Below are 72089 nucleotides of genomic sequence, written 5' to 3' on the forward strand. Positions count from 1 at the left end.
ACAATGAATGATGGATGCGGCTCAGTTTGGCAGAGGGATTGGAGTGAGACGATGAGGAGGAGAAAGAACGAGTGGGACCAAAAGAGAGAGGGAGAGGTGAATATAAAAGGCATCGTAATTGAAGTCGTCCGGCTTGTGCAAGTGCGGTTGACTGGAGAATCAATATCTGACGGATGCAACGGAGAGAGTCAAGAACCCCACACCAGCCCCAATGACGCCTCGTTCATTCCATGCCATTCAACCTTCAACATGGAATGCGAAAGGAAAGACGGGCATGAGGGTGAATTTCAAGATGAAGGAGTGATGAAATGGAAGCGGATGACGGCTTCGTGAAGCGCTTACTCGGTGAATGCTTCATAGCTGACCGATATATCAATAAATTTGTATTTTTTTAAAATCGTTGACAATCCGAAAGGTTCTAAGTATTAAATTTAGCGATAATATTTATTCGATATTAACATACTATATTTTTCTTTAAAATATATCAAATGAAAAGCTTAAATAACAGTATGGTTTACGAAGATACTTTGCATGTATTTTTTAACTTCAATATTTTTTATTCTGGTAATTTCAATCCTCGCTTTTCACACTAGTGATAATAGTGAATTACTTCAAAATCGAAGAAAAATATATAAGCTTCCTTTAAAATTTACATTTGCTTCGACATTTTCCGGTTTAAATGTTAAATAGGATGTGCTTTATAAGGTTAAAAGATGGAGAATGAATAAACCTGAATTTATATCTTTGAAATTGGATGTAAAAACAACTAGCTACACTTTCCATAGTTTATGCTTCTCAATGTTCTTCCCGAATGAATGAAGTAATGAAAGATATATCTGCCCAGTAATTAAAAAAAAACCTTCTTATATAGGCACCAAATGATTTTCCATCGCCTGTAAAAGTAATTATGTAGCTAAGTCATTGTGTGTATTAAAAAAAACTGCGGAAACCAAAGCAATTAACGGTGACAAACCTGTCGGCGGCGAAATAACCTACCCCTATCTACCAGCCTATCTGTACCTATCAGTGCATGCACGAATAAATCCCCCATCCTCCCTCGCACTCGTAATCAAACGCGCAAACGCCCCCCTCCGGAGCACCGCCCGAGCCAACCAAACTCACACCCCAGGGTGCCACCCTCCCTGACGCAGATAGATTCGAGGGATTTCGAGATCGTCACCCGACCACTCCGTCACCCTCCCTCTCCCCTACTGCCGCCCACTGCCCCTGCCCAGCCCCAAACCTCCCCCTCCGCCTCCTCATCGCTAGCACCCCAACCCCCATCCTCGCACCCCATCCCGTCCACCCCGTCCAACCCCACCCTCCCGGTATCACCCCGAAGACATCTACTCCTCCGCGTCCTCCCACACCGCCCTCTCTCGCCCTCCCGTTCCCACCAAATCCATCCACCTCTTTCCAGCCTCACTCCTCGCCTCCCCCCGCGCACCCTTTGTTCTACTCCACTACAGTTTAATCTCGTCATCAATCACCCTCCCATCCCTCTTCCCCACCCACGCCCCCCCCTCACGCCAGAGCGCGCACAGCGCCCATCCACGGGATGGTCTCCCTCCGCCCCACCCACACTCCGCCCGCTAACCCACCGCGCCATCCCAGCAGATACAGTCCGCTCTTGTATAAAAGGAGGCTTTCTTCTACCCCGCCACCCCGTGCCAGCCCCTCCCCGAGATGCCCAAGGTTCCGTCAGGGGGAGGACGGGCGGGAAAGAGGAGGGAATAAGACGAAGCACGGGGGGGGAGGGCGGGAAAATGGAAGGCGGACACCTGAGGACGGGGGTGAAAGAGAAGCGAAGAGGAGGCGGGCGTGAGGAGGCTGGCGGTCGCAGGGGAGGTTGGGGGTTAGGAGGCACAGTTTAAGATTGCGTGGATGGGAGGGTGGTGGGCAGGGCGGAGTGGGGAATGAGCCAGGCTCGGGAGTGGGAAGACCAAACAGGGGGCGAGCGGGAAGGGCGGAGATTAAGGAAAGGGACACGGGGATCTAAGTGGAAGACAAATCGAGTAAGATTGCAGGAAGCTGAGGGGGGAGGGGGAGGGGATTTTCAGTGGGCGGAATAGATTGGGTCGGCGGGCGGCCCGGAAGGAGGGCTGCCTTGGGTTGTATGCACTGAGGTTTAGCCGAGGGGAAATGGAAGAAAGGAAGGGTTAAGGGAATAAAGGGGATAGAGAAGGGTAAGGACGACGGAGAGGGGTCCCCTCGAATTACGATGGGACGTGGTGGCTGGGGGAAGGGAGAGAGATGATGGCGGTAGGTGGTGTTCTGGAAGTGAAGATTCGCGTGAGATGGCGGGGAAGATACAGGCGGCGTCCGATTCGGCTTCAAAAGGCAAGACGGCTCCATTCCGGTTTCCCCAAGAGTCATATGTGGTGGCTACATAACTAGAAGGCTGGCTTAAGTGAGTTCAGAAAGGAAAGAATGAATGTAAGGGAAAGAGGGGCATCAATAAGAACGTTTGAATGCCGGCGAAAAAAATTATTTATATCGGCACATGCCCAAGAAATATGCCTTGTTGCGGAAACAGCCGTAACGGCCGTTGTTGATGGCCTGTTTGTTTTGAAGAGAGTTCTTTGCCTGCGTCGATCGTTGTGCTCGTGATGTTAATTGCCTCCTGCGAGTTCATTTTAACTGGCTTTAAACGTCCGCCAACAGCAAGGCTGGAGGTTACATTCCAACATAAATAATAAAATTTACGGCATTAGGGTTGACTCGAATGATTTACGGTACGCGTTTATAAATTTTTGCCCGAGGTTTTGATGATTTACGAAGTTTGTTTATCTGTTGCTGGAGTATAAATGGGATTTTTACGGCATCCGTGGTATAAAACCAGTCATCCTTAGGCAGTGACGCTGAGTTTGTAGAACAAGCAATGAACACATTATAAATAAAATTACATATGTGCGTAGGGAGATAAGGTTGGAACAGCCAACACATCGGCAGCAATAGTCATTAAGCGGAGGAAAGTTTTCATAAAATCCGCAATAAATAGGATTCACCTCATTGAGCTATTAACTGAGTGCACGCCCAAAATATAAATGAATTCACGGCCTCAACAAACTTTATATATGTCCCTTATTGCTTTTTTCGGTAAAATATGGTAAGATAGCATTGGTGAGGATGGCAAAAGACAATCAGCAGTACGGAATAGGGTCGTTTTGTGCATGAATGAGATTTGCAAGTGAGAAGAAATCGATTTTATTAGTGACAGGTTAAGCTCAGCAACCACAGAAGCAAGAGTATCCTTACCTTGTCCCTTGTCTTATTTTTCCTAGTAAGTAGAGCGTTTCCAAATTCCCTTGAGTGTTGAAACAGCGTTAGCTTATTCTTCTAAAACATGGACAACTAATGTCTGAATCCCATACATTTCACTATACTGCACTTTAATTATGCGTCGACGCATAGTTTTTTAAACATTTAGGACTTGAGGACTAACGCAGTGAGGTATTATTTTACTTTGTATAACTTCAATGTTACAAACTTTATAATCGCATTTCTATGTTTAAGGCTCTGTGCGTAGGAAAAGCTATTACATTCTTGTAAAATGATTCAGAATCACCTCAAGAGGCAATGATGTTTTTCCAATCGTGGAGGTGATGTATAATCCGTATAGCCATGCCAATAGAAAGTGTTTCTGGAGTGTATGATTTGAAGCGTTTCCAGTCTAAATAGGATAACTTTATTCATATGCTATGCTTTATAAATAGCTGCAGAAAGTTTTTCAAGGAATAGGATGGGAAATGAATGGAAGAGAAAAAAGTGTACGGAAATGGCACATAAATTAATTTGTGCGAATATAATGAGATGTAAACTTTATTTTGTACCTTCAAATTTCTTGTTTGGCTTTCAAAAATCTTTTTAGAGGAGAATTCCTTCAACCTTAGGCTTTTTAACTCCCAAGAATATGTGAACCACTCAGAAATAACAAAAGTGACAAAATTATTTCCTAAATTTTAAAACTATATTTTATTATACAACTTCTATTTTAGAATACAATAATTCGTCTCCTTTTATAATCCCCATTTAGCAAATTTAATCAATCGTGTTTATATTCACTAAAATTAAAAACTACCCTATTTTAAACAAACAATTTATAAAAATTCAAATTTTGTAAAAGAAACTTGTTTAAAGTTGCAAAATCATTTATGGGGCCTTACTCCGCACATATTTCGGCAATGCTACTGAAATTAATTTCAATGATGCAAGGTGTATTGGATTTCTAGATTCTAATTTTGTTGCTCAGCCTCATAGCGAGCTTCAAAAAAACGGTTTACTTGATCGATAATGACATAGTTCCGTTGATTGGTAAAATTCTCATCGAACCAGTATGACGTACCCCCAAAAAAAGGGGAACTGCCAACCATCTTATCATCTCGTGAACTTACGGCAACATATAAGCATACGTACGAGGGTCATCCGGAAAGTAGTACCCGTTCGTGAAATAAAGACACAAAAGTAAATATTAACAAACATAAAAAATTTTATTTAAAAGAGGATACTTTAAACTACTTCTCAACATAATCTCCAAGCAAATTAAGGCATTTGTCATAACGTGTGACAAGTTTCTGTATTCCTGCTGCATAGTCCTTCGCCGCCAGCTCATTGAGATACGCGAGGGACCCATCTTGCACAAATTTTTGCATAATGCAGATGGTGTTTAACAATTTCATGAACAATTGTTCGAGAAACATTGGGAAAATGCTCACAGATGTCATCAATTGTGACGCGCCGATCGTTCCTCACGAATTCGTCAACTGAGCTCACCAGTTGGTCTGTAATGACAGACGGTCTCTCCGAACGCTCATCGTCGTGTGTGTTCCCCCTCCCCATGTTGAAGTTGCGACACCACCGCCGAACAGACGACTCGTCCATTACATTGTCTCCATACACCTCCTTTAATTGGCGATGAATATCACATGGGCGAACGTTTCTTGCATTGAGGAATTTAATCACTGCCCTCACTTCACAACTGGCGGCGTTCTCAATTTTTTTAAACATTGTAAACAATCACAGAAACAACACAGGCAATGCTAGCGTCACGCAACTTGGCTCAGAGAAGGCAGACAAGCCACTGAAGCTATCTGACCTCGTCCAGCGGCTACTCGCGTCGTCAGCACTTCATGCGGCACGAACGGGTACTACTTTCCGGATGACCCTCGTATTTGTCCAAACGTAACGCGATGAATGTATTCAGTAGGGTAGGAATCTTCCCGATTGTAGCATGGAAATCGCGGTTGCATGATCATCTTTGAGAGCTTATGGTTGATGCAGACAGGAGTAAAAAGTGGAATATGAATTGAAAGGAGTGAGCGTGAATCGTTGGAGGGAGATGGGGATGTTTCAGAGGGTTTAAGAGGTGCCCCGAGGCGTTGGTGGAGGAAGTAGAGGAAGGGAATAGATGTCGAATTTCTTTTTTGGAAAGGAAAGGGAGTGAGATGCCCGTTTCTTTAATGCCATGTGATGAAAGGACCCCACCAGCGGATATTCCTCATTTTACCCCACATCCACCAAACCACCAAAATCTCATTCATACACATATCAGCCCATCTCCCTAATGTGTTCCTCCCAAGTGGATATCCTAATAGTAAATCGCTCCCTTTCCCATACGGGCAAATTCAATCACTAAGAAAAAATCCCAAACCACTTTTCACTCCACCTTTTCCGACTATTGCTTTTCACTTTATTATCCTCGGAGATTTGATCTTAGCACTCTCAAGTTGCTAATAGCAAGGTTTCACTTCATTTTACTCCTTCATGTCTTTCTCTCGTCTTCCGTTCGTTTTTCTTCTTCCATCCCTTCCGTTCTCAGAGTATTTCTATAGAGACTCTATCTACAATTCTTATATGGTCTCAAACAACTTTTCATATTACTTACGCCTCGGGTGCTCTCCAGGTATTTAATCCCTGTCCCTTCTCGTATCTTCTTGGGCAAGCTCTGTCCGCAGCGCAGCTTTTTTCCACTTTACCTTATTTCATATTTCCTTGAAGTAATCCCTCAGTAATGAGCTCAATAATGAGCTTAAATTTTTATTTTATTTATTTGACAATCTTACGTGAATTAACTCAGTGTAGTCCGAAAGAATTCACCATTATCTGCACAAATCCCACAAGTCACCGCAAGGGCACCACCCAGAAAGAAGGAGAGGAACTATGTAAGTGTAAGATTTAAAAAATGTGAATTATTTGTCTTTGATTGAAGTAATAGCCATTTATGTGATAGCGACACGAGTCATTTAACATATGTTTGGAATTATACCTTTATTAATAATTATTATTGTTTATTCTACTCGTAGAATGGAGTTTTGGCCATTTTCTCAATGCAACTAAACATTTACTAATGTATTACGTAATGTATACAGCTTGGTTTTAAATAGTTTTGAGTATTCGTATTAGTATCACTAAGAACATCCATAAAAAATCGTATTAACTGCGACACTATTGTACAGTGACGTGTCGCAGTAACTGCAGTATCTATCATAGCAGTTTTACACGAACCGGGCAGACTTTCTTTGTAGTAGTAGTAGTTTTTAGGGGAGGCGACCGACAGCTAAGGTCATTTGCGCCATAGGGGATGGACAGGAAAGGGTGAAGGGACGAGAGAAACCCGGCGTCGGCATTAGCCTGCTCTTTACGAAAGGCGCCAAGGGGTCCGCAGTTTAACGTCCCATCCGACGGACGGCGTACTCACTCAAAGTGCCCTCCACAAAGTACCTCAAGTAGGGATCGAGATACCTTTGAAAAATATTCAACACCGCCGGGATTTGAACCCGCACCCTCAGGGTGGGAAGCCAGTACGTTAGCCCCCGCACCATCTCGATCCCCGGACTTTCTTTGTGTTCAAGTAAATTCTAAAATTCATTCATTTTGACAATTTCACTGAGCAAAAGTCATTTGCCTTGACCTTTTTACACTTTAAAATTGTTGCATTACAATGCCCGGCTGCGTTTAAGTTACTGTCGCGCAGTCTCCCGCCGTTTCTTTGAATTCTTGAATCGCCATTGTCCAAGATGGAGTGAATGCTGGAATCGCACTTGATATGGGGTTATTGCTAAAGACAAAGTAAATTTAAATATCTACATGCCGGATGCACATTCTTTGAATGCTATTCTGTCATTGAAATATGGTGGTTGAAAAAATAGCTTATTTTTCTTGGAAAGTTTTTCGGTATTTGCTGATAAAGTTGGGCCTCAAAGGCAAGCGGCGATACCTTGGCAGCTGACTGTAACTTGAATTATTCAACATATTAATAATATGAGACATTTGGATAAATAACATGACTATTTTGGCCATTCTAAGTTCTGGTTTTCTGCACTCATTATGGTAATTAATGAGACATTAAATTCTACATAGAGATTAATTTTCGACCGTCAAAGATCTTTTCCACTCACACCCCTATTTCAGTGACTTATTAAGCCACTAAATGTGTCGAACGGAGGTGGAAAATACCCTCGAACATTAAAGTAATAGTACACAACTGTATGAATCCGTAGCTGTAGATAACGTAGGTTTTGACCTCATGCGTACTTGCCTTACGATAGTTGCCCCGACCATTCTCAAAACATCGGTTGTATTGGGCGCTGTTATTTAGCCCGCGATGATTTTTTTCAACGGCTGACCTTCAGATATAGTCAAACACAAAAGTAAATACGTGATGCTGAGACCATTAATCCGACCAACCTTGAACTATGATGCGCGTAAAAGCATTAGGCGTAGAAAAAGGCTTTATATGCACGATACTCGATTAGAAAAAGGCTCAGTGATGGGAGAGTGAGAGGTTTCCTTATATTTCTTTGAGGCATATTAAATTATTATTATTAAAAATACACATGTGCTGATAGGCATTGTCAGGTGGCACACAAGTCCCGAATAATCGCAAAAGATAATACATAAAATCAGACTTCAAAACACAAATCTCTTTAACAAAACAAGTGAATCCCCATCCCATTTACAACCATTAATCAGCAAGAAAAAAAGAAGCAGGTAGAAGAGATGGGTGGAAAAAGGGCTGCCCCACGAGAGAAAACAGTACTGATATATTCCTTCTGTAAATGGAATTGGGACCTTAATAGTCAGGAAATACCATTCTGTGAAACATTTTACGGAAGGAGGGGTATTGGAGCTTTTTTTTCGGGGTTTCAGCTAGCGCGCATCGCCATCGCCTTGGTATGCAGGCAGGATAATTGCGTCACACAGAGATAAAAATAATTATATTAACCAACATTTTAATGAGAGGAAACAAATATACAATATTGATTAAATCATAGTAAATTCTTTTAGCGCAAAATTTGAAATGCCTTCGATTCACGTCTCTTGCTTGCAAGACGACCCGGACCTGAGAGACTTACCGGTCTGTCGATTGAGGAAATGTCAGGTTGATGTTGAACATCAATTAGGAACAGCAAATATATTTAGCATGTCCGAAAAATTGATTTTAAAAATTAGAATTCACCGCCCCTGCTTCCTCGATATTTCTGATTTTGCGAAAAAATTTCAAATATGTCTGTAAAATATATAGAGTTCCCTACGCTCCTTCTCCAGCATCTGTATGTTATCTATATCCAAAATGTAAACATGAGACTAATTACCAGAACATTGTGAGACCAATATTATAATATTGTAATATCATTAAGAGCAATATATATAATAATAATAGCAATAATATTAATAGTTTGATATTTCCAGAGCACCTCTCCTGTGTAAAACTGAGCAATCTAGTTCCACTGAATGGTTGAGGCCTTAACTTTGTAGAATTCCATTTTTCCTAAGTCAGTATTTCCAGTATTTTTCCTAAGTCAATCTAGTTCCAATAGAATTCCCTCTAAAATTTGGTAACTTACTAGAATTCGTCTAATAATTCAAGTGTAAGAATGAAAAACACTTGAACTAAGGATTCATGAAATTGAAGACACACATTTCCTTGCTTCAATCGATAATCTGCCGTTGTACGCTAAGGGAACAGACAATAATTTTTTTATTGGTAGTTTTCTTATATGCACGTTTTCCTCTTAGTATTGTATTCCGATTTATATCGCATTTCAAAAATCTTTTAAAACATATTTTCGAATTTCTATTCGTATCTCCTCCATTAAAAGAATGAATAGCCAGGTATTGAGAGAGCACGCAGAGATAGTGTTCATATTTCTAAAATCCATATTCATGATTTCAATCATTACTTTACCCCCTTTTCATTGTATTGGGAATCATGCAATCGTGCCCATTGAAGTCACATGATTTTTATCCTGTTCGCTTACGCCATTTACAATTAGTATAAGCGTATGTCCCATTATAAAAAACTAAGCAGTACCAAACTCACCCACTTTTAAATGTTTCAATCATGTTCTATTGGTGTACTATTTATTTATCGTGCTTTAGGTTCAAGAGCATCTCAGATGTTTATGAAATATTTTTTATCATTGCACATAATAATTACAGGTTGCGGCACCATAACTTCCTTTTTTCATTGCAAGTTTGCATTGACAAAAGGAAGTTACATTGCCGCACCCTGTGCTTAGTAGTTGTTGAATTCATTATATTTTTATAGACTTTGCCTTACTCATTGTACTCATTTATCCGCTTGGTACTGATTACGTTGCTAAGGCCGTTGCCGTCAAGTCCACCATGGCGATTCCGTCTTGCTCCTAGGTACTGGTAATGAAAATGAATAGTACGCAAAGACGCAAAGTGAGCCTGCGTTTAAAATTCTAAAATCTCATGTAGTTTTAGGTTTATATAGTCATGATAGTACGTTTTGAAATATTTTTCTTAATTTATCTGAGGAAAATATGTATCAATTATAGATTATCAACTTTTTAAGAGATGGAACCTAGGCAAATACAATCACGGCGAAATAAATTGCAAACTCAGCTGATATAACAATAGCTATGTGGTGTAATTAGGAGAATTTTAGGTTTAAAGTTTTTGCTCTTATTTTTCTGGTATCCAAGTCGTCATTTGCCGCTTTTCACCTCCCATTTTTTTTGCAAACAATTTCACGAATGCTCATTTTCCAGTTCCCCCGAGACTAGTAATCACTCAAGTGTTGAAATGAATAGGAAGGGAAGGGGTGAAGAACATTCCCTTCAACGCCTTCCCTTTCTCCGAAACCGGTGACACCAATTCTCCGTCCTTCCCACCTCTATTCTCTTACCCTATTTCTCATCCTAACCCCCATCCCACCAATCCCTCCTTCCCCTCCTCACCTCTAGCTCCTTCCCAACTCCCCTTAAAAGCCTTAATACGTCAACCCATCCCATCGCGCCTCACTAAATCCCCCTCTCCCCTCAGCAGTCAGCTGCCGACCCACACAAAGACCAGGGATTCTTGATTGCAAACACCGAAGAATGCGGTTGCTGCGCTGGATGTGCCCAAGGACGGACGGCGAAGGGAGAGAAGGATTTTGTGCCGAGTTTTGGGGTTTTCGAGACGGGATGGATGAGAGGGGAGGGAATGCATCGCGGTGACTGCTGAGACCCCGCAGTGAGTGAGGGGTTGGGTTGAAGGGTACTTTGGTCTGCTCTCGGAGTGGACAAGTGTGAGGCAAGGAGCCATTTGTCTGTTCGGCAAATAAGTTCCCGAGAATCACGGCGACCTCCTTCCCTCTCCTTTTGCTACCGAATTTCAGCGCCTTCCTTCACTCTGCGGCCTTCCGCCTCATGGCCTGTCTCCGACTCAAAAGTCGTCCAAACCTCAAGCCGCCTAAGAAAAGACGGAGGTGAGAAGTTTCTTCCGGATCTCTCTGCTGCCAGCGCGTTGGAAGGGGAGGCCGCAGAGCTCGAGCAGAGAGTTGGAGGCAGACGTGAGCGATCAGAAATAATCCATAAATAAGAACGAGGAGGAATCAAAGCTATAAAACTAGAAGACAAGTTGTCAATTTTGACGAATTTGAGGTAGGAAAACATCTTAACTGCTAGGCAAAATATAAGGGAATGGTCAAATGTAGGAGAGTAAAGTTTTTTTACGAGGTCTGTTCAAAAAGAATCGCGACTTAAGTGTTTTTTTCAAAAATTATTTGTTTATTCATGAATATCTATTTTGTTCCCTTCGAAGTAATCCCCATTAGATATTAACGTTTCTTCCAATCCTCGAAGCACTTCAAAAAATCACTGTTTGTGATCTTGTTCAGCTCCTCCTTCGATGCAGTATTTATCTCGCCAATCGTTGCGTAGCGTTGTCCTTTCAAGGGCCTCTTCAGATTCGGGAACAATAAAAAGTCACTGGGGGTCAGATCTGGGGAATACGGTGGATGCGGCATTATTAGTGTGTTGTTTTTGGCCAAAAATTAGCACACAAGCAATGATGTGTGAGCAGGGCCGTTGTCATGGTGCAAAAGCCAATTTTTTTCCCACAAATCCGGGCGTTTGTGGCGGATTGTTTCGCGCAAACCGCGTATAACTTGCAGGTAATATACCTGTATATTATCCTGGGACAAGAACTCATGATGCACCACGCCCTTGCAATTGAAGAAAAGTGTAAGCAAAACTTTCACATTCGACCAAACTTGGTGCGCTTTTTTCGGTCTTGGCTCGTGCTGCAGCTTCCATTTGGATGATTGAGCTTTAGTTTCCACGTCATAACCATAAATCCATGATTCGTCATCAGTTCTTATCTTCTGGAGCAAATTTGGGTCGTCGCGGACAGAGTCCAACTCCTCATTAGCAATGGTAATGCGTTGCTGTTTTTGGTCGAAATTGAGCAATTTTGGTACGAATTCCGCTGTGATCAGTGCCATGCCCACTCATCATTGGTATAAATCGGATGGCACGAGCCAATAGATATGTTTAGGTCCTCAGCAACTTCTCTAATGGTGATTCGACGATTGGCTAATACTCTTTTCTTCACTTCATCAATGTTTTATTTTCATTAATTCATTTTTTGGAACCGGCAAAAAAACGAAGACAAGCAAAAACACGTCCCAGCAAAACAGCTGTCAACAATTAATTGGACATTCAAAATGGCCGAACTTTTCGGCATAAGTGACAGACATAAGTACCAACATAACGCCACAAAAAAATCGAAAATCAAATATACATAACCCGTCAAAACTCAAAATTCGCTTTACTTTTTGAACAGACCTCGTATTCCAGCCTTTACATACTCATGGAAAAACCGAAATAATTCTATCGTAGGCATATTTCTCTCCTCTGGACACCGTCTATTTTAAAATCCGTAGTCTGGTAGAAAATGATTCTTCGAAAGGTTAATTTGGACTTTGAACACGTAATGGCCAAGAAGGAGGTATTAAGAAATTAGCGGCCTCGCTTTCCATTTGTGTCTCGGAGTGCTGTAGACTGGGATGATTATTTATCCACCGAATAGAAAGAGGATTGGTTTTTCTGCGCTTTGTGATGGACGCTGGTCCCAAAAACGACTGATATTATTGGGTTTCCGTTTTACTTTTGTTCTTGTAATTTTTTCATAAATTATAAAAGTGGTTATATTTTTATTGCAACCTTCATATTCATTACATGTTGTTAAGTATATATTCATTAATGCCACATATAGGGAGATAGCTCTATTGGAAATTTATCGTTTGCTATTGCATTGGATACCAAGGCATTATAAGATATTTGTTTTTAGGGGCAAATTTTCCTTGTATTGTCAAAACTGATTTTGTTTTGCTTTGATGATGTCGTCGACCCGGTTGCATAAGGGATTGAAACGGGAATAGAAATTATCATCCAAAATAAGGTACAAAAGTTCATACATATTGTTTTGATTTTAAATGTGTATATTTTGAGCGCAGTACATAATTTTAAGTATATTCCCTGGAGTATACGTTATACGTTTTTAGTGTGATAATACAAGTATTAGATAACCATGCATTTCGTAGTCAATCAATGGAAACATTTATGCGCAAAAAATACTTAACGACTTTGACACCAAATGGTGATTAATATGTGATAACTGGGCTGTGCCATTCCGTATATAAGACATTTTTCTGGTGCCACTGGAACGGAATTTAACTGAGGAAATAATAACAATGTTCAGTATTAATTATAGTTGTCCAACTAGAAACTTTGATCAAAGTGTAATAATTACTCCGACTAAATGTAGAATGAATGTAATACAAAATGTAGATGTATGTCCCAATGGAGATGAAAGTAGAATGCAATCGTTTTTGTTGCCAGTGTCTCCTTCCCTATCTTTTTCAGAGAGGTTACTTCTTTTCCCTGCTTTAATACGTTAAAGTATGCATGTGCGAACTCATGAAGTACTCGATCTCACAAAATTGCAGTTTGTCAAAATTTTACATGCACAATCAAAGCGACATCAAATGGCATCAGAAACCATGCATTCTAACCTTGCTAATTTTTTCCGAATAAACTTTAATTTTATTTAATCTCGCCATTCATATGAATGCAGGACTGAGAACCGCAGTAAAACATTATTCGGGGCATTCATTTTCGGAAATATTATTCGCCATTTGCCAGCGTGCAGATTTGGTGGTCTAACATCGAGGATAAATTGCTTTTCTATCTGCATTGTTCGTCAAGTGGGAAGCTGAAGCATGGGAGTCGTGAAGGGAGAGTGGAGGGGTTGTAAAAGTGTAATGGTAGGGCAAGCAATTGAGGAATGAGAGAGAGAATCGAGTGCCATTCAAACATCTGCGTACTTTTCGCAAAGAGGAATGGGCTTTTAAGCTCCGCACTCTTTGAATGTCATTCCCTACCCACTTCCACTGACTCACTAACCCCTTCCCCATTCCTCCACCTTACAATCAATCCCATCCCCCAATGGAGTTTCTTTTCCGTGTTCTTCTCCCTGGAAAGGTAAACCGCGTCTGCCTCTGGATCGCTTCCTTAATTTCTGATGGAAATGAGCAGCTGAGCTCGATAGCGTACATTTGGAGGTTAAAATATTTCATGAAATGTCAAAAGTCTAGGGTTTCCAGCTATCAAGGGGTCTTGGGACTCATCAAAAGAACGGCATCTTAAACGCGTAAGCGCATTACACTGTTGAGGAAAACAGAAGTACCGTCAGAATTAATTGCTCAAAATAATCTTTAGCTTTCGAGGAGAATTTTTTAAGAGAACATTTATTAAAAGTTTCCACATTACATTTTAAATCTTATATATTTAATCCTGTATGTGTAATGGTTAATTACATATTTTGCTCTCTGTTTTATGGGCAATACAGCTATATTAGAATTCCTGAACAAAGGAAAAGAAGATAAGTGTAAAAATAATCTAAAATGAGAAACCTGTAATTTGAGTCAATTAATTCCTTTTACTAATTCAATAATTGACTGTTAAAAAAACTTCAGTTCCTTAGATATAAGTTTTGTAAGCAAAATCATAAAGCGTAACCATTGCGAATATATTCTATTGTTTCAGGCTTCACTTCGTGGAAGTATTTAATATCCATTTTTTTATGGACATAACCATTGCATCTAAAATGTACTTCATAACGTATATTTTACCAATAATATGATGTAGTGAGAAAAATTAACACCCTTTAAAAATGAAACTACAGCTTTATTCTGAAAATATGTGTTCATAAATATTCAGTGAAATTAGAAAGGCATTATTGCGCATATTATTTAGAATAACTGTATTCAAATTTAGTTTGTTCCCTTGCTCAATCTTTTACGATATCACCACATTACCCTATTTGTAAAATAAAAAAATAACCTTTTTTTATTTTACAAATAGGGTATGTGGTGATATCGTAAAAAATTGAGCATGGGAGCCTTTGTATAAATGACAAAACTCATGGCAAATGTGCTTCGTCAACTGTTTCCTCTATAAAATTTGAGTGCGCACGACTTACTGGCATTTTTTATTTAAGGAAAAAATAAATTGCAACATTTTTACGGCTTGTTTTATCAGTAGAGAGTATAGTTGAAAGGAGTTAAAAGTAGGAGTTGAAAAAATAGTCTAATTATTTCTCTTCTTATTAGAGATTATTTCGATGCATTGAAACTGATCACTCCTCAGCGGAAGAAGAGGGAGGCGGAATAAAAAGGGCGCACCGAAAAAAATGAAGAAAACAAGACGCTGAATGGCTCGCGCACCCTTTTTTGTGCTAACTTTCCCTCCTAATCAAGAGGCCAATTTATTACCGACTTCTCTACCGAACCCGACCTTTCATCCTATATCACTTTCGACCGATTTCGCCTCCCCATCGCTTCCCCCCATCCTTTCCCCCCGCCCCACCTCCATGTCCATTCGAGAGCCTTTTCACTCCTCCGATCCGTCCTCCTACGCGTCACCTCGAATCCTCTTCCTCCACCCACTCCATTCCTCTACTCCCAAACCCCGCCAACATTCCTCCTCCGTATGTTCCCTCCTATCCCTCTCTATCCCCCTATTTTTCCTTTTGCTTCTGCGTCACCCTCTCCTTTTCTTTCCAGGGAGCTGGGGGTAGGAAAATAGGTGAATTTTCTCGGAGGTGCATGGATCGGAGCCCACTTGGTGCACTCCATTTACCCCTGCTTAGCCATTGGGAGGGGAAGCAGAAACCGTAGGTTTCACGCTCTCTCCACTTCCCTTCGGTGGAGACTGAAGAGAAATATAGAGAAGGAAAGAAGTTAAGGAGAAGGATTCCACCTATTTCGACCCAAAAGGTAAAGAAAAAGAGCCCCTCACGTTCCTCTTTCACTCTCCGCCCCCACTATCCCTCCCGCCTACCTCCCTCCCTCCCTACCCGCCTTCGCTATTATTTCCCGTCTCCCCCTCTCTTGTCCCTTTCTCTCGCATCCTCCTTCCATGACTCTCTAAACCACTCCTCCTCACTTTACTGCTCTCTCCCTTCCGTCCTGCACATCGCTGTCTTTTATACCTCACTCATCCTCTCTCGCTTTCACGGCAGAACATTATTCACAATCTCTTCTTGTCTTTCGGCGCAATGAAAAGGAGCGGAATGTGTTCGACCTTTGAGGGATTTTTAACCTCCAAACCGAAGTCGCTTGGCTTTCCTTTTCTCTTTCGGTCGTTTGAAAGGCACCCGGAGCCCCTCCTCACCTCACTTTACCCTGCCTTTTCCTTGGAAAAAATTAGGATTAGTCTTTTAGGGATATTAACTTCTTCGATGATTCCGTCCCAAAACTTTTCCCTCGAGCTCCTTGGAGTCTTCCCTTTGTAATACTGAATGTTCTCCTTCTCTATTTTCGCTTCTCAAATAAATCCCAAGAGGTAACAGATTTTCCCCTCCCATTTAAACTTCGATTGTTATGCAAATATAGAGATTACCGGTATCACTTTTCATGTGAATGCGCTTTTGAACGCTCTTTTAACAGCTATGCCAGAATTTGACCCCAGGAACGGGTCGCGGTAACTTTTAGCAAAGATAGACTATGCTGATGCAGATGTACAAATATCAATATCACTTCTTGTACTTGGAGAAAACAATAGTTAAATTTCGTCATTTCACATCTATTTTTTCTTATAAATATCATTGCTAGGGTAAATTTTTAAAAGAACTAATATTCGTCGTTATTTTGCAACATTAACATTAAACCGAAACTCGAAAACTGAAACCAATAAATTCTTTTTTTTTATACAGTAGATATTTTTTCATCAATATCTTGTATGCGCAAAAATATTTTGATCAGGTATCAAAATTCCCTTTGTTTGTTCCAATGATTCAGGTACTTGAGCTGGCGGTTCCGCGCCAATTATAAGTAATTTAACTTGATAATATGTACCTTTTGCTAGGCATTTTAAATGCATTTATTAAACACTCGTTCCCGTTAAATCGCAAACAAACGTTATCTTTATATATTTATTTTTTAAATCTATTTTTAATTCTTTTTTAAAGTTATTTTACACTAAATTCCTTTCATTTTAATGCTTTTTCAAAAGGCGAGGGAAATCCAGGATCTTACTTTTACATACGATTGCGCAAATGTTATTATTTGTTTGCATGGTTTTCATTTCTATTCATTAGATTTTAGAGTCTTCTCTTTCCAATATGTCTTTTTTTTAGATTCCTGAATATTTATTTTAAGGTAATCCCATTATTCAATTGGATTAAAGTACAAGACGCATGAAACTATTTCTGTACATATTCGCTATGGGAAAGTATAAGAGACACCTTGAATGAGTTGTAACCTAAGTATTCTCTTCTATGAGCAAGTAAGTAATTCAAAATGAATCAAAATTTTAAATATAACCATATAAATAGTTATAAGCATTTTCTTCAGCATACGTCTTGTTTTACGTCATGCCTCAAAATCAGTTTAATGGTGTTAAAATAATTTCTCGCAAATGACTGTACAAAACTTTCATCTTTATTTCAACCTTAAGTTAATATTCTTGCTACCGGTTGATTCGATTTCATATTAAACTCCTAGTTTTTAAAAGCAGAGTTTGCATGAATATTTAATTGTATTTGCATGCCAAATGTGCCTTGAGACTTAAATCGTGTATCTAAATATTAATTGGACTCCAATTTGATGATAGTAAAATCATTATCCAAGGGCATGCTTAGCTTTTCATTTCATAAGAAATTTAATGAATTCGTAAAGCGGCATGTAAATTAAAATAAATTAAGTTTTCCAGCAAATGTCCGTATTTCCACGTCTACATTAGTTGTAGAGCATGTAATTGTTTGATACCCAGTTTTATTTATATCTATTTCGTTGGGTCGTAAACTAAACTTGGTAATTTGTGTAAGAATATAATTTTACTGAAATTTTTGTATAGAGGCGATCACTAGATGGCAACTTTCGATGTATTTTAAGCAGCCTTTATAAACTCGAGAAACACATAGATTACAACGATGGAGAGTTGATGTACATGTATGATATAAGGTCTACGATGCTGGATTAATTAATAGGCCACGCTACTGTGCGCGGGAACCAACTTCAATGGAGATGAATTACAGCACGGATTCCACATTCAATTCAAGCATTCAGGGGTATATTTAGGAACAAATCCTGCGCGAAATTTCAAATATTCTCTCAACCCTCCCCTCTCTCTTTCTTGCCGAGGGCTCTCAACATCTTCGACAGCGCTTGCCCTCCTTCCCACCCCAATCTTTCCTCCTCCTCCCATCACCTCTCCCCCAGCATCCCGTACCCCTCGACCCCTTTCCTCTCTCGTAAAGGAGCATTGCGCTGTCAAAGTCCTCTCAAGTCTACATCAAGAGGGCCCTCCAAAAACCACTGCGCTCGATCCATTCCGAAAAAACTCGCACTCCTGCGCCATCTCTCGCTTTCATTCCCTACTCCCTGCAATTTACCCCCCCCCCCCACGCCACACACCCTCTCCCCACACACACACCTTCACCATCCATAGCACGCCCGCCCACCCTCCGCAAGCTCTCACGGCTCCAGACTGCACCTCTCCGGGCCGCGGCGACAGCCTCCTCCCCCTTCAAGTCCATGCGAAGGCTTTCCATCTTCCATTAACCAGAATAAGGAGTAGTCCGTGGAATGACGAGAAAAAAATAAATGCACTCTTATCTTCATCCACCACTTAGCTCTGCACAGCATCCGCTCCCTAGTACTCGGAATATAGATTCCTACTTGTGTCACCTAAAAATCAACTTTCTGAGATGCTAGCGGTGCAGTTATTCTAGTGTAATCTTGTAGAAAAACGGAGCTTTGTCCGTTTTCTTGGACAGCTAATAAAATGTTATGTACTTTTACTGAATGCATTGATTTATTTAACTGAAAATAACAAAATCACTCCTAAATTTATTTCATAAACAATTTTGAAGCATTCTCCGTATTTCTTATTTTCTCGACAGATCCGAACTTTTTGTTCACGAATTATTAATCAATTCTTGCATTTAGCGTTAGAAGTTGAATGATGACTTTACTTCAGTATCTAGCGAACTCGATCCAGCTTGTCATGCATTTAATATTCAAAGGCATTCAGAACTCATATTTCCCTCAATGATGATGCAGCTTGCAATGAACCCGAAAGCACAGTAAAAATTACCCGGCGGAGAAGTATTCAAATAGCATTATCGTTGTACATGAACAGTGCGCAAATACATGACTACACTAATAGGAACTTGGTATTTTTCTTTACCATTTTTCACAGAATGTAGCAGAACCTTTTAACGCACACCTATTAACCTGGAAATAAATATGAAAAAGTATATTTTCATCGGCTTCTTCAAGAAGCTTCCTCTTGTTCCGATAAATGTAGACAATAAAGGCACCTGGACTTAAACCGGTAGTAAAACCCAAAACTGTCAACATGAAGCACTTCAGGTAACATTTTATCCCAGGAATAATTATTACTTGGTTTTCCTGGGTTCACGGCTCCTTGAATGTATGTTTATCATTTTCCACCCTCTTTTTTCAGCAGACTTAGAGAAAAATGGTGTTTCTTGAGCTCTTTTCGTAAGTCTATATTTATTTAGCAATGCCTATGCCCAACGTTTCATATCCCCGCAAATGGTTTTGTTACTGCCTCGATACATGTTCTGCCACTCTTACGGCCCAAATATTTTTACATTTATCTGGACCCATTTATGGGAATCAGTAATCTTGAGACCCTGGTGGTTGGTACTTTACCAGTTGTTTTTATTATAAAGGTTAATTTTTAAAGCTTGAATAAACTCTGAAGTTATAACCTGGAGGCCTCGTTTCACAATACGTCCTTCACTATGGAATGCACGAGCCTATTGCCTAACTCTAATATTACCCTTAATATAGTATCGTACATGTATATATTTATCGCTTCATTAATATCGTTTTCCTCCCCTACGACTTTTCTCACTTCTTTTTCGTTTTAAGATTGCTCTAAGTTTCTAACCACAATTTATGTTTACACAATATTATATTTGATAATCAAAACAAAGATAGCGCATCTTGATAAAGAGGAAGGCTAAGTGAAACGTTAAAAAGGACAAAACTAGAGCAGATGAAGCAGTTTACCTATCTTGAACCAAGATGGTTAAAGTAGTGAGGGCATTAGAAAAAATTTTATGTTAGGCAAAGAGGTTTTCTCAAGGTGGCGGAAGTTGATAACATGGGCGCCGAATAAGCATAATTAGAAAATATTAGTGAAAGCTTTGGTATGGACCGTTGGTTTTTATTGTGTAAAAAAATATCTTTGAGCAAGATTATTGGCTTCGATTGGAGTTCTGGGCACGGTTGAGGTGAGGAGATTGTTGGGAGGAGTCCCAAGGGGGCAAGAAAGGTGGATGGAGAACATTTTGATTGGTGATGGGATGTTGAAGACCGTGATAGACGGGAGAACGTTAGGCAAGTGAGTAAGGGATAGGGGAAGTAATGGGAATTGAAGAACAGTTTGATGCATAGTCGAATGTTAGGTTCTGTTTTGTCAAGAGAAACAATTATCCTTGTTTAGTCTATATCAATGCAAAATTGTCTTAAACGGTAAAATACCAATGAATCAAATTCTTAATAAATTTAATTGTTTTGATGGTAAAATCACCATTTTTCTTCGTGGAAATTTTTGAAATGGCAAAGAGTTGTTTTAAAAATATTTCTTTACTGTACTACTGCTGTAGTCCGCGCTTCTTCCATTAAAAGGGATAGCTTAAACGATGGGGTTGAATTGAAGATATACCCCTGAGTGGAATGGAAGTCTGCCATTGGTTTGTCTTGCCAAGTATGCAGAGATACCGTAATAAATGCATCGGGAAAATTGCAGGGCCTCTGGAAGGGTGTCGAAATTCTCTCATTCATGAAAAACGGGGGTTTCTGGGTGGGGAAATCCATCTAAAGTCCTCCTATAATTCCCTGCTCCCATTTTAAAGTCCCCTCACTATCTCACCACCAGTAGGCACCTGCAGAATCCGAAGCGGCCGCCCCCCCTGCCGGTCGCCATGGGAACGACGAAATGGCACCTTCCTCATCCATTTAACCTGCCCCCACGTACCCTTATCCCATTTACCCACTACGTATGCCCCATCTTCCCCCACCCTTTCCCCCAACCCTGCTTCAAACCCTGCAATCCCAGGACGCAGTCTCCCCCTCCACCCTCGCCATCAAACTGGCTCCAGATCCCCCTATCGGCTGGAACACTGGAATGGGATAAATGGCTCGATAAGGATGACTAATTTTGCGTTGGGGGATTAGCCAGTTCGGGGAGACTATCGAGATATTTCTGAGGGAAACGCAGGAGGTGTCAGCCTGCGCGTAAGTTCCCTGCTATTTGTGTGTGTGTACCAGTGACAAATGCCATGGAGAAATGCATTTCCGTCAGTTGAAAGACCCCCCTCATCACCCCTTCCCCAACATTATGTTGGAACTTCCCTGCAGACCGAACTCCCATGTGTCCTTAGGCCAAGAGGCGGGTAATGAGTTATCTCGAACCCTGCGCGATGCAACGCAACTGTTCTTCGATAAGGACACGCTTCTCGTATATGCCTCAAAAATATTCCAAAGAAAATTAATCGCCAATATTTTCCGAAGTACTGTGCATCTCAAAACAGGAATACCGTCACGGATGATCGTATTTATTTTAATTTTTAAGTTAGCCTGTATCCCACTTACATTTCGTATTAACACCACTAAAACGCTGACCGCGAAAACCTCGGGGTTCTAACCTCAAATTCACAATCGCAGGGTTTCCACCTACAGCGCGTGACCTCGCTGATAACTGTGGGTTAAACTCAAATATTTTGCAAGCAAATGGCTTATCTAAATCGCTGCAGACTTTCATAGCGCGACGTGTTTTTTTTGCAAAAAAAAACAAGTCTGATAAAATCGCAGTCTGCCCACGTCCACCACGTAGCCCGGGGTAGTTTTAATATAACCTTCGATTCTTGCCTTATTGCCCAGTCATGCATGCATTTTCATATCGAAATGTGTGGAGCGTATATGCATCCAAAGTAATCGCCTTTGTCTGCGGTGAGCGCGTCTGCATGCATATTAGTGGCGCAGCCGTCTACTATACCGTGCGGCAAACCATTCGATGCAAATTTTATTGATGACCGTACGTAATTTTTAGTCTAATAAAAACAAATTCGTCTGGAGTACTTATCATATAAATAAATACTCAAAAAAATCTCGCTTCAAAGTCGAGACAAGATTTTAACCCACCCGAAGGTATTTAAAAACCTAGAAAGATTTACACATATTTTTGCGCCATAATTTGAAAGAATGAAAGGATAGGAATAATTGTAACAAATTCATTTTAACATTCTAATGCTATATTTCTACACTTAATAACATGTGAAAATTTATGTAATAATTGACAGTTTTCATTTTTTTTCTTTTTCCTCCCTTAAAATGTCGTAAAGGTCAACATTTACGCACATCTACATTCATAAATGAAGAATATATTCTGAAACTTTGTATTTCTTACTAAATGATTGAGAGAATGTTAGAGTATTAATCGCATACCATATAGTCAATTTTATTTTTGCTATGTTTTGGTGAAAATGTTTTAACTTGGCTAAAAATTAAAATTTAACAATACCTCACCCAATAATTCCTTTAATTAAATTCCTTTCAACAAATAAGCAAGTTTGCTTGTTTCTTTTACTTATAGCAGTTTGCGTCTGAGTAATTAACAAGGGCAAAATCATCTTCAAGGATTGAAGATGAAAACAAACAGAGCATATTTATGTGAATTTTAGAGAAATGCTATGTGGAATAATGGAAATGTCAAGGCCAACGAGGCATTTCGAGTGTACATCGTGATGTAGAAGGCTATACTGGTAGCAAGCTGTTCAGGTGGCATATTTCGCAGTCTGTTCTGAAGTAACTTGCTCGAAATGAATACGTAAATTCAATCTGTGGTAGAAATATCCATTTAGAAGGGAGATTATGAAGTTCAATGGCAATATCTCGATTTTTATTTTTTTTTAATTATTATATATACTCTTATATATATCGTTCACAGGCGAGTTTGGTAAAATATTTATTGAAGCCTAAAATATATGCAATGAAAATATAGAGTTCCATTTTCACGTCTTCAGCACTGGAACCATTAACGCCAAGTCCATCGATTATTTCAATCTCTTTTTCTGCGGTTCATCTACCATTCACCCTTCTACCGCAAGCTTCATCAGCCCTAGTAAGGCCAGATGGCATACGAACTGTGAATTCATGAGTCACATATTTTCTGCACTTGAAGGATAGATGTACATTTTATAAGGGAAAATATGACTAGTGAGGCTACACCCATATAAGCTCTTTTTGCATCTTGACATTTGCCGTGCCTAGTCTGACAAATGGCTCCTCTAAAAGAATTATGGGGACCGCTAATTTAAGTTGAGGGTGGATTCGATTTACTTTTGGATTCCGGCTCCCCTTCATCTTATTCCAGTGGCGCCTCGACCCCGCAGAGGGGTTGGAGTGGAGCAGGGAGAGCGAGAGGGAGTACCAAAGGAACACCACTCCACTTCCTTATCATAAAGGAGTGGAGGGGCAGGGGCACGCTGAGAATGGACCAGGCTTGCGGGGGAGGAAAGGGGTTTATACAGCGCCTTCACAAAATCGCTCGTTTTCTCACAAATTTCACGCTGTCTTTTTCCCTAAGTTTTTATTCCAGGAACCCGAGAGGAGCCGGCAAAAATATTTGCAGTCGAGGAGAGTAAATGCGGGAATTTGCATTCAAACCGTCCTGTGAGCACAGGAAGGGAGGAATAAGGAGCGGAAAGGTGGCGGGAAGGGAGGGGATGGAGGGAAAAAGAGGTCGGCGACAGATGCAGAGGAGGGAAGGGGTACTGAGGAGGGCTTTCTCGAGATTCCGCTGGGCGGTGTGAGGGGGGGAGGAGAGGAGGTCGGTGGAAGGAGATGAGAAGCGGTGGAGTGTGGAGTGGATTGAGAGGGGGGCTATGGAGGGGAGAGACGGAGCTCTGGCCTCTCCCGCTCTCTCTCTCTCTCTCTCTCTCTCTCTCCTACGGGACTATTCTACATATATATCGGGAAATGCGGGACCAGAGAAAAAGGGGGAGGTTAAATTCCATGGAAGTGGAGGAAGGGCAAGGGGTTATCGAAATGTCGATCTTCTACTGAGGAAAGAATACGCAGAAGGTGGATGGAGGAGAGGTATGGGCTGAATGAAGCGGAAGGCGATCCAGGAATGGGAGTAAGTGAAAGAGGAGACGGACGAGTAAGTGATAAAATTTTAAAGGATGGAGGAAAGAGAAAAACGCCTGAGGGAACAAAATTAAGATACACAACTGGGACTGCTGAGAATGAGAACGGGGAAATAATTTCAATGGATCCCTTTCTCCCTGCAATGAATTTATAACATCGGTAATAATTTTTCTTTGCAAATTTACCGCACGGAAAAAAGGTTTTCTCATAATAGGTGATAGTATATGGGAATATTTTAATAAATATCGCACAACTTCGTGAAGCTTGAATAAAAGAACTACAAGGGATTCACATAACAACTAATAAAAAATGTAGCTTGGAGAATAACACTGAAAATTTTCGCCGACATTCCATCCTAACATGGAAAATATGTGAGCTCTTGTAATGTAATTAAGAGAAAAAATAGATATTGAAAACGTATGTTGAATAAAGTCAATGGCTACGAACTGGATAAGCTATTGGAACCTTGGCCGTTAGGACTAATAATATAATATAAAAAATAAATATTTCATATCAGCGGTTACTAGCTAAAAACCTTGAATTTGGTATATACTTCCAATCGGCATCTTAATACCGCCGGCTTTTTGAATGCATCATAATGATGTATTTTTGTTCTCAAGGAAGAGTCCATGGCCAGTTCCAGAGCATTAAAATGTGGAGCAGGTTTGTAAAAATGGAGGCAAACGCGCAAGATGTGGAATCCATAGGAGACAAGGAGATGGAGAAAATGAGCGTGGGAAGAGGATGAGAAGCGCGGGGACGATTTTGGCTGCGAATACGCAAGGCGAAAGGGCTGTTGGGAGGTAGAGGAGGAGAGAAGAAGCAAATATGGGGTTCATGGTGAGCTGGAGGCGGAGGATCCCGGAAGAAAGAATCGGCAAAAGACGCGAGACAGGACACGACGGAAGGAAGGGGGAGGAGGAGTTGCTACCGACGGCGGGAAAGGATTGGGAAGTTGGGTGGTTTTCCGTGAAAGGGGCGAGGATGGAGATGAGAGTGAAGAAGCAGGGATCGCGGGGGAAGGGAGGAGTTTTCTGGATGGAGGCCCAGACGGTCTGATGCTCCCGAGAGGAAGGGCAGACAACGACGACGACACCCCTCGAGGAGATCGAGAATCACGGGGCCAAGGTGCGCTGCTCGGTGCATAAGACGAACGAGACTGTGAGGGGGGAAAAGTTCTCAACCCCCGCCCCTTCATTCCTTCCCCCCTCCTTCCACTCCTGAAAGAAATGGGGAATGAAAACGACACGGCGGAGGTGAGGGTTTAGAGGGCGTTTCAAACGAAGGGTGGGAGAGGGTTGCAGGGAAAGGCGAGTGGAGATTAAGGGAAATGTCTGATTCGGTCCGAAAAAAGTTGAATAATTCATCCATATTGACGTATTACAGAAAATGCGGAATAATCTAAAAAAAAGCGCATATCAACGTGAGATATCATGATATTTTGTTATTTGTTTTTTGACGGGAAATATGCAATTTCCAAGGTGAAAGGCGAAAAAGGAGGGCTATTGCTTGTTTACATAGTGGAAGAGGGATGTCGTAGCTGCTGATTTGTTAACAGTCAATTAACCACGGCTAGAAATGATAACAGATCGCTACGGCCTCTTGTTTACCCTCGCATTGTGGAGAATGAAAACGGGTCTCTTTTTTTTCTCCACTATCAAATTGAGTCCTGAAATAGAGAGGTAGTAAAGAGCAGGGGAGGATGTACGGTAAATGTTAATGCCATTAGGTGACGTTTGTACGCCTTCCTATGCATTATTGTCCCGGGAAGTTTACCAGTCAAAAGTAGGTTGTCACAGAGACCGGGGCAAAGAGTACAAAATGGCATAAAACTATTCACCGGAAGAATGAGTCTCCTTTTGTATCCTTGCGCGCGCTTTCTCAGGGAGTAAATTAAGTTTTTCACTTCCTTAATGTAGATTGTAGACTCCCTCAGCCGTGGTCTTTTTGTTGGAGAAGGGAACTGTCGCATCTCTCTTCCAATCTCCCATAGATTTGCTTACGCGAATACATTAGAGTAAGGAATCTGTCGGAGTTGAAAATAAAAGGATAAGAGCAGGAAGGAAATAGGCATGTGGCAACTCGAGGTCATTTTGTTAAATGGCAATTTCAAGTAGACCTGAGCACGAGCTCGGATATCATTTCACAAAATGTCATTATGAGACTCATAGAACAAGAATTGCCTAGCAAAACTAGAATTCGCGAAAGTCCAAGTCCAGTGCGCCTTTAAATTCCATGCCTCAGGAATCCATCACTTCGATAACTTAGCTCCATGCTAGCGTATACATCCCATTTTTTTCTCCATTTTAAGCGGGTTTCTGAATGAATAATAGCCTTGGTTCTGTTTTTATCCCGTTCATAGCTTCGATTAATCGATGTACTTCGTCTATGTCCATGAAACTTATTGTCACGTTTTTGTATCTAGAGCCTCGGGGCCCTGGTTTGAGGTCAGGGGAGTCTTTGCGTGCATTGAAACCCAAAGGATAAAGTGTAGATAAATATATTCGCACTCCACCAAGTATACCCTGTAATATTAAATGACCACATGTTTACCTGTTTTTACCGAGAAACCCAAAGTATTATTATTGTTTAATAGGTATTAATGTTCCACAATGTTCTATTTAGTATTTCACCATGAAAATAGTATATTTTCTGTCAATATGGCATAAGGAAATAGTATGACATCAGTTTTTGGTGCATTTTCTTCAAAGATTATTCTCCTTTTCTATGAGGCATTACTTAATCAAGTGGAAATGTCTCAGAGAGTGGTAGAATAACAGTTCGACTAATTGAATAATCCGGGTATTTTCCAAATTTTACATAAATAGTCAATGGAAATGTACTTTTATTCCTCCTCCAACCTTCTAGAACTTGGAAGACCGAGGTTCACTCCTAAAACAGGACTGATCAAGAGTTTATTGAAAAACTAAGGCATTTTGTCAAGTGTCAATTCAATAGATGTTGTCATTTTAGCAGGAACTACCTCGGGCCCCTTAGTAATGTATTTGGGAACTTCTGAAAGGCTTCTGCAGTGAAAAAACACAATTTTTCTTTATGGTCTTTTATATTCAATTCATCATAGTTCCTATTTATTGTCATATTGTCCGAATGGCTTCCCTGTTATTCGCTCACCTTACGTTTACCACCATTTAAGAGCCATCATCAGATATTTTGGCACCTCTCACGGCCTCCTCACACCTCACTCTCATTACTTATATTTTTCTGTCAACTTTGATTTCCTCCACCGACTTATCCTCCCCACCCATAGCAACACATTGTTCCTTTGAAGCCTCCAACCCCTTTTATTATTCTGCCTTTACCCTTTCAACTTACCAAAAACAGCCAGTTAGCGTTCATTTTGTTCCCTCATATATTTGAAACGCTCAACACTATACTCTATATTCAATTTATGTTGTATTTAGGTCCCCACTCAACGATACAGGTTTTACTTTCCTTTTATTTTATGAGTCTCATATCTTCTAGCACATGGTAAATGTATTCGAAGGATGTTATAATTCATTCATTCAAGGTATTCTACCCATTTAGAGGAAGGTTTTCGACGGTCCCCAATGACTTTTTACTTCTACTTATATTGAGAACTTCCTTTAATGTACATTATTCCTTCGAAACTTTTTCCTGAGTTCAAGCCGTCTAAAAGGCTCCTTCTCTTACTTCCCCTCCCCGCTTACCCAACATTGCATCTTCTATCTTCACCATATTTCTTTCTCCCCTACATACGTCCATCTCTCTCCGTCGTCGCCATAACACTACCTTCCAATCTTTCCTCCATCCGCTTTCTCTGCTTTTTCGAATGGTCCCCATTAACATCCTCTCTTTGCCCACCGCATTAAAATCCATTTTTCTTCCTCTAAACAGCTTATTTTCTCGATTTTTTTCCGCATTAACATCTTAAAATCCTTCAATCTATGCTCATCCTCTTGCCTTAAATACCGGATGTCACATATATCAAGCACTATGCCCCTTATTTAAGTCTTCACTAATTTTTTCTTCACAAATTTGCTATATGTACCCGTCATCAGTCCTCTTTTTCTTGCAAATGCCTACGCTATTCTTCTAATACCCCCATCAACATCCCTCTTTCCCTCTAAAATACTACCTAAATACATTCTCTTTTCCACCTGCTCTCGTTTATTCACTTCCACTTTAATGCTCTCCTAACTTGTCTGTTTCTCGAGAATCTCATTACATTTGTATTTTTTGGTGGTTGCTCCTCATCAAATACCTCTCAATTTTTTAAAACATTAATCAATAATAACCGCTATTCCTCGACTGTATGACTCGCTATTACTTTATCATCTGCAAGTCTGACTTAATCATCTTGCTAAACCTTTTTCCCTTATTAAGTCCTTCCCATGCCATTTTAATTTTCCTATATATATCACGTGTATACACACACACGCATATATATATATATATATATATATATATATATATATATATATATATATATATAACGATTGTACGGAAAAACTCATACGAGCGGCACAATAATTGGCTGACACAACATAACACAAATAGAAAAGAATAGACACATATAAAAGAACACTTACACGGTAAATTGTTCGAGCTTTCGGCCCTCTCAGGGGCCTTCTTCAAGAGAGACTCCAAGACTTCAAGACAAGACAAGAGAGACTTCAAGAGAGTCTCTCTTGAAGAAGGCCCCTGAGAGGGCCGAAAGCTCGAACAATTTACCGTGTAAGTGTTCTTTTATATGTGTCTATTCTTTTCTATTTGTGTTATGTTGTGTCAGCCAATTATATATATATATATATATATATATATATATATATACACACATTCAGACTCATATACATACACATACATACTCATACATATTTTTACACGTCTACGTATGCTTCGTTTTTATTTATTTTCAAAAGATACCTTTCAGCACATTCAACATTAATTAGCCTACGTGTTCTCTTCATTCTTCGCCAAAATAGCAGCTATATCCTTGCAAAACTCTGACGTGCTGATGCTTCCCCTTCTGAGTGTATATTTTTTCATTCAATATTATTATATTGCAACATTAAAACATCTGTAGAAAATCCTATTTTCCAGTTCCCATAGCGTTGTTCCTAGATTGACAGTGGTTTTCTGGCTTTGAACTTTTTCTTGCATACTTCACTGTGAATTATTGGCCAATGTAGCAGCGTCAAGCATTTTCAAAATGTATGGATTATATCAAGTGAGTTTTAAAGTTTTCAAGTCAATATCTTTCTGTTTTGAGAAATAGAAACATTTTCAGTAACACCGAAATCTTTTATTGTAAACAAGAACAGCACATCCAAGGATAATGTTAAGTATATGCATTATATCGAGGTCAAACAATGAGACAATAATATTTTCTCTCTGTACTTTATCTTTGTCTGGCACGATACAAATCTTACTTATTTCGGAGCATTTAAGGCGCCTAATAGTTTCCTTTTAATTGTGCAACTTGATTTACATAGATACTGGTTCTGCTTCATATTTGGTCCAGATGACATTACATTTACCAACGTGTGTCGAGAGTCTTGCCTAAATCTTGCTACCGAAAATTTGGGCTCATCTACGAGTGACGCTCGTCAGATGAACCAAATTATACAGGAAAATCAAACAAGAAGCTTTCCCGTTGGCCTTTTAGACGCGTCAAAAACATATTCCGCATTTCAATCCCTCCTTTATTTTATATTTTCGATTCCCTTCAAACTCCCCACTGGTCTTGTTTTCCTTTCCCGAGAATAATTGACTTCGTCCACTCTCCCTTCACTTTATTCCTTTCTTTTTCTCCTCATTCTATGTGCGTCTCTCCCTCTCTCTCTCTCTGGCCTTCTCTCACTCTTTCCTCACCTTTCACCCCTTCCTCTGCTCCGTAGCGAAAAAAATACGCCTCTATCGTTCCTTCTCCCCATCTCTGGGTGTACGTGAAGCCTTCTTCTACGCCTTGTCCACTTTTCCTCTCCTTCTTCCTGCGGTCAACCTTTATTCCTTTCGTCCATCCTTCCCTCCTTTTCATCCTGTTCCTCTCTCTCTCTCTCTCTGCCTCCCACGTTCTCATGCCTCCCCACGCTCGCGCGCAGAAGCCAAGCTCTCTCCTACCTTCCTTCCCTTACCCTCTCATACTCCTTACCCTCTCATACCCCTTACCCTCCACATCCATCCAGCCCGGCCGCGCCCCGCCCACCGCCCCAAAGGGTGATCCGTAAAGAAGGCGATGTAAACATTCGCCCTCTCTCCCCCTTCCTCTGCTACCCGCTCCCCCCTTCACCCCATTTCCCTGACTATTGACCTGTCTCCGACATGGGTTGAGATGTCTCCAGCCGCTGCGCTGCTGAGTGCGGTGACTTTTTCCCCTCCCCGCAAGACATTATCATCAATTCCCGGAGAGAGTGAGGGGGAGGAGAGGAGCGGAATGGGCATGGGAGTCGGGACTGGTGGGCTCGGAGGAGGACGAGAGAAAGGATTGGAAAAATGCGCCATCGATAGGATAGGATGTTGGGGGAAGGGAGCTTTTTTCTGCTTCAAGGAAGAGGAAGCGGGAAGAGAGCATGTGGAGGGAAGAGTGTTTCGGTTGGATGGAAACGAGGGTACGGGCCGAGAGATGTGAGGAAACATCGAAAAGGCGAGGTAATAATAAAAATACGGAACTAATGATAGGTTTGGCGAGGCAATGAAGACGTAAGGAACGTTAACGTCTGGTAAAGGATGATTGTACGTACACTACATTGATGTTTAAATAAATATATATATATATATATATATATATATATATATATATCCCTATTTCTATACATTCATAATATTAACGATAAATTCAACTCACTCAACACATTTACCTATATGGTAAATTACTTCCGAACAATGCAATTGTAAGAATTCTTTTTCCCTCGTACATTCGTAATCGCAGGGGAAATTTCACGAGCAATTATTCCACCTGCCTGAAAATGAAGTATTATCTTGTGTCACAAACCACCAATGATCTATGAAACCCTACCCACATCCTTGTAGCGGATAGTATGGTAGTAGACAGTTATGCATGTAAAAACGAGGTTACACGAGTTAAAAAGTCCGTTTTACTTGGTCACAACCTGAACTTATTGAAGGTTAAGACATTTGCGTTGTATCCGACCGACACTAGGAAGGTTATCTTTCAAATTCACAAAGATTGATATCCTATCCTGTAGCATATCCATATCCGTAAGTGTACGAGACTGTACATTTAGTACGAGTACATGTTGTACATGTTGCATATCCGACACATGCGCATAACACTGCATTTAAGCCCATAATCATTTATTAAACCGATACTATCACCGAAAAAATTGTTTCCCCAATTGAAATATATGGTTGAAATTGCAGAGCGACTAGTTTACTGATTACTGTACATGTACTTCTACGGTTACTAAGTAGCGGGGGCATTGATATAAAATTTTAACTTCGTCTAAAGTAAGTGATGACATTACCCACCTCACCATATGAAAAGCATAAAACATATTACCGATGAAAACACTTAATCTTGAATTGGGGCGAATGGTACATGAAATGGAATATTTCATCCAATATTTACTCCCGGAATTATAAATATCCCCATGAAATATTGAACCCATGCTCAAGTACGTGATGCAAGTTAAGACATTGGATACTATTAGCTAAAAACTTATCATTTCTTTGGCAAAAATAGGACCCAGAACTGATTTTAAATGTTAAAGTAGTAGTCAGGCTATGAGGGATGGCAATGTTCTCAGTGAATGACAAATTTTCCAAAAATGTGGCCAGTTATTAATAAACTAATCGCTAATTTACCCTTGTATCACTTTCGTTCTTGGTGTGCAATATTTCTCTCGTCTGCCGCTAACACAAACGAAGACAAATTTACATCTTGAATGATCGCTCATGAGTCCATAATCTATTTCAATTTTAAATATATAGTTGGAGTCAGTAAAATAAATCCTATGATGCGAACACCAGGCATGTATAAGTAGTGAGTGGCCTATTTATAGAAATTTATAAGAGAAAGAACGCAGGAGAAACTTCTGCGGAAATGATATAATGGATTAAATTACGCATGATGTACACAAAGGAAAATGAAGGGAATATCTTCACGCGCACACATGAACTGACGGACAGAGGTCGGGAATATCGAGGTCTTACAGCCGAAGGAATGGGATGAGAGAAAAAAAGCAAATATCGCAGTTGGGAAGGAAACAAGAGAGAAAATGCATTGGGCAGTCGAAGAAAAAATATTTTTTGACGCTTTAAACGTTTGGAATAAATAAAGTGCCTTGTGGGGAGAAGTCTAGACGCATAATAGAAGTTCAAGGGATAAGAGAAAGGACGGAGCAAAGAGATTTGGAGAGAGGGGAAGAGGAGTCGTGGAAGGTGAGAGGGGGAGAGGAAGTGGAGAAGCTCAGGAGAGAAGGGGGGGTTGGTGGTGGGTAGAGCGTTCCAGAGGGTGCTTGGAAATGAGATGAGCAAGCAGTCGTCGACGTCTCCTCTGTGAAAGAGATTGAGATAGAGAAAGGGGAGAGAGAGAGAGAATGGCTTATCTGGCGAATCGGAAAGCAATGCCGGGGGGCAGGTGAGGGACCGACCACCTGATCCAAAGACGGGCAGGATGGGGAGAGCATGAAAAGGGGGTACGGGAAGGGAGATGAAAAAAGGCAATGAGAGGGCAGGGGACGTGGGGAAGGGTATCCTGGAAAGAAGAAGTGAAGAAGAAATTCGCGGGAAGGGTGCAGGGAAGGAAAGGTCAAGAAAGGAGCTGGTGACTATCTTCAATCAGGAGATAGAAGAGGAAGCTGAGGATCGCAAGCTAAAATAGAACTAGAGTAAAAGTAAGGTGTGCGTACTGGAGGAGATGGAAGAAGAGATAAAAGAGAGGATATCGGAGGATCAATGAAGAGACATGGCGACTCGGATTGGGACCGGCAATTATGATCTCCAAAGGAAGAAGAGTGAGGAAAATAGAAATGGGAATACGGTGAAATTAATGTAGGAAGTGAGATTAGTAGTACGCTCCCCTTACGAAATCTCAAGATGACATTTAAAATGGTCAATGAACATTACCAATTTAAGGGTAAATTGATTATGACAACATATGCGAAATTAAGTTTAAAAAGAATTACAGAAATATTTGAATTGTTGAATACGTCATCAAATAGAAACTGGTTATATGTTAGTGAGAAAATTATTCGTTTGGTATTATTGTCATAAAATTTCTCATTGTTCAGCTTCGAAATATTTCTGTGATTAAAATCTCACTATACTCTTCTTGGAGGTATACTCAAAAATTAGGCATAAGCAGGGCCAGATTGAGCTTTGGATCGAGAAGGAGCTTCCAGAGTGACAAGGAACATTCATGTATCATTGCAATTATTTCAAATTGTGGTACCATTCCACTCGATATTCCTCTCGCACTTTCTACAAACGCACCATATTCTCCTCACGTCAGTGCGTAGTTGTAATGGTATCAAATAAGCATAAATCTTCAAAAAATATTAGCCAAATACTTCCATATCCTATTTTCAAATACCAGTACCATAATGAGAGAGAGGCAGTGCGAATATCATACAATTCATTCGGAGTTGCGCATACTGTTTCAATATTTTAGTGCCAATTCAAAACAATTGTAAAATAATGTGAATTTTCATAATATGTAGAAATAGATTAGTGTTTGAATGCCTTGGTTTGATACTGCTTGCAATTATATCAGTAAACAATGCAAAACTTGTTTCACAGTTTCCACTTAAATATCGATTAGATGGTAAAGGTAACTTTGGGTTCCCGCCTCCAGCAAACTAGATTATTTCTCTTTGATGAGCTGAATCACTTGTATGGCAACACAATGGCCATACCTTCGTGGAATTTGATACGTTTTGATTAAATTTAGCCAGCTCTGTGTGTTATTTCGAACAGCAAATTCAGATAAATCAATCGCCGATAAAGTTTTCTTGTATGAAAGATTGAGTTCTTGTATCTTGGAATGGATCCTGCAACATACGCGTAGATATCTGTAAATCCTAAAGAAGCGCAATTATTTTTCAGTTGGCATTTTTGCATGGCTCGTGAAAACGTATTGAAACCATTTCTTGAAAACTGAATTTCATAATATCGTCTTAGCTCTCAATGTTACAAATGAAAAATATACATTTTATTGTCATCTTATTAATACATCACATATTCTTTTTCTCATATATAATCCGTATAAATCATAAAAAAGTTGTACAGAACAAGACCAACAGAATTTCTTAATGGCTGGAAGGCGACTAGGTGTTTACACAACTACCTTTCGAATCCGCCCGCTCACTATGAATTAAATATTTTCTTAAGTAAATACGTCAACCAGGTGACTGGTGGATGTATCTCATTTGCGCTACCCAACCGATTCATTGCTATAACTCCTAATCCTCAACTAGAATCTAAGATGAGAATTGAGATAAAAATGGGTAAATTAAGATAGTTACAACAATGTCGCACTCCAAAATCACACGAGGCTGCCTTGTATTGTTGACCTGGAACATTCCGCAGAGTAAATATTATGTCATATCTATCTCTGCGTGTGTTACTACTGCTAAAAATACAAAATAGTTCTTTTCTTAGAGCTTAGAGAGAATGATTACATTCTTTGAAATCTTTCATATTAAAACTCGTCGGAATCATTCTTATCCTTCCTATTAGTATTATACAACCGCTTAGAGGAAGAGTTGAATAACATCCGAGTATATTTTCAATGGGTCTGATCAAAAGAAAATAGTTTGTTGAAAATATATGCTATCATCAATCAAATACTACTCCATTAATCAAGGTAGGATGGCACGAAAATTTATTACGTACGTTTTAATTTGATCCATTTCGGTGCCGTTCTTCAAGTCATGCGCCAGTGCACAAGCGGCAATTGAAACTTTAGCTCTAAAAGACCACTGCCCGAGACGTCATGATGTTATTCCCTGAACTAAGAGCCCCATGAAAAATCGCATGGGAGGAGGCCTTGCGGGAGAGGACGAGAGCATTAAATCGGCGAGATCAGAGAGAGAAACTGACGGATAGGTGGACAAACAGGCGCGCACCATAACCCCCACCGCACTGGTTTATGTCCGTCCACCACAAACGGAGAAAGAGATGAGGTCAGAGGGACGTCATACGAGAGGGAGCCATTCGTCATCATTAAGACGATGTTAGACAAAAAGTCGTAGCGAGCGAAAAGGCGGCAAGGTGGAATGAAGGCAAGGCGGGGAACTCAGAGACTTCTGGCTCGAAGGTAGCTTCGGCAGAAGGGCGTTGAGTCATGTAATCGCATGCTATTCTGTTCCCTCCGATTCTTTACTGCCCTGTCTTAATCTCTTTCTTCTTTCCACCATCCACTGTTACCCTTCCATTTCTTAGCCTAATTTTTTTTCCACAGTTATCTCCAAACATTAATTTTTTTAGTAAGTATTTCCTCAAAGTGAAAAAATTCTTTCTAAATATTGCAAATATTAAGATAACTCATACGAATAATTGCGGGAAATAATGTGCAATCTAAGGACAATCACGGTTTTTCCCCATTCTCACATTGTGAAGTAGAAACGGTATTGCTAACTTCCCTAGAAGATTCCATTTATGGAGGTATTTGTATAGTTTATCTTTATAGCGGCGTAACATAGTATAATAAGTTATTAATGTTATTATCGAATGGGAATGGTATATCAATTTTTGATCCTATGCGAAATTTCGATAAGGACAGTTTATTTTTCTAATGTCAAATCTCGTCAAAAAATCTATAATATTATACGTGTATACTGATTGATTCTTCATGATTTTAAAGGTCAGTAGTTCATGCTTTTACACATTAGCCAGTAATCCAGGCAGTATCATTTTCTGGATTCAAGCTAACCCAGCTATATTGGTATAACAGAAGGATCTGATCCTAATGCTTGGAAGGCATGATAAAGCGCCCCTCGGGGCTGAATACAATGGGCTCTCTCATCGATTAAATTACTCTCAGGGAACAAGCAAATATTGTGAATGTCAACAAATCGAAAAGTTTAACGCCTGTATTAGTTAATGTGAAATATAATATATTCTGCTAACCAAGACGTTTTTCGGTATTTACATTCCTTTTTACCAAGCGATGAAGATTTAAATGATAGTCTCTCGTAATAAAAATAATCTGTCAAAAGTTTGAATAAACTTAATTCATTGTAAGATTGCTTATTATTACTCAGAGAAATTTTTTCTGTACTTTTTAGTAATATCTACTAGTTATAGTTCATTCTTATTTTCATTTTAAAATTAGACTATTATTCATCCATCCCTCCACAAAATGATTCATTTTATAAAATCAAACAATCCTTTAAAAAACAATAAGGTTACTATTATGGAAAAGTCATTGCAAGATTTAATTTTATACTTTGATGAGAACGGCATATTAATTTTTGATACTCTGCGAAATTGTGATAAGTACAGACTATTTTGCTGGCACCAAGTACTACTCAAATAAACCAGTAAACAATAAATTACCTTAAAATATCTAATTAAGTAACCTTTTATAAAAACGAATTAAGTAGTGTCTTCTGATTGCTCAAGATTATAAGTTCCATTGATGCGACTGAAAATTTATTTCAAGGACGTTATTTCCATTGAAGTCCAGAGTATTTCACTCACTAACCAGTTATCGCTTGTGAATCATAGGGATTCAGATTTTCATGAAATGGATATCTCTTGGTTAAGATATTGCTCCTTTGAAGTAGACTTGCAAAAGCGAACCTCAATCTAACAAATGAGCAGCCTTCTTGCTTTAAAACCAACGGAAGATGAAGTTTGAGAGAACTGAAAACCACTTAAGGTTAATCACTACTTGGGGCGCAATTTTTTTGGTTTATGCTATTAAATAGCGTCCTTGAATCTCCTGCAAAGCGGCTACCAAAAAGTCGTAAATGCTCTCGAATGCCGTTGTCTGTCTGAGTCTGTTTGGTGAGTTTATTACTTTCAGAAATTCAATAAAAGCGAGTGGCTCTGTTAAAAGTTTGAAGTCTTTCCTTTGTTAAAGAAAAAAACTACACCTCATAGATGCTCTTTCAGCCACTTTCTGTGAATCAATACTCTTGCGAAAAAAAAGTGCTTCGTGCATTACGTAGCGTTGGCCTATTTGTACTATAGTTGGTAACGTTAAAGTCAGGAAAACAGTCTTGAATATTAAAATGTCAGTACTCTCAAGCGAGCCGTTAAATTTCAGTCAGTCATACAAATATAAATTGGAAATGATAAATTAAGTAGGGCGCAGAGGAGGCTGAGGGTGGATGCGATTGAAAAGTGGCGGTGAAGAAAAGTGTGGAAGTTTGAGGCCGTTGGCAGCCACCTCTGAGGCGCCTCTTAGCAACCGGGTGACCGTTATTTCAGCCCTAACTTTCCTTTGTAAACAGGATGACTCATCCATGAAATTATCTCAGAAACAACAAACTTTGAAGTGGACCTCCCAAAGAAGTACATGAAATGCGACTACATCATAGCATTTCTACAGCATCACCACATTTAGCAATTTTCCGGTTCTTTTGCACGGTTTTCGGTTTTATTCTCAGAACCAACAATTTTGTGATGCCGGTAAAAAGGTATAAATGATCTATTGTAAAAGAAAGTTGAGAGATGTACCGTAGTTTTATGGTAAAGGTCAGTAAAGATTATACATGTTCATAATTCTTACTATCGTATTCAGCACTCCAATTGTCTTTAACCCCTCGTATTAAAAAGTATGCAGTAAGTGTCACGATTCACAAAAATTAATATCAAAATGAAAAGCTTTCTTCGTGGGTATAAAAACTTCAACTTAAGCATTAACTACCGTTTAATTGATTAAAAAACGTATCTAAACACAAAGAAAGGACACTAACGTATATATTTGATGCTTAGACGGCAAGGCCGCCACTTTCAGAGAGCCATACTCAGGGGAAGAGTGGCAAGGATATGTGTGTGGGAGAGGGAGGGGGAGAGGTAAGAGGTTGAATATTGAACGGACAAGGGGGCGAGAGGGGAAGGTGGTTATTGGATGGTTTCAGTAGGGTGAGTTTAGTCCGGGAGGTTTGAACGATTGAAGCACCCAGATATACGCCATCTTACATTCTCACCTCTATACTGCTTGTGGATTCAGGGAGGATTTCTATTACCGAAACAGAGGAGTTTTCAAAGAATTGTTCGTGGTAATCAGTGTAAGTAGGGATGGTATTACTAAAGGTGGAAGATTAGGAGGGTTAGCGGTGGTTATTCATGCGAAGGGTAATGGTGGTGGTGCATTCACCCATGTACCAGGCAGGACATAAGTTACAGGAGAGAGGTAATTTACAATTTTTTGAAGTTCATTTGGCTAAGGAGTGAATCTTGGGTTGAGATTTGCTAGTGGTGGGTCAAAGAAGATGACAGTATTGCAGTTGTTGGTGGTTGCGTGGTGCGGAGAATGTCGGAGAAGAGACAGGGGACGTGTAGGTGGTCTTGTGGATTTGAAGTTGTCTCGCAAGTTCGACCGGAGTTTAAATTAGACGAAGGCACAATGTGAAATAAAAGTGATTAGGATTGATTGTTTGGAATAAATGGATAGATTTAACGTATTGTGTTTTTGATTTTGTGGATTCCGGGGAAGAAAGTGTTGATTAGATTAAAGTATTTTGGGCGGTTAGGTTTGGGACGAGGAAAATATTGGTGGAAGAATTGGGGATTTTATTATTTAGTAGCCTTACCGGGTACCCACGTTTCTGGAGGGAGTCGTGATGGTGGTCTATGTATTTATGTTGGCAGGGGGTGTTCTTAAAGAAACAGTGTAAAAGTGATGGTGCGTTTTGTGTGTTAAGAGCGGCAGCTGTTGTAGTAAAGGTATTTTTGGTCGGTTTACTGTGGACTGAGGCATTAAATTTCTTAATCTGGAGGTGAATGCCGATATTGAAGAAATTAATATTTGAGGTAGAAATAGATAAGGTAAAGGATACCGAGAATAAAGAGTTGAGAGAGGAAATGATGGAAGAAAATATCGTCTATGTAGCTGGTCCAGAATAGTATATTAAGAGGTTGTTGGTTAATAAAGGTGTGCTCGAGTTTACCTATAAAAATATTGGCGTATACATGCAAGAGCCATAAGCGTACCCATTCCAGTGTCTTTTCTTTGCAAGTACATATCATTGTTAAAGTCAAAAGTATTTTTTGTGAGAGAGAGTTAAGTCAGTTCAATGAGAAAATCCGTAGAGGGGGTGTATGGTGTGGCTCGTATGGAGAAGTAATATTTGAAGCCTTATTTGTGGGGGATAGAGGTGTAGAGAGAGGTGACATCTACTGTGGCCATGATAATGTTCGTGTTTTGAGGAATCGGGATGGAGTGCAAACGATTCAGAAAGGAGTACGAATCTTTGATACAAGAGGGGAGGGAATCGACTTTGACATGGAGGTAGTGGTCTATGAACACGGATATTCGTTCAGTGGGTGAGTTTATGATGGAGGCAATGGGGTGTCCGGGGTCAGTTATTTTGTGAAGTTTGCGTAGCAAATAGAAGTAGGAGTCTTGGCATTAGGTGGGGAAAAATATGAATATCTCTGGGTGAGAGATTTTCATTGGGTCCAAAATTTGATAGGAAAAGGAGAATTCCCTTCTGGTGTGAAGGGTTGAGATCTTGGGGCATAGGAGGCATAACAAGAGGGGCCGCTTAATTGGCACGATGCCTAAGTGTCGCAGTCTTTTTTATTTAGCACGACCTGTCCGCTGTCATGGTTATTATATCTTTGTTTGCATTATATTGTTTTGCTATGTTATCTTTTTTATTAATGTATTTTGCATTCTTTGTTAGTATTATACCTCAAAATTAGAAGTTTCCTCGATAGCTCAAGTGGTGAGAGCCTTGACCCGGCAAGTCGAAAGATGCATGGTTCAAGTCCCGGTCAAGGAAATATTTCCGCTGGTGATCTACGGTTTAGGCACGAGGAATGACCGCGGGGAGAAAGCAGTTGAGTTCTGCAGGAGACAGGGGTTAGTCATACCAACACTTGGTTTAGACACCACAAAAGAGGCAGGTATACATGGAAAATGCCAGGTGACTCATAAGGTTTCAGCAATATTATATTCTGGTTAGACACAGGTTTAGGAACAGTGTGATTAATTCGCGCAGCTTCCCGGGCGCGTTTGCGGACTCTGACCACAATTAAGTTGTTCTGAAATGAAGCGTCCGTTTCAAAAAGATAAGGTAGGGGCGGCGGGTTAGAAAATGGAATGTAGAACCATTAAATGGATTGAAAAGGAAGGAATACAAACAGGCGGTAGAGGAAATCATGGAGGATGGTAAAGAGCTAAGTACTGTCGAAGAAAAATGGGAAAGTATCAAGAAAGGGTTGTCTAAAGCCGCAAAACACACTATTGGAACCGTTAATGCGAAAAGGACTAGGAAACCATGGATCACGGATGAGATGATTACAAAGATGGATGACAGGAGAAAACGGAAGAATGTAAGCACAGAGTTAGGCTAAATGAAGTAAAAATAGTAGAACAATAAATCGAGGCGGGCAACAAATAAAGAAAAAGAAGCATGATGGAAGACGCAGTGTGAGGATATGGAAAGTTTTCAGAGGAAGGGTGGAATTAGTGCGCTGTACAGCAGAGTTAATTCTGTATTGGGAAGTAAGAAAGGGAGATATATGCTAACAGTTAGAGATAAGGCGGGTAAGATAATAGTTTACACAGGAAAGATCCAAGAGAGATGGAAGGAATATATAGAAGAACTATATAGTAAAGAACTTAGACCAACAAAGTTAGACACAGAGAAGGAAAATGACGTAGAGAAAGATAGCTTAGGTCCAGGCATACTCGACGATGAGATAGAAAGGGCACTGAGGGAGATGAAGCTAAATAGGACCGTGCGGGTGGATAACATTCATCTACATCTACATGTACATAATACCCCGCAAGCCGCCGCAAGGGCGTGTGGCGGGGGGTGTTAGGTCACCAACCGTAAAAAGTAAAAATACCACATGCAAAAAAACAACATGTAAAATTACACCCGCAGCAGCGCACACACTGATGCAAAAATCCCTCAATCCAACGTTCATGCAAACACATATACCAAAAAACAACCAAAAACTGCACCCCTGGATGCAGCACGAAAGCCATCCTACAACACGCAAGCCAAGACACAACATGCAAGAATGTGAAACATCACTACCACATGAAAATGTACCACGAAACACTCCACCCCCAAAGAGTCTGTAAAAGGCAAGGAATGCGACCCAACGTTGCAGGTAGCAGGAATTTCCCCCCGCGGAGAGGGACGAGGGATTGAAAGGAAAGAGACTTAAAAACAGATGAACGGAACATGAATGAGGTCATTCGGAAAGAATGGGTTATTAAAACAAAACACATAAGGTTAGTGGAAGAGCATGCATTTAAGTAGAACTAATTATTTTTTAGACGCTGAGGGTGGAAAGTGGAATTTTTGCTATCTATAACGCTGCAATTGCTATCCCGTATTGTCCGTGGGAAGAAGGAGTCCTTGAGTCGGCTAGTTCTGGCATCTATTTCCCGAATTTTATATGCATGATCCAAGCGACCAATGTATGTAGGAGTACGAATAGTTTGCGAGACCTCGGTGCTGAAACAAGCGGATCTGAATTTATTTAAAAATTTCAATCTTGCATTGAATCGTCTCTCTGCCAATGATTCCCACCCCAAATCCATGAGCATTTTGGTGACGCTTTGCGTTTTATCGTAAGAATTTTTTACAAAACGGGCTGCCCGGCCTTGAACCTTCTCAATTTCCCGAATGAGACCTTTTTCACTCGGATCCCACACGCTACATGCGGTTTCTAAATGAGGCCTTACAAGAGCGCGGTAACAACGTTCCTTGACCTTCGAGTCACTTTTTCCGACAATGCGTCTAATGAATCCCAATTTTTTATATGCTTGATCGCAGATTTTACGTATGTGAGTCGCCCAAGTTAAGTCTTTTGTGAATGTGACACCTAGGTATTTTACCGTATCAACCACTTCTATGTCACCTCCAGCTAATTTGTAAGCAAATCCCGTTGATCTTTTAAAGAAATTTACCACCGAACATTTATTATAATTTAGTGTCAATCCCCAGTTAGAACACCATTTAGTAATGCAATCTAAATCCTGCGGAACCACTGAAATGTTGAGGAAAATGTAGGAGGAAGAGGCTGTATGGGCTGATTCGTAGTATCTATGAGGAAGGACTCTGCCCGGAAGACTTTGTGAGATCAGTTTTAGTTCCTTTCCGAAAAAGGTAAAGGCTACATCATGTGAGGACGACAGGACGATAAGTTTGAAATCCCACGCAGCTAACGTTGTTCTCAGGATCATAAACAAAAGGATAGAGAGTAGGGCAAATGATTACTTAGGGGATGACCAGTTTGGGTTTAGGAAGGGGAGAGGTACGCGTGATGCTATTGCAGTAATGAGATTATTAATCGAGAGGAATATAGAGCAAAACGAGGAGGTATTTGCCTGTTTCGTAGATTTTTTACCGTGAAGTGGGGAAAACTAATGAGTACATTGCAGAAAATAGGAGTACATTGGAGGGATAGGAGCCTAATCCGCAACTTGTACATGTCTCAGACTTCTCAGGTGCGAGTGGGGAACGGGGAGTCCGGATGGGCAGTGTTAGGAAGAGGTGTAAGGCAGGTTTGCCCATTATCACCGTTGCTGTTCAACCTGTATGTAGAGGAAATGATTAAAAGAGGCATGGGAAGAGCTGGAGGTAAGAATGGAAGTTGGCGTGGAATTGGTAAAATCAGTTAGGTTTGCTGATGAGCAAGCTTTTGTTTGTCAGTCAGCCAAGGGGTTGCAAGCATTGCTGAGTGGATTGGAAATTCAGTGCGACAGGAATGGGATGAGAATCAATATTAATAAAACAAAGGTTATGCGATTTTCTAGAAAGAAAAAGACTAAGCTAACATTAAAATAGGAGGGCAAAACCTAGAGTAGGTAGAACATTTTACGTATCTCGGTAGTGTTTTGGACCAACACGGTCAAAGTAGTAGGGACGTAAGGAGAAGAATTGCGCTAGGCAAAGAGGCTTTCACGAGGAGGGAGAGGAGTTGATGACGGGGACGTTGATTAAGAATGTTAAGAAAAGATTTGTAAAAACTTTGATATGGAGCGTAGCTATGTACGGCGCGGAAACGTGGGCATTGAAGCAGGAGGATAGACGTAGACTGGAGGCTTTTGAAATGTTGGTGTGGAGAAGAATGGAGAAGGTGAAATGGACAGAGAAGAAAACAAACGAGGAAGTACTTGGTATGGTGGGCGAAGAGAGGGGTTTGCTGGGAGCAATCCTATGGAGGCAGGAAAAGTGGCTGAAGGGAATATTGACCGGCAGCGGGATGTTGAAGACTGTAATTGAGGGGAGAATGTTAGGCAAACGAGGAAATGGAAGGAATAGGATAGGGATGTTGGACGGGATGAAGGGAGGAAGAAAGTACTCAGAGCTGAAGAGGGACCTGATGTAAAGTAGGATGTTGTGTTCTGCTACGGGTCACAAATTATTTAATTTGTAATTATGTCCATCCAAAAACTTACCTTAACCGGTAGATTACCTAATAATAATAATATTATATATATATAAGTATATATATATATATATATATATATATATATATATATATATATATATATATATATATATATATATATGCATATATCGGTTTCAATAGTGTAAACTGTTTATTTTCCAATATTCAGTTCAACAGCTATTATTCGGACAGTTTTTCGACGATCGGTCAGGACAAGGGGCCGCACACGATCAATGTTGTCGTCATTACAGGTGGTTGAAGGTCGTTCCGGGCCTTGCATTATCCGTGGCGTCTTGTCGGCCAGCTTTAAAACGCTTAATCCACTTGAAAACGCATGTTTTCTTCAGAATATTATCACCGTTTACAGCTGCCAACATTTCAGGAATTTCTTGATAACCTTTACCGCATTTCACCAAAAACTTCCGCTAAAAAATCCGCTAAGTACGCACGGCACATTGGGTCGCAGGCAACTAGCGGCGCTAGTTGGCGGAGCTATAGTCGGCGTCATGGCCGCTAGATTGTACCAGTTCGCGTATTTATTACACAGACCACGTATGTTGAAATTTTGTTTATCTTTTTGTATGATTTATATGTGTGAGTGTATGAATTTTTTATATAAACATATACATACACCCATACATAAACATGCATACACAAAAATTAACATAAATTTCAGTATATTTTCAGGCCTGAAGCTAAATGGACACAAAAATCATTCACAATTTTCCTGTGGATATCTCAGTGGAGCGACCACCTTTTTAACGAAGAGAGTAACATATAATGGGATTCAAAAACTTTCTTTAGGATCACTGAGTTTGTCAAAATTAGGCTATATTTATCCCAATAAAACAAATGATAATATTGAAAAATGTTCAATTTCATCGCTGAACGACAGATAAATAACTCGATTCCAGTAGCTATGTGAGACTAGAATGTTAAGAGATTCTATCATGAATATAATAATAATGAAAGATATGTGAGCTTATGTAGCAGATGCTCACCTTGACATTTTTTTCTGTGCAGCCATTGTTTTATATATGATTTATCTGGAATGCGAAATGTCTGAACGTAGGGACTCAGAAGTAGTTTAACTCAGATAAATATTTACCCTTTTATTCTATCTTTTTTTTATAGAATGATATATTACAATTTGTGGGGATTGGGATGGTGTGGTAGCCAGCATGCTGGTTACCCATCAGGTGAGCCCGGGTGTAATCCCGGAGGCTGCAAATATTTTTTTTATCCCAATCCCTACATGAGGTGCTTTGTGGAGAGCACGCCGCCCGTCGGATGGGACCTTAAACTGCGGACCCCTTGGCGTCTTTTCTTAAGAGTAGGCTAATACCGACACCGGGTTTCTCTCCACCCTTCGTTCTTTCCTGTCCATCCCTAATGGTTCAAATTACCTCAGAGTTCGGTCGTATCTCCTAAAATTACATCTAATTCAATTCTTTAAAAAAATCTACGAGGAAACTCCCGCATTCTCCGAACTTCACATGTTTCTGTGAAATAAATATATTCGGTACATTGTTGGCTCGAAAATCACGCGTGGGATTTGTATTATATATGTATATATAGTATTTAAAAACCTTATTTCCCTTCCCGTTCAGTTCTCAGAGATAATTAAATCGTAAGAGCAGCTGGCGCTGCCATAGTTACTAACACATGTCTGCTAAGAAAATTTTATGGAAAATGTGGGTATAGTAACATGCCGTTGGCGTGATTTTTTGGTAATATAAAGGGAAAATCTACTTTTACCAGATGATTCGCTTTTCTGCACAGCCGGTGCTATTATTATTTAGTTGACTACCGTTTAGATACGCGTCTTGTAGATACGTTAAGATGTGTATACGATTTTATATCTAAACGATAGATTATCGTATCTATTTACCGTATATTTTCAACCTTCGCTGTTTCAAAAATGTTATCTTGAATAAAGGTGAATTTTCTGGTAACATTGATTATTATTATTTGATAGTCTATTGTTTAAGGAAGTTTTTTTGTATGGACAAAACTGAACACCCTATATTTTTTATTTTCACTTAAAAGCCAACCTGATCCTACACTACTAAAAACCTTTAAAATCTGTTGCCTTAAGATTAAAAATAAACTAACATTTAATTATGATTAGCATTAATTCAATAGTTATAAGGATGTAATGTTTATAAAACAAGCGTAATGAATCAATTAAGTTATTTTCCCGTAAATAATTTAACATTGAGAAGAAATAATATCAACTCTGATTGCCGGTTAATTGCTCTTAATTCCCTCCATCATTTCATAATAACGCGTAGTGGCGTGCAGGAAAATAAACGGATATATGCTTGACTGTTATCTTTTAATTATTCATGTAATATTCACGTTGATCGTTGGACCATCTAATCTCTCTGGCGATGCACAATGCTATCAGGTTATTGTTGAATTTAAATGTTTATGCATTGGTCGAAAACTCCTCATTATTATCTATATATCCATAAAAAAGTAATAATAATGAACGTATATGGATCACATAATACCTATGTACTTTCCTACTTTTTCTTAACACGAGTTCTTTGCTACACACATTGTATTTTCTTGCACCTTTTGGCACTCTTTATTTTTTCACTGTAGAAGAGGCCGTAAGGTTCCTGTGTGTGGTCGTGTGAGGAGATATATTCCCTAGCACGACTTAAGCTTGACTGTGAAAAAACCGTCCGTTCAAATATGAAAATGATCTTTTAATCAAATATGTATTAATTTTTTACTGAAAAAAGTAAAATGTTTTATTCGATAAGTAGCTCATTGCATATTTTGGCTTGATTAAATCAATAAAAAGTTATGTTTACAATAAAAATTGCAGAAATCGTGGCGTTCTGAGGCTGCCTCAATGAAAGGAAAACAGATTAAATGAAAAACCAAAGGGATATCTTGCGTGAATTACAGTCTAAAAATTAATGCCCCCTTAAAATATACCCGTGTCCCTGAAACTTATTATTAGGACAATATGCCAGGGTGAGTTTGATATTCTCGCGATTGGATGTAACGTAAATGTTTGGATTAATTGGAATATTCCGTGCGTATAATCCAAACTGCGTCACATATCTCTGAAACTAATCAGAAATTTTACATTTCGGAAAAGAACATTTTCGAAATCGCGTTTTTCTCCCAGTCGAATTTGTGATATATACGCTGTCAAGCAGAGTCTATGGCCGCTTTTGATCTCCATCCACGGCTGACAGAGCGAGAGAGATAGTATCTCTCCAACCAATCTCCCTCACAGTGCCTTTCTGCAAAGGAATTTCTTCGAACGCTAAATAACCCGCATTCGCGCGCCCGCTCAAATATCCTGCTCCCCCCGCCGGCGCAGGGGCAAAAGCCAACATGCGCGCGGCGGTGGCGGCGGCAGCAACGGATTTAATCGCGCCACTCACTCACTCAGCCACCAAACCGGAGAAGTGAAAGTGACTCCGGGAGGTTTAATTCTTGCACGGCGAACGAGGTTCAGCGGGCATGGAAAGAAAATGGGATGTGAGGCGGGGTGGTGGGAATTGGAGTGTTGGAATGGGCTAAACAAGCGATGGAGAGAGTACGGGACGGCAGCCAAGTCGAAAAGCCCTTTCAAACGCAAACCTCGCCGCAGTAGCCGCTCCGTTTGCCGCAGCTTCCCAGAGCACTGCTTATCCGACTCCTTGGCCGCCCCTCAGGACCCTTACACCTCATACGTCCCACGGTGTTCAAGATTCCTTGTAAGCCTTCCAAATTTCTGCCTTCTCTGTTCTTCCTCTCACTCATCTTTACCCCCCTAATTTCTGTCACCCATCCTCACGTGCTTTCCCATGCTTCCTCTTTCTATTAAAAATATAAATCATTATTGTTACTGATATAAATATATCAATATTATAATCCTAGGCTATCCTCAGTTCTGCTTCAGCCTACGTTTTTCTTTTCACTGACGTCCGTCTAAGCACTCGTCAAAAATTCAGAACAATTCTCCTACCATTATTTTTGAAATATTGCCCACATTTTCCATATTTATTCTTTTTTAATCCTAATGAATCCCGTTTTCCGTACTAAACCCCTTTTAATTTACGGGATATTTTCCTTTCGTGAGCAAGTAGTACTACTACGTGCTCGCGAAAGAGTCCGAGAAAGATGGAGAGTTTCCAGAGTCCTCTCTAGTTTGTTTTAAAGATTATAAAATATATGCGTTAAGTATGCGTCTTCGGTTACAATGACATGATTGTTTTTTAAGCAGTCTTCCATCTTCTGTAGACCTGGGCGGATTCCTTCATTTCTTAATTCGAGTTCAGGTTTGCAACTATTACTCTACATGTATGTGGTTATATTATAGTCCGGGATCTATCCATTCAACACGTATTAAATTGGGAAAATTAAAAGTATACACATCTAAGAATTTACCTACGATTATACACCAACCATTCGTTGGATGTGAGATTTGATTCTTATTATAAATCGTTCCCAACTGTTAGATTTCCCTGTTTGTAAGGACCTTATTTTCCGTACCTTTAAAACCATTGCGCACTCAGTTATTGACTTATTCTCAATAAATAGGGCTTTTTTTCAAATGGCGTGATCTCCGAAAATCAAAATGAAATTTAGAAATGCTATCTTCTTGATAGGATAAAAAAATAAACATCTATTCATAACAGTTTGCCGTTTTCATTATACCTAAGTGCCATCATGCACGGTTTTAATAAAATTCAAAATACACTTAGATGAAAATACAATCTTTAATGTTAATAATCGATCATATACTAGACCACAGATCTTCAAATAATCCAAATTTGCATTAAAAACTTTAAAATCCAGATTGAAACCAAAATAATTCAAATAATCATTAACTGGAATAGTTATTACTGTAATAACATTATGATATATTATCTTCGTAGATGGCCAATGTGAAAATAATTGCAGGATAAAGTTGAGCGAGTAACCAAAATAGTTAAAAGCATGGTCACCAACCATTCAGCAGCTAAACAGACGTATCTGGAGATTTACCGCTCCCAAATGGCGAAGTCTGTTCACATTATTTGTTTAAAAGGAAATTAGTTATAAGGAAAAGTAGGTTATACATGCATTAGCTACATTTTAAGACTTGATGTCGTTTATCTGGCATTTAATTTACGTCGGCAATCAAGTTCTATCAAACTATTGAACATAAAATTTATAAAAAATGTCCGCATTCTTTCAAATTATTTCCCATTGATTACACGAAAATGGCTAACGATGTAGCAACCAATATTGCTTGATAAATTTAAAATTTTTGCTTATTTTTCCCAAGCAGCAATACTTTGCCATACCTATTAACAGTGACTTTGAATAACTTGATGTTAGTTATTACCCAAGAATACTACGTGACACCTCAATTGGTGTACTGCTAGATTTCCATATGAGCTCATTTTTTAAAAATTGTGGATTTCAAACCTTTCATTGGTGTAGACCATACTTTTTCATATACTACATGATGATGATTGAACAAATTATGTATAAGGTAACTGAAATAGAAGAATGCTTAAAGAATTCAAAAAAGAAAAGCTTTTAATATAGGCCTCAATTATAAATTAAAATACTTATTGCCGAGTTTTGTAGCTTGTTATTAGTAAAATATTTTAGTTTCAAGCTCCCATATTTATCTCATAATTTTATTTCGCGATGGTAACAAAAACGAAGCAGTCTAGATTTGTTTTTTTGCTATGTTCAAATTAGAGGTTTTTTGCTGGATATTAAAGAATAAATGCGAAACTTGGCGATTTTTAGAGTAGAACAAAAAATGAAAAGCTTATTCATTTATGATAAATTTATCCCATCTAGTAGGGGTTGTAATTCCAATCTTAGATAATTTCAGAATCCTCTGAATACTGTGTACAAAATTACCGGTAATCTGTAAATATTTAAAAGTTAAAATAATGGTATATAATCATGCGAACTATGTATTTTCCTTTTGCGAAATTCTGAAACATATTATGATTTTAGTTGACCAAGATCTTTATGCAGGTATATCATCAATATATTAAGGTTTTATAGATGAATAGTTAAGCGAAAGGATTTGCAAGTATCTCATGAATACACGGTTTTCCAAGTATGTTTTTCCGTCGCCTTTAAAACCTGACCTTGCTAACAAGGGCGTGTTTACCGATCCCATTCACTTCTTCGCTGCGTCTCTTCAAAATCCCGCTTCTATCTTTATTCATTTCTCCACCGGCCGTTTCTATCGCCACCATCCCCTTCTCAAATATCTCACCTTCTAAGCCCCTGAGGCGCCAATCGCCAAGGGGTTTTTAAGCGTTTGCAGTCTCCGTCGCTCCCCCCTCCCCATCTAAAGAAGGATTGGGATCCATCCGCATTTTCCCCCGCATTCCATCAACGTCTCCGCGCAGCCCCGTCTGCGGGGGTCGAGCGCAGCACACTCCTGCCCGAGCATCGAGACGAATTCCTCGCATCACGAGGGCCCACTTCCATTCGTCTCCCCCTTCGACCTGTGCATCCGTTTGTGCCCCGCCGCCTCCCCTCTCCCACGGAGTCCGACGACCCGCACCTCAGGTCTCCCCACCACAAGGCATCCTCCCTCGCCCTATCCGATTTTCGCCCCCCCCCCCGAACATTCCCCTTCCACGGACAATGCCATCCCATTCCCCTATTTCGGAAGGTAGATGCATCTCTCCCTTCCTCAACTGGACCCCATCCCTACTTCCTTCGACGCTCCTCACCCATGACTCCTCCCGCCGTCTCCCCAGCACACGCCAGGGAGGAAGGCTGTGCAAAAAAAACGTCTTCTCCGGAGTCGCGGTGTTGACAGAGTGCGCGCCATTTGAATTTAAATGCGAGGGCGACTCTCCTCCCCCCCTTCTCTCTACCCTACCCTCTCGTCCAAACCCGGCGCCAGCATGGCCACCCCTTTCCTCGCGCTGCCATTGGTAACCCCTCCTTCCATTCCTTCTCGCTCCTCAATGCTTTCCGTCCGCGCCCTCTGTCCCTCTCTCTTCCCCAAGCCCCAACTCTCCCAGCCTTCTGCTTCCAGCTGTTGGGACCTCAATTTCACACACGGACGAAGTCGAATAAGTCCCTCCTCTCCCGCTCCTCCCCCATCCTCAACCTCCCTCCCCCATCCTCAACCTCCCTCCCTCTTCTTACTCCTTCTATTTGTGCCCCTCGCTCTGCTTCCTTCCCCGCGAATCCTTCGGACTCCTACCCTGTTCGGTCTCCGACCGAATTTCTCCTCGCAATATTTCCTCCCCAAACTCCCTCTGGCCACTCATTCGATCTTTATCCTGCTAAATCATCAAGTAAGTCGCCGAAATTACCATTTCAATGAGCAATTATATTCATATGCGTATTTACATATTAATAAATAAATATACAAGTATTCAAGCCTGTTTCTACACATGAATATGAATAAATAAATAAATAAATATATATATATATATATATATATATATATATATATAACATCCATTTATTTATTTCATCAACCCAAGCACTCAGTTAAAATAGCGTTGGTCGGAAAATATTTATTAAAAACAAGAGGGATGCATAAGATCCATTTCATTCCTCCACTGGCCCCTGGTCAGTGGAAGAATTAAACGTCCTCTGAAAAAAGGCACGCAATCAGACCCCAGAATGTTCAAGGGTGTTCAAATAAATTTAATACAACTTATTCATGCGTCAACCTCGGAGAAATTCTAGTATATACCTATAAACAATAAAAAAAATACATACTCGCAGATACTAATTTCTATAATTTTAATGTCTATTTTCTGCGAGTAAATATACTTATTTATCTGTTATATTTTGAGATCAATGTAGTTTGAACAAGAAATGAACTCAGATTCTGGCTACCGCTAAATGTGACCTATGGTTTTTGAAGGAAGGCTTCACTTATAGCGAAAAGAACCTGAGGAGCGAGTAAAATGTTTTTCTTTGTGATGAGTTTTTCATACGGGATGTTAGATTTTTTCGCAATAGAAGCCTTTTCCTACGCTTGTTAAATTGAAACCCCTCTTGGAGGTAAAATATTTCCTATATCTGCGTTTCGATCACCTGAAACCGGAGTCATGAGAGTTTCTTGTTTCGGTTGTGATTCCTAAAAATATCATATTAGTGAGAGGAATTCTATTTTTCAAATCCTACACGATATTTAGGTTTGTTGATACTATATCATTGCTTAGCGGTTAATAGTATTATTTCACATTTAATTATTTCTATAATCTTGCTTTTAAGGACAAAAACCCACAAATTATGTCTGCCTTGTTTATATTTCTCTTAAAACATTCATCAATTACCGTAATTTGGAAACTATAGTGTAAACTCGTTGGTTTTTTTAGGAAGAAACACGGTAGCACGAATAAGCTCGTAGCTTTAAAATTAAATTTTCGGCATTAATTACAGCCCATAATTTGGCAAATGTGCAGCAATTATCCGGAAGAATCTATGAAAATATTTTAATTTTCAATCTACTGAAATTTATTTGTGATATCCTACTTAGTTGCACCTTGAATAATTTTATGCAAATCAAATTTATAGCATTAATATGTTTTAAACTTTAAAATACGAATCACATTTATTTTTTCCTTGGAAGAGTTTCTTCGTTAAATCATGTGTGACGAAATTCACATTTTTTTCTTCATAATGTAACTCATCGAAATTGATGCAGTCAAATCAACTCTCGAGCAATTGTATTCACTATAATTCTGTAATAAAATCAATTCTGTACAAATTTACGTTATGAACTGAATTAAATATTATGACACATTCGAAGAAATAATATTTAATTAATCAGGCGTGTTCACATTAAATTTTTTAACCAGTGTTCATGTTGCAATGTAATTTTACTTGTATGTTCTGCAAATATTTTTAAGAAGCCAAGTCACCTACCTATAGCCTGAATATATTTAACCGTTAATTATTTAATTCTTTGCAATAATGGTAATTATTAAAATATAACATATATCACGTTTTATTTTGGAATGCTATCATGGATATAGTCAGTGATACTTACACTATTTCTTCCAAGAGCGATAAAGTATTTTGCTCAACTTTGAACACTCCAGACGAAAGATCTATTTTTCACGAAAGACCTATCCTTTATCTGGAAGTTAATATTCATTTCTGTGAATTTCCTTCTCCGAACTCATATTTCAGTGCATATTAATGAGAAATTTGAAATCTGCAACGTAAATTCCCTTGGGGTTCCTTCTCCTCATCGCCATGTAAATCCCTTCCTCGGATTCCAACCAACGCCTAAAACCAAAATAAATACCGTTCAACGCAAATCAAACAGCAATAAACGTGTTAGCGCACGATTCCATTACTCACACATACTCATTCCCTGTTTGATCCGTCTGTCCCCGATGCCCGAAAAAATTTCTCCCCCTAACCGAAAAGCCAATGGAAATAATCGAAGCAAAAAATTATCCTCGCCATCGCCGAACTGTCGATTCATTTCGCGGAAACATTGTCGACATTCAATTACGCACGACAGCTCGGCGTGCTCGAGAGCGAGTTTTTGGCTTTGTAGTCAAATCCTCTAACGAACACAGCTCACTGAAAGCGGAACGGATTGATTCGATCAATAATTAATATGGTTTTTTTAATAACGACAATCATAACAAAATAATATTTTACCATTTCCATATTTATCTCATGTTCACCACTCCTTCCCAGTCCGTTCATCCTTCTTCGCAGCCACATCTCCTCGGTCAATTCCTCTTTCCTCTATCTCTCTCTCTACAATTATCTCCGTCTCTCTCTCTCTCTCTCACTTCTCCCTGGGCCTTTCTCCCCTACCTCTATCTCTGCCTCTTCCCTGGCTCATGACTCGAGATGTTTACTCTTGCGTTAAATTCGTCCATTAAACTTTCACCACCAGCAAATCACACAGGAAACTGCGAGACCGAACCTTATAAACGTGCGCACACATTGAACTACTACTCTCTCTCTATCTCACACACACACAACATACACACACACACACACACACACACAACACACACAACACTCACACGAGGGAATGCAGCCCATTACATCAGAAAACAAACGTCAAACCTAGGGAAATACGCACACACAACAGCTCCGCAGAAATTTTCGGGAGACAAATAGAAGCGGATGAGGGGAGGGTGTTCGATGGCGAAATAATGAGAGTCGAAGGGGAGGCGGGAGTGGAGAAACAAGGGCATTCACGTGCCTTTGTGTCCTGTTCCTTTGCGTTGTCCGCCTGATGGCGGTGCAAACATCCCCTCTCCGCTCTGGGAACCCGGATATCTGCCGACCCTGCCACCGCCGCCTCTCCGCTCCATCACCCACGTCCTCATTTAAACGAATTGATTAAACCCATTTCCTCGTCACTCGAGTAATGAGCCCCTCCCCGCCCTCTCCGCGTACCCCGGTTTGCTATTAGCCGGCTTTCGGATCTGCATGAGTTCAGCGATTTGCTGCCGCTGCTCCTCCTGTTCAAGGGAAGGGAAAATGGGAGTGGGCGAGGGAGGGGGCGGAAAGGGTGTACGAGGGCGCGGGAGGCTTTGCCGCTTTGCTTACCCGCTAGATTGCGGTGTAATCGTCGGTAGTCCTCCTGGCAACCTTCCAGTCCCCCACCTCCTCTTCTGCTTAAACCTCTTCCCTCCCTATCTTTATCTCACACCTCCGTCTGTACTCTCTCTCTCTCTATCCATTTATCTGGCCTCGCTTGGCTTTTAGGGTATGAAAGGATAGCAAGAGGGAAAGAGAGATAGTTCTCTGACGGGATATAATCACTGGAACTCTTGCAGTTCCATTCCGGAGAATAGCTGCCGCTGGATTATGACGAATTCTGGTTTGGCCTTCGGTGGGAGGTGAGGTTTTAATCGTTTAAAGAGGGTAAAGTGGGGAAGTAATCGCTCGGATTGAGATCAAACTCATTAGCCTCTTCGTATCGATGACATTCTGAGGAAACAAAAGGAACAAATCGCCAGGGCGAGTCTTCATTTTTATTCCCTTTGAATCTTTGAATCCTTCGTGCTATGGGGTCGAATTTTTGGTCGCTCTAACGTCCTGATATTTCCACTCGGAGAAATTGAAATCCAATCTGATTTTCATGGCCTAAATGGCTTAATGACGAGATCAAATCACTCATTTTTCTTTCATGATTGTTTTTCACGGAATCATTCTACTTTATCTATGGAAGCACGAATAGCCTGTCGGAAAATTCTGCCCTACACCTCATCCTTAAATATTTACTCGTAATTATGACAAAACATTTTCTTAATAGAGCATTTATGAAGGAAAAAGTTATTTTTAAAATAATAAGTCAATAATTTCACGTTTCAAAATGATAACAAGGTTTATTTTATTAAAACAGAATGATGGTACGAGTATTTCTCGTATTTTTAATAAAAAAATTCAGTGTCCTCATCATTATCACTCGAGATGCTATTTTCCACGCGTATTCCCAGGAATCCCTTTCCTCGTAAATATGAAATGAGTCAATCATTGCTATGTAGTAAAAAATCCTTGGAAAATTCTGTAGGTTAACTGTAAAAAAAACCTTTGTTGGGTAGCCTCGGTAGCATCGGAGATCGCCCTCAAAAGCCCATTCGTAGGTGATGGCTTTGAATCCTACCAAAGGATCGGAGCAATGGATATTCCCGCTAGATCTTGTCGATTAACGGGATTTCATTTTATTGTATGTAAGCAAGTTTATATATTCAGTTAATGAATTATGATTATGTTCATTCGAAGTACATCTGAGATTTTGAATATATAAAACCTGATGCAATTAAATTGTAGCCACATCTGAGCTGCCCATACTAATCAAATTAAACGGAATAATAATATATTTTAAACTTGAAAGACTTTCGAGACATTTTCGCAATTCGGAATATGTCCGATATTTTTACTGCAATGTGCAAGCCTCTTGAATATCAGCGTAAGAATTTCGCTTGATGATTAGAATGTTTAAACATCCACACTCGTCAGATATCTATCATTAGGCTCAGTGTTCACTACGGTCAACCATTGAACCAATCTTACGTTCGATATATGTGGGTTTATTTTAGGATTAATTGATTGCTACGTGGACAGCACATACACGATCGCCAAGCGTATTGCGGGAAGTCAGGGCCTGGTTCGAACGCCAAGAGCAGCATCTGTTTCCTGCGATATTCCTTCTTGTTCTGAACACGTTTTTCAAGTCAAGGGTGAAGATTCAATTGGGAACGTTTTAATTATATTCCATTTTCTCTTTGTCCCGCCAACCCATCATTTTATCACCTGCTGATAAAAATGAGGTTAAAATATGGCACATTAACTTTACTTTTGCATATTGAATATAATTTTATGTGGATTTAATTTATATTGATTTTATTTAAAATTATTGGATGACCTAATTACGCATATACTTAAAGACTACCTAACATTGTTCCATAACTCTTAAATCTTTATCAATTTCTGGATAATTTGGGCAATTTTTGAGTAATAATAAACATAATTGTTATTAATCTGTTAAGCCATAAAATGCATTTTTTCAGCAGACTTTTTCATGCAGTAAAATTTTAAGTGTGAACGCTTATGAAATCAAGCTTCTCTTTCGATTTTAAAAATGTATCCTCAGAATTGATACTCTTTTAAAAAGGGTTGTTTTTTATGCATGGCCAGCATCTTTCCCGCCTTATTCAATTTGTTATACTGAGATAGTTTACGATTTCTCCAGATAAATTAATGGATCTTGAAAGGTTAGGAAACTAGAGGGATTGAAACTATTTCTTTTAGCGATGATAGTTTTTTTTCTAATTCTTAGATTGGATGTTACTTCACATTCAAATGGTACTTTTTATTTAGAAGATATATTCAGCAAATTTGAAGTTAAAACACTAACAAAAATCAAAGGTACCTGGTTTTTCTTGATATTCACCTTTTTAATAAAAATATATTCTTAATCAAACTCAGGTAAAGGCTTTGAAAACCTCTGAAAAAGGTACTAATTATGGTATCCGAAATACATAACAAATCTTAATAAAATCAGAAGTTGCTTTCAAAATGCTGCTCAAAACCTAAAAAATGGCACTTACTTCTTTTATGCTCTGCAACTTTATTATTTACTTTTCGAGAAACGAATCTCTTACGCTTCCTTGTAGTTCATTTTTCAGCATCACTCGAATTGGAGCTCCATTGAAGAACTAATAGCTAAAATCATACGACTGACTGATTATCTTAGGTTTTATAGCTTTATAATTCACAAAATTTGGCAAAGTAAGTTTGCTAATTAATTTTATTTCCGATTTTATCTTACCTTTAACGGCTATAATACCCCTGCCTCTACCCACCATGTGGGGGACAACGGTGCTGGACAACTAAGTCTCATAAATTCCCATTCCGATTCTCCATAAACTACCCTTATTTATGGGGCATGATTCATGCAGATATTTCCAACTTGATGGCTATCCATTCAGTATGCTCCCGCGCTATATCATTCATCAGTAAACTTTGTCCACTATTCTCTGGCAAAATGCTCAAACTATGAAAAACAAACCAACATTTTGTAATATATTCCATTCTACTCATCTTCTAGTTAGCAAAAGGGTGTGGCTTTTGATCCCCATCCCTTTCTCAACCCTTATCGATCATCTCATAAATACTGATTTAATTTTTCCTGTTGTCATTCATTCATAATGTTTATTCTCAGTACGACGTTAGAATTACGTACGACAAAGAACATTTTTATTATGATGGAGATAAAAACTTCTTCTTCCAGCAAAAATTCTTCCTCATAAATGCTAAGAAACAATTTAAATAACCAATCTTTTCAGCCTCTTTCCCCTTATTTAAATTTTCAAGATTACGGTACAATGCATCAACGCACAATGTATCGAGATTGGACATATATAGTACCCTCTATTATTCTTTAGCCTTTTGGCATATATTTCAACCACTAATTCATAGTTAAATTTGAAATCTGGAAAAACTTATAAATTTTAGTTTTGAGGTATTCAAAGCTCGCCGTAAGAATGAAATTCATACACAATCTGAATTGGTCTACGTACCTCACTATTTTAGTTTCAATTTAGATAAGAAGAGCTTTCGTTAATATTTGCCCAAATCTTTTGACCCCTTATGCACGCTTCAATCATAAAAGCATTTAGTAGCTTGCATCAATCAATCTTAAATTAAGCAAATTGTGGAAAGTTGTCTTTGATAATCATAGTCAGGCTTATGTCAGTCATGTTTCCTATTGAAATATGAGTGAATCCATTTTGAGTGACTATGGATAATTTATGACGATCTATTTCATGAATGCAATTGAATCTCAGTAAATTTGCTTTAGAAACCTTTTTTTGAGGCTTAATAGTGATGTGAAAAACATTGTTTATGACGTTGTCCAAAATGTGAGTCGTAACTAATGCATCAGTCTTCCAATTTGGAAAAATTGTCACAAGGAAGAAAATCCTATAGCCAATGAAAATAATGAAGAAGAACTCCAATACCGGTATTTCGGTCCCCAGGTGACCATCTACGGGGATTTCAAAGTAATTAAAAATATCTAAACTGTCTTCCATATTGTGAACATTGAATATGAGTCCTCATATTACGTGAAATCACTTTCTTTTGCTCATTAAAATCAGGGGGTTGATCAATTATCTTCCAAATTGGAAATAGAGGATGTGGAGCTATTGGCTGTTGAACAAATTGTCACAAGGAAGAAAATCCTACAGCCAATAAAAATAATGAAGAAGAACTCCAATACCGGTATTATGGTCACCTGGGGACCGAAAACTCCCCCCCGACCCTCACTTAACCCCTCCCCCCTTGCCCCTCCAGGTATACTATATATACCTCACCCCCCGACCTGAACACCCACTTGACTTTGGACAGTGCCTTGTGCATAGTCTTCTTCCAAGTTCAAGTTCCCATTCGATTCTCTCCCCGTAGATGGTCACCTGGGGACCGAAATACCGGTATTGGAGTTCTTCTTCATTATTTTTATTGGCTGTAGGATTTTCTTCCTTGTGACAATTTGTTCAACAGCCAATAGCTCCACATCCTCTATTTCCAATTTGGAAGATAATTGATCAACCCCCTGATTTTAATGAGCAAAAGAAAGTGATTTCACGTAATATGAGGACTCATATTCAATGTTCACAATATGGAAGACAGTTTAGATATTTTTAATTACTTTGAAATCAGGGCTCGTACCAGTAAAAGTAATTAAACGTCCTTCACGCTATACATGAAAAATTATGAAAGTAATGCGCATGATTTTAATGTGACGCGACTTTTCATGGCAGCACCGTAAAATTGTTTGGGAAATTTGGTGGGCGGTCTGTCCTTCCAAAGCAGCCGGTCGCTAGTTTGCTCCGAGAAGTCTGAGCGGAAAAACGTGCCTCCACGGGAAGTGTATTTTTCGACTTTGTAACACGATGGGACGTTCGCTTGAGCAGCGATACGCCATCAAGTTTGGCGAGCAGCTTGGAAAGAATGTCAGCAAAATATTCCAGATGCTTCAAGAGATCTTCAAGGACGACTGTATTTCAAGGTCATAGTCCGGGAGGTGGAACCAGACGTTAAAGGAGGGCCGGGAGGAGGTCACCGACGTTATGGACGCGCGGAAATGGCCAGAACCGACGAAAACGTGAATCGTGTACGCGAAGTTTGGCGTTCCGACCATCGATTGAGCATCCAGCAAATTGCTGACACCGTAAATACGTCCAAATTTGCGGTAAATGGGATAGTGAGCGAGGATCTGGAAATGCGCAAGGTCTGCGCGAAGCTGGCGCCGAAATTGTTGATGGAAGACCAGAAAGAACTTCGAATTTCGCGTAGTAAAGAATTTTTGGGTTTTATTCAAAATAAGCAAGACTTTCTTAATTCTGTCGCAACCGGACGCGATTCCTGGATTTTCGAGTAAGGCCCAGAATCGAAAAGGCAGAGCAACGAGTGGTACACAAAATCATCTCCCCGCCCCAAGAAAGCGCGAGTGAGCAAGTCTCGCATCAAAGCGATGCTTAGTGTCTTCTTTGGCGTCCGAAGAATCGACCATTTTGAGTTTTTACTGCATGGGGAGACTGTCAGCTCAGCCTTATATCTGGAGGTGCCCAAGAAATTGAAACGCCTGGTCGTCCGCGTGAGGGCTGATATCAACATGGTCACGCTCCACCAAGATAATGCCCCCAGTCACACGTCCTTCATCGTTATCAACTTCCTGGCCCGGAGCACTTAATCGGTGTCCCCCAGCCCCCTTACCCTGTCCCTAAGTCCTGACTTTGCTCTGTACGGCTTTATTTCGTTTCCCCGACCGAAGAGAGAACTGAAAGGAAAGCATTAGGAGACCCGATCAAGGGGTGAAACTAGAGTAAGGGGAATCCTTCATCTACCTGGGCAGCGATATAACATGGGATGGAAGAAGTTCGACCGACATCAAGCGAAGAATAGCCCAAATTAAGAACGCTTTCATGAGGAAGAGGCAATTACTATGTTTAAAGAACCTAAGACTGGAACCAAGGAAGCAATTCGTCAAGAATTTCGCCTGGAGCATGGCGCTCTATGGTTCCGAGGCTTGGAACATTGGGAAGGTGGAGCAGTGAAGAATAGAAGTCTTTGAAACATGGTGCTGGGGGAGAATGCTTAAGATTAAATGGACAGACGAAGTAACGAGCGAGGAAGTATATAGAAGAGCAGAAGAGGATAGGACCACTTGGAGAACTCTACGGCAAAGAAGAAATAGATGAATTGGACACACATTGAGGCACAATGGATTGATTAGGAATATTGCAGAAGGAAAAATAGAAGGGAAGATTCCACGAGGAAGACCAAGGGACATGTACATGGGACAAATTAAGAAGGATGTAAAACAGCTAGGGTATCAGGGATGGAGGAAATTGACATTAAATAGAGTAGAAGGAATGGCTGCAGTAAACTAGGATTAAAATACTGATGATGATGATGATTACTGGTAAATTAAAATACCAAACAACAATTAGCATAAAAGCGACTGAAGTAAATACGGTCTGCGTCCTTCCCCTTTCAAGGTTACCCTTATAGTCGTCAAGATGTGCACACAAATACGCGGCAGCCAAGAGGGGGGAGACAGACATCAATACTATGCATATATGTAAGCTCCAGGCACACAGATGGACTAGCTCTCAAGTTATAGACTTGTAAATACATGTTATAGAATGATGTTGCAAGATTATTGCAAGACTTCCTGCCCAGCACTAGGTCTGTCATACCTGCGGTATCCGTGTTCTCTATCGGAAGTAGCTCCTTGATGACTGCAAAGGGGGTCATTAAAAACCATTAATTTTTTTCCTGGCGTATAGAGCCCGGAAATTCTATAAATAATACACTGCCTACAACTTCCACTGCTGCAGGAAATCCTAAGCGCTAAAGAGAATTTGACAAGGAAAGTGATTGCCTTGATTTTTTTTCAGGGTAGTATCACTCATCGCCGTTGACGTATCTTCATCTTGATAGATTTAATCAAAAATGTATAAGAAAATACTCCGTTATCAGATTTTTTGTAATTCTATTGTTCTTTACAGAATCAGAATTTTCAAGCATACTGCGTGCCTGGTCACTTGTATTTGGTTGAATTATCAGTATGCTGTAGGGACGAAATATTTGTGATATATAATACTGAATCATTTTTTGCTCTTTCTTTAGATATCAGTAACCAATCACACAAACATCTTCGCTTGACGCTTTTCTGTTTTTCAAACCTTTGAAATTTATAAATGAGATGCTCAATAAGTCTTTCACACCTCTATTCCGACCGTTTAATCCATCCAGCCGCAAAATCCCTTGAATTTTCTTGAAGCCAATGCGCACTGTATAAAGATTTTCGTTTGCGTCGGTGAATGTTCAAAAAAACCTGTTTTATTTCCAGTTGTGCTATCGCCGAGTCCCACCTCACTCTCTTAATCTCACCTGCTAACTCCCTGCCTTGCCGGGAGCTTTGGATCCACACCTCTTTCGAACAAAAAAATGGACCCGCCGCACCGCAGAGGCAGACCCGCAGAGTTAAATTATTGCGGCGGATGCGTGAATTTCGTATGTGATGGGAAGCAGAGGAGGAGAGGAAGGGCTTGGCGAGCCTCTCCTTCTCTGCTCAGTCATCGAAACCCTTTTAATGCGCGCGAGGAAGGCGGGGAGAAAATAATGTGGGCATTACGGACCGTGACCTTCATCTGGAGAAATAAGAAGAATCTCGACGGGGGTGTTCTTTTGAACCCCGTCGTCGTAGGAAGAGGGCGAGATTGAAAATAAGGTTTTAAAAAAACAAGCGTGTCGGGGCTGATGAGAATGGAGCTCTCCCTTTGCCTCATCTTTCCTCCCTCCGGCCCCCCACACGCACCTCCACTGCGTTTTTTCGGGCATTCCAACTCTGCCTTTGGAAACAAAGTGGCTACCAAACCCGGGAATGCTACGGAATGATAAACTCCCATCCACTCGACCGCCACGGAGCCCAGCAACATGAGAGGTCTCCAAACGATGTCTTCAGGCGATCTCGAGTGGGGTCGGTTGGCAGGATATCTTTCTCTAGCCTTAACTCGCAAACAATCGCACCGCTCGACTGGCCTCTCTCCGACAATAGGGAGGCAGAATTAAGATGAGAGAAATGCAGAAATGCGAGACGAGAGAGTGGGAATGTCTGGGGAAGTTTTTAGATTGATGGGGAGGGAGTAAGGAAGGCATAAAGAGAGGGGTTACGTTAAAATGTGATGTAAAAGGAAGTCTAACCGTTTAGAAAAATTCTGGGATGTATGAATTCTAGTAGTGTGAAGGAAATGTATAAGTGTGGAGAGTGAGAAGATGCCAGGCTTGTAATTTGTCCTCCTGGTCCCCTAGCAACTGAGTTGTGTTGCCCCACAAATCTATTGCTAACAATAAATGGTTCCCAAGAATAAATTTCTGACTTTATGTTTAAATGGGGCATAAAAGTGCTCCAGAGGGTCCTCAGTTGGGAGACTTCAACGTTCGTCTTCATAGCCCCGACTGCCGCGGATGAATCACACATTCTGGGTTTTAAAAGGAAACCATAATCGAGACTAATGAGACCATATTACTATTTAACTGGATTTTGAACTGAGGTCATGTCCTAGCATACCTGGACCCAATTTTATCCTCTATACGTATGGTTAAAGGAAGCCATTCTAATGGTTATGTCGTGGTTTAGCAGATCTTTCTCTAATCTAATCGATTAGTTTGTTTCTTCTTTGGAGCAAAATTTGATATTAAAAACTAAATACTGCTTTTATCACTATCAGTAGGAATTGGCATTCAAGCTTCATGCCTACTAAGTGAAAACTAGAAGACGTTTTACTTTGACGTTTTCAAGACACACAAATGTATATATTTTACCCAGTAACTCATTCAATACATCTAGAACTCTTTCCTTTCTCCATTTATGCATTTTACCTAGAAAGCTCCTTTTACTAAGATTTGATTTATGTCTACGATAAAGAGTAGGCTTATCACTAGTTTCATCACATAAATCAAACACCCACTCGACTCACACGTTGTCACCATTCATCTCCTTGTTTTTAATGCAAAATAAATTCTGACATTAAAATAATATATATTTCTGATGTATTTTAAGTCGTTTTCCAATCACAATCTTTTTTAGGATGTTTACCAGCACGTTTTCATCACGACATCACGAATAAGGTATAGGTTTTGACGGTCAATCAGTCAGAATCATATTTAGATAATGAGATATGTATATATATATATATATATATATATATATATATATATATATATATATATATATTTATACACGACACAAATATATGTACAAACTCAACTAAAATTTAACTAGGTTCAAAACTTAACTCAACATAGAAATACACAGAAAGGACACTCAGGAATGTGTTTGATGCTTCCGTAGCCAGAGCGTCATCTTCATAAGTATCCGTGTATGCATATATCCGTGTATGCAGTATGTTCTACGTATATGCTATAGTCTATCAATAACATTGCATTTCAGGAAATCAATTTTAGTAAATATATTGTTTAAATCATTTCTGGAAAGCATTTTAAAACACATTGGATTCACTGCAGCCTCCTCATATGTATTTACAAGTACTGAATACCTTAAAAGTTCTGGTGTGTATTCATTTTGAATTTATTTTGAATTTCCAATCGCAATAAATTATATTAATTATTATAAATAAATTTCAAAAATGGTGAATACCCCTATGTAACGCCAGTATCCATTTCGTTGATGTGCCTCAGTTATTTGTAATGAGGATACTTAGCCCATTGGTGTAGCGCCTAATAATTTTTAAAAGTGGTAGTAATATGGAGAAAATTGCAGTATTTCTGTCAGATTGATGACACTACAATCAATATTTTATCCTATTTTAATGCAACAGTCAGCCTATTCTAGTAGTTCCATTATCATCATTTAATATTTTATCATTTATAATAGATGGGAGGGCAAAACTAGAGCAGGTAGAACAGTTTACGTATCTCGGTAATGTTTTGGACTAACACGGTCAAAGTAGTAAGGACGTAAGGAGAAGAATTGCGCTAGGCAAAGAGGCTTTCACAAGGAGGAGGGAGTTGATGACGGGGACGTTGAGTAAGGATGTTAAGAAAAGACTCGTAAAAACTTTGATCAGGAGCGTGACCTATGTACGGCGCGGAAACGTAGTCTTTGAAGCAGGAGGATAGACGTAGACTGGAGGCTTTTGAAATGTGGGTGTGGAGAAGAATGGAGAAGGTGAAATGGACAGAGAAGAAAACAAATGAGGAAGTACTTGGTATGGTGGGCGAAGAGAGGGGTTTGTTGGGGGAAATCCTATGGAGGCAGGAAAAGTGGCTGAAGGGAATATTGACCGGCAGCGGGATGTTGAAGACTGTAATTGAGGGGAGAATGTTAGGCAAACGAGGAAATGGAAGGAATAGGATAGGGATGTTGGACGGGATGAAGGGAGGAAGGAAGTACTCAGAGCTGAAGAGGGACCTGATGTAGAGTAGGATATTGTGTTCTGCTAGGGGCCACAAATTATTTAATTAGTAATTACGTCCATCCAAAAACCTACCTTAACCGGTAAATTACCTAATAATAATAATAGATAAAAATGTAACACTAAATTAAAATTAAAAACGGTGAGATAATCTTTTAGTGGTTCATCTACACAACTATAATACATATATTTTTAGTGACAGTATGGATGTTTCTCCGTACTCAGTGTCCTTCAGGAGAACACTGAGCTGGTAATTCATAATGTTTATACGTTACCAGCTCACCTTGATTTCTACCGTTAATGACTGATTTTACTTTCTGGATACTATTGAGAAATGGGTACGGAGACGGGTAGAAAAAGTAACCATGAACCTAGAGGAACACAAATGAAGAACTTACCCAGGCTAAAATTATAAAGCACTGGATAACAATATTCAATTGCTTTTACAATTTTTTTATGAGGAACGCGAGGAATTCCGATTAGAAGGAAAAAATAAGAGATGAAGCAAGCAAGTCCCTCGGCGCGGTCCTTCTGGTGAAAGCGACCTTGGATCTATCGGCAGGAACAAAATGAAGGACGATATAAGAGCAAAGCCGCCGTCAGCGACCTTAGAGAGAAACGAAAATAAATGGTATAGGTCATCACCAACCGCTTCCTATCTGCATACAGCCGATATTTTCTCAACCAGCAAATAGTGCTCCATCACTGTGTTTATGAGATTGACCGGAATAGCCGCCGGACTAACACGAGTCACCCTCCCTCCCCCTGGTGGGCGGCTAGGACAAGAGAAGCGAGAAGTAAACAATGCTCAGCGGAAGGTGTATTCCCACAAGGCCACACGGTCGCCTAGCCGAAGCCGGTGTTGACTCTTGCCACGGGAGGAAATTCAATACCCGTACTTTTCTTTCGTTCTAGGGACTTGAAAGTGGTTTTACGGCGCTCGCAATGCATTGATAAAAAAATGATATTAACTTATGACCAAAGAGGAAGAAAAACGGAAGTAGTAACTTTCGTCTTAAGTGATACCGTTTCAAGGCAAAAGTGTTCCCAAGTGGATTTTCCAAATCCTATGACAGTGCGTCTTCGATAAGATGATTCCGTTTTGTCCTCAACTCCCATGTCACTCCTATATCGCACAATTCTACTGTCCTCCAATTTTTTCCATGTAGTTTCTCTGAGTTCCCCTTAATCCAGGACTTAGATGTAGTTTTTCAAGTATTTCCTATCTCCAATGAGTCAATCATATTTTTCAGCCCATATTTCCTAAAAATGTTCTTACATCTGCAATTATCCACCATGAGTGTTAGCATTGTTTTAACCTAATATTATTCATGAAATTCGACATACGCTGCAACTTCATGGATTATTACGAGTATACATCTGCTGCTCAATATCCATTTACTCAAAAATACTCCGTTATGCCTTTTAAAATCCGTTTCACACGTTCTCTTTCATTCGTTTTTCTTGCTTATTCCCGTTGATTAATTCCCTTATAAATATCAGATGCTTGTAAAACATTAATTTTAGTCAGGGAGTAGATACTGTACTCTATGTCTCTCTCGTCCCTCTCCTAAAAGTAAATCAACCCGCTAATCTTCGTAGTTTATAATTTGGAAAAGGGAATGTCTTTTGAAAATTTCTTTTTCCACACATTTTTTATTACATTTTGCGTTCACTTCTACATGTGTTATGCATTTTATGCATTACATGTGTTATGCATTTACATCCCAGAAAGAAGACATCAGTGCAAGGCTGACAGTAATCGCTACCATCACCAACAAAACATCAAGTATACAATGGTTACCTGTGCCAAATAATGCCTTCATATGGCAGCCGACTTATATACCCTGACGTGTAAAGAATGCTCCCACACGCGCCGAGTACAAGAATATTTACGGCTGGGCTCAGTGGAAAAAGAGAAAGAGAAAACGCGTTAAATAACGGAAAGGAAAACCTAAAATCAGATCTATGCTCAAGGTATTTAGGAGAGAGTGATTGGGAATAGCAGGTACTTAAGAAGGATAACGCGCTGTTGGCTGTGGCAAACCACGCATATATATTTATGTAAAATAAGGTAGAACATCGGTTGAGGCATAAAGAAATCGGGCTGGAATGTTAAAGAGGGCCATCAAATAAAATATGCGAGGGGTGAGTGATGGGGGAGAAGAGAAAAATACATTTACGCTAGACATAAAAACGAAGGATTCATCAAGGGTATGAAGCGAAGAACATGGGATTGATTACTCACCGATTGTGAGTTTTCTCCTTACATCAATGCTGTACCCTGCTCAGCCTCCGGTCAGATATGAAGGACACAACGCAAAGTTACCGATTATATTAGTTTTCCTCGGCACAATTGTGTCTATCGGATACTTTCCCATTTAACTGATTTTAATCCTCCCCCTCTCTACCACTCCACCCATCTTGGCCCTTCTATTCACTCCCCTCGCATTCATGTTCTACCTTCATATCCACTTTCTCACTCCACTCTGTCGCTCCCTCCTTCTTCACTCTCCCTTCCTTCCATTCCTACAGTTCCCCCTACCACCGTCACCACTCATTTCTTTCCATTTGCGTGGCCCTACTCCCCACCTCGTCAACAGACCTACCTCAGTTTCCATCCAGTTTTTATTCTTTCTCGTCCCGTTTATTTACGCGAATTCCTTTATTACATTCCAATTACAAATTCCTCAATGCTCGTATCAGCGGGGAGTCTTGTCCAAAGAGATGAACATAATAATCAAAATGAAATACAAAAAAGCATGGGACGAATGCGATAGGATCGTATTAGGGCAATGGAGATGGCGATTACTTAGATGTTCCAGTCGTTAGGGATTTTATTTTAATTCATAGAATTAATGGTTGGCGTAATTAATGGCAGATGAAAATCATGGGGAAATTGTTGCCAGTTTTTTTCATCTATCAACAAGAAAATTATATGAAAAATAATGTCCACGTTTATTCAATAGATAAAACATCTCAAACGAATGAAATGTGTCCACCGACCGAATATTTCGATCGACTGACAAATTGTAGAATCCTTGACAATTATATGTTAGTATACTCGTATATTTTGTTAGTTCTTGAGGCGACAAATCCCTGAAAGAGAGATATTTTCTCAGATGAGCCATTTACAAAACGAAACAAAATATTAAATATTCTGATATGCTAATGCGTGCCTTTTTGTCTTAGTACTTTTCCTGCCCTATTATCAAAGTCCTCTACTGTACGTCGGTCATAAGTAAATAATAGCGATGCTGTGACTACACTCTCGGATGATATATTTAATTATGGACGAATATACCAAAGTGATTACCAGTGGCTGATATTTAATAATAGTTAAGGGATATTGACTTATTTGACCTCTCATTTGGGAAACAGAAATTGCTGATAAATAGGTTAAAACAGAAAACGTGCGATAAAATAACCATTCAATAATGAGCATTTTTAGAAAACAAAACCTCAGGGTTCAGATTCCCAGTTTCATTCTTATATGAGCCTCAAAGAGAAATAATGGTATTTCCCCACTGTGATTTTTTCCCACCATAATGAATATCATCAGCAGCTAAAGACATAGTCTAGTGTTTTATCATAATTCCTTTATACCCATGCGAGAAAGGGAGCTCCTTCAGTGGGAGTCGGGAACGATTGAAGCTCCCTCTGCCCGAGATCGAATCTCTCCATAATTCCGTTTTCCAACGCTAGTGTCGCCACTGGATAGACAGCTTGCTCCTCGTCCTCCCTATCCCTCTTCCCCTCAGCCTCTCTCTCTCTCTCTCTCTCTCTCTCTCTCTCTCTCTCTCTCTGTTTTTGCCTCCCTCTTTCTCCCTTTCATCCCTCCCCTTCACCAATTCCTACCATCCCTCCACTCTCTCCCTCTATTACAGTTTTTAACATTTCCGCTGCCGATCAATTCACCCTTCATCCATTTTTCTGCCTCCTTAGTATTTCTCCCAGCAAACCCCTTTCTTCGCCCTCCATACCAAGTACTTCCTCATTTGTTTTCCTTTTGGTCCATTTCACCTTCTCCATCCGTATCCAAACCCACATTTCAAAAGCCTCCAGTCTACGTCTATCTTCCTGCTTCAGTGACCAAGTTTTCGCGTTGCACAAAACTACGCTCCATATTAAATTTGTAACAAGTTTTTTCTAAACACCCTTGTTCAACGTCCCTAGTATCAACCTTCTCCTCCTTGTGGAAATCTCTTTGGCTAGCGCAATTCTTCTCCTGATGTCCCTTCTACACTGACCATGTTGGTCCAAAACACTTCCGAGATACGTAAACTGTTCTACCTGCTCTAATTTTTGCCCTCCTATTTCAATGTTTAGCTTAACCTTTTTAGTTCTGGATTATCGCATAGCCTTTGTTTTATTAATATTGATTCTCATCCCTTATCTTTCGCACTGAATTTCCAATTCACTCAGTTTTTCCCATGGCTCTTTAATCATTTTCTCCACACATATGTTGAACAGCACCGGTGACAATGGGCGACCCTGCCTTACACCTCTTCCCAACACTGCCCATCCGGACTCTATTATCATGCATTCACCATAAATATTTTTATGCTGACGTATGAATATGTTAAAGGTAGAATATTATAATTAATTATTTTAAATTAATTTTAATGTTCTATTTATTTTGATTCTCATCCCGTATCTATAGGGAATGAATTTCCAATTCACTTCGCTATGTTTTCAACCCCTTTGCTGGCTGACAAATTAGAGCTTGGTCATCAGCAAACCTAACTTATTTTATTATATTTGACGCTGAAAAAGGCAGTCGGCTCTAAGCTGTGGTGTAGTGAGGAGCTCTGTTAACGCGAACCTCCACGCTCGACCCACGTCACGGAACGCGATGCCGAAGTTTTTGGAGCAGCGTTATTCCATCAAATTTGCGGTAAAGCTTGGGAAATCGTCTACCGAAACTATCGGTATGATTAACCAGGCTTACGGGGAGTCAGCCATGTCCAGAAACATGATCTTTCGGTGGCACAAGATGTTCGTGGAGGGCAGAGAAGAGGTCGACGACGAACCACGGCCTGGACGCCCATCAACGACACTCACCGACGAAAATGTGCGAAAAGTTCGCGATGTACTGAACTCTGATCGTCGTCTTAGTGTTCGGATGATAGCAGAGCAGTGTAATGTGCCAAAAACAATAGTGCACGAGATTATTAGCGAGCAATTACAGATGCGAAAAATTTGTGCAAAGTTGGTGCCGAAAGTGCTCAGTGATGATCAAAGACTCAATCGTTTGGAAATCGCGACACAACTTGCGGATCACTGCAAAAATGATCCACATTTTTTAGAGAACGTTGTTTCGGGTGACGAGACGTGGATCTTTGAGTACGACCCGGAGTCGAAGAGACAAAGTGCGGAGTGGCACACCCCATCATCACCCCGTCAAAAGAAAGCTCGCATGAGCAAATCTCGGATCAAGGCGATGCTCATTGTCTTTTTTGACAAAAGGGGAGTCGTCCACTACGAATTTGTACCTGAACGACAAACTGTAAATGCTGCATTTTACGTCCAAGTGCTCGACAGGCTTCGAAAACGAGTCGCCCGCGTCCGGCCAGCGATCAAAAACATCTGGCGGCTGCATCACGACAATGCGCCGTCTCACACCGCGCTTGTCGTGTCGGACTTCTTGGCCAGGCACGGCGTGGCAACGCTGCCGCACCCGCCCTACAGCCCGGACTTGGCACCACCGGACTTCTTTCTGTTCCCGAAGATAAAGAGGAGTTTGAAAGGAACGCGATACGGGACTTTGGACGCCGTCAAAGAGGCCGTGACGACGTGTCTTCGAGAGGTTCCCGATGATGCCTTCGCGGGAGCGTTCCAGGAATGGGAACGCCGCTGGAACAAGTGTATCGACTCACAAGGGTCCTATTTTGAGGAATATTAGCTTAAGATATGTAAAAGTGTAATAAATTATTTTCCTGAGCTCAGTACACTTATTTTCCGGACGAACCCTGTATGGCAACCCCTCGTTGGCTCTCGTCCCCGCCGCTCTATATTATTCTATAATTATCAATCCAGTAATCACCTAGCATAGACCTAAGATATCTATATTTCCTCTTTCCATCTCTCGCGTAATATTCTCTAATTTTCCTGTCCTCAACATTGCCCTAACATTCCAAGTTCCCCTTCTCACTAATTTGGTCTTCCTTCTCTGCGTCTTCTGTCCTTTGTTTGTCCCATTGTTGCCGATATACATTGTAAAATTTGCTAAATAGGTTTCAGCTGGAATATTACACAGATATCACGGACATTAGTTTTATCCTCTTTCCCTTTGAAAGAGGATACAACTTATGTCCGTGGATTTAAGTCTGTAACACATGCTGAGGTGGGAAGACAACGGACGTAGTCGCAGGGGGTGGAAGGATTGGAAAGCGGGAAGAACCATCCACCATCCATGATCGTGATATCACCTCATTCTACATTGGCATGTTTCGCCGATGTGGATTGAGGCGAGGCGCGATTGGCCTCGCCTCATTCTACTGCTCCCCCCCCCCCGGCACTTCCCCCTTTCCCTCCGCGCACTTTTCCGCGTCTTCGCGGCAAAGGTGGACGGGAAGGAGGAGGGGCCCCATGGAAAGGTAATTTCTTTCCCACCAGATCCACCTTCCCACCTCCGACATCCCTGGGCGTTTGGGGTTCGCGGCCGCACCCTCTGCGTACACGACTCGCCCACGCCTTCTCGCATCGGAGAAACACCAGCGCCCTGACGCCCCCACCCATCCGCTAGCCCGCCAGCCTCCACCCAAAGAGCGCGGTCTCGTGATCCGACAGTCCCTCCCTCCTTTCTCCCCCCGCCCCTTCCATTCCCACATGTGCGGCGGAGGGGCGCACTTCCCAGGAACCATCTCGTGGAACGAACGACGCGACGTAGGCATGAGAGAGAGAGAGAGAGATCTTCTCCGCGAGTGTCTTTCGTACGCCCCGCCGTGGGACCTGGAGTTTCAATGGAAAGGAACGGTAAGGGAAAGGAAAAGAGATGATGGCGAGAGGGAGGGATGGGCAGGAAACATAAATTTCCTGGTCTTCCGAGGATAAAAGAAAAGACGCGAAAAGAAAAAAATCGCGGATTCCCTCAAGTCCATCTTTCTCCCCGCCTTCTCTCTCCGAGGATGGTCTCTTGCTCATTTGATACGATGGCTCTAATAGGCGAAGACGGGCCGCGGGAAAAAGCAATAATCGCCGGGATTAATGGCGTGAATGAGGGAGGTGAGGCGAGAGCGTGAGGATGAAAAGAGGGGGGGGGGCAAAAACGTGCACGAACCGAGTACTTTCTATCAACGACTTGCAGGATGCATAAGAAATGATCTGAGAGCGAATAATATTTGAGGCAAAGTATGTTATTTTCGGAAATTACGTAATTTTTGCTGATTAACTTATTAACACAGGGCGTAAAAACAACTGAATCAAAATATTTTCTCGATCATTTGTCACTGCATATAATCTACACTTAAAATTAGGCTGGCAGAGATTAACGATTCGGGAATAAAATATTAGTTAGCCAATTATTGCTTCTCATCAACATATAGATTAGTAATTTAGTTTCATCAGTTATTTAGTACTTAACGATTTTTACCATTCTTTTTGCGATACGAAATTAAACCAAATTTAAA

The sequence above is a fragment of the Hetaerina americana genome, unplaced genomic scaffold (genome assembly GCF_022747635.1).
Source record: "Hetaerina americana unplaced genomic scaffold, ioHetAmer1.1.p SCAF_1, whole genome shotgun sequence".
NCBI lineage: Eukaryota > Metazoa > Arthropoda > Insecta > Odonata > Calopterygidae > Hetaerina > Hetaerina americana.